Below are 63658 nucleotides of genomic sequence, written 5' to 3'. Positions count from 1 at the left end.
TGACAATCTTGATTTGAGGAGAAATTAATGAAGTGATTTCTCAAGGACTAGTCTCATGGCCAGGCAGCTCTGTTGCAGGTGACTTCTTACCTTGGGGGTACCATGGAGTCTACAGGTGGCAGAAAAGGTAGCCTTGGACTCAGGCCGAACAGGAGACCAGGGCATTCTTGTGAGGCTTCCAAAACACGTTAGAGGAGAAAAATGCCTATTCTGCCTGTTCCCTTCTTATCCTCACACCTCCCAAAAGGGACTGGGTCAGGGGAAGGGATAGGTCTGAGATAGGAGGCACTTGGGTAACATCAAAGATTCTTAAATCAGGATGAGCCTTAATTCATTTGCCTCCCCCTTTACAGAGGAGAAAACAATGATCTCTGGTCCAGAATAGCTAAGCAAAAGATTTGTTTTTTTCCCCTATTTGAATTTCCAATCCAGTGATCTCTTCAAAATACGTTTTTTTTTCTTTTTTGACCCAATGGACTAAGAAAGACAGCACCATAGTAAGTAGCAAAAGCCGCATGGTGTACATACCTGAGCAGTGGGGCATCCCGACAGACTTGGTGATGTCCATTCTTTGGCTCACATCTTGGGTTATCCCCCTCCAGTCCAAGGTGCCATACGCTTTCCCCCTTGATGTGGGGTCTGTTTTGCTTGGCCATAGGGCTTTGGTACATACCCTTGAGGGCCCAGCTTTCAGCTTCTTCTCCTCTATTTCATTCTTTAGTTTCTTGTTTTCCTTTTGCAGATGGACCATTACATTGTGGAGGTGGCTGGGGAAGGAGAGGGAAGGACAGGTGGGTGTTTGGTCTGTTCCAGTTCCGTGGACGCCCAGTTCCTTCCAGAGCTCGTGCTCTCACGCATGTTCTGTGGAAATGGAGGCCTATGTGCATCCCCAGGAAGAAGCCCAGGCCTGGGGTTGGGGTGGACCCAGAATCAGCACTCCTGACCCACTGTGTCATGTCAGCCCTGGGCTAGTTTTCTTATCTGTTAGATGGGGACCATTGAGTCTGATCTGCCTTCTGGGGTTCATATAAAAATCCAGTTTGACAAATGATAGAAATTGGATTCAAAGAGCCAGAACAACTCTGATCACATGTCCTCAGTTTCTCACAGCCATGCCTAGGAAACACTCACATCCAGTTCTGATGCCAAAGCCCAAGTTCTTTTGCCTCCCTTTGCTGAAAGGTTGAGAACACAGGGGATCCCAGCTCTGTCGAGAGCTTGGGCAAGTTACTTGTCCCCATTTTATGGAAGAAATGGCAGCTCCAGTGTAGGTGAGGGGAAAGGTAACTGAGCATACCTCCTGTGGCTCAATAAATGGCAACTGTTAATACTAACAGCCTTATTTCTCCAAACCAGTGTTGAGAGAAGTGAGTGACAGTGGGCTCTGGAACCAGGCTTCCCAAGTTGGGATTCTGACTCTGCCACTTACTGGTCAAGAGACCATGGGAAAATTATGTAGCCTGAGTTTCTCCCTTTCTTCATCCTTAAATGGGGATTATACGTGCACTGAACGTGTGAGGTATTATGAAGATTAAATAAGTTAACACATGTAAAGCACTTGGAACAGTGCTCCTCATGAGTAAGCAATAAATATTAGTTGAGCTCTTGTTATTATGACTAAAAGATGGTGTTCCTTCAAATAGGGTCAAGCAAACTCAAGAATGAGTTCTTTGTGAAACAAACAAACAAAAAACCCAAAACACTTGCCAGAACTTGGCACAATATAAGAAAAAGCCTGGTGCCCGGCTACCTTCAGATTCTGACAATTTCTCCTTTAGTTAAATCCTTTCAGAAAGTGTTTCTGTCCTAGTGAAATATTTTATGATATTTTCTAGAGGAAATCAAGTAGAGAATTCATCCTCAACTGCTTCTCTGGGCGTATTCTCTGCCCTCTTGCTCTGTATAAATCTGGCTGGCAGTGAAGACACCCCTTCCCTTGTAGCTCTTCATGTTGTTGCCATGCTCCTTGTGCCACTGGGCCTGGAGGTAGGGTCCTCGAATGCCCTCATTCCCTGGCTCTCTGCCACTCTCTCTGGTCCACTCCTGTCAGCATCTCTGATGCTTTCAGCATCCTGTACTTTTCATCCAAGCCCTGGCCCTTCAGTTCCTTGACCTCCTTATTCCAGTGATCTTTTCTTCTCCTTCAATCCAGACGCTTTCCTATGGTCCAAGCTCAGGACACAGCTTTCTAACTGGGGCTGCATGAATGGGTCCCAGGTGTGCTGCGATACCTCAGCCCTTGGAGCAGGGTTTGGCACAGCTGCTGGTTGGTCACCTTTACCATAAGCAACCTCATCCAAGACCCTCTCAGTGTGTCAAACAAAGGTGTTCATTTTCTAAGTGTTCCCTGACAAAAGGTTGGGAAACACTGCCCTGGAGCTTGTCATTACCTGTTACTATGCCACCTCTGAAATCTCAGTTTTAGACATCCATACTTTTGCCTCTGTTCCCAAACTTCCAACACTCCTCCCGTACCACACTATGCTGACCCAGCTTTGACCATGAGGGTGAACCAAGGCTGCAAGTAGATGGACCCAAATGACCACATGGGACAGAAGGACCCCACCAAACTTGACTGCTCACCTCATAGAGGTGTTCCTTCTATGTTCTATGTCCCTTTGTTTGGAGAGCTCTCCGTTACCACAGCTTAGCCACTACCCTAACTAATACAGTCTGCTTTTCAGTTCCTGTTTCCTTCTCCGCATTCTGACTTCTGAGAACTGTGGAAGGTGACAGTGGAGAGGGACATAGAGATGATTAACCCCTTTTTTTATTGTTGGTGAGGGGACTAAGGCCCAAAGAGGTCAAGTGGTATTGCCCAAGGTCACATGGATGCAGATTTGGGACTTGGGGTCTTTCTCCACATATCCAGTGAAAAAGCCAGCCCTGGTTCCTGGCTGACTCCTCTCCCTGGGGCCCAAGCTCCAGCCAGGGGGGCGTGGGATGACTTACTCCTTTTCACCAGTCAGCTTGGTGATATATTTGACCTGTTCACGGAGTTTGTTTCCTAGTTTCTCATTGGCGATCCTGTAATAAAATTCACAGAAGAAAAGAGTTACCCAGACCCCTGTGGGTAAGAGCATGAGCTGGCTGAAAAGGACATTGGGTGTTCTTGGCGAGGCCTCTTCGGGGCCCAGACCCCCCGCTCATCCCCCCGTCCCCGGAGCTAGAGCCCTCCTAGCAGCTGGCAATTAAGAGGACCCTCTACACTCCCAAGCAAAATCACTGTGATCCCAAGTGAGTTCAGGGGATCCAGGCAGTGAAGCCCGACACCAGGCTGGGAAGAGGAAATCTGACCCACAGGAGCATCCCTTCTGCCTGGAAGCTGCTCCATTTCCAAGTGGGCGGGGCTTTCTGAACCCGCCTGAAGGGTTGCGGCCCCTTCATCTTATTCCCAGCATCTGGGTGTGGGCTGAGACTGGATCAGTTTCCCTGGAGGGCTGTGTGCGTGTGTATGACACTATTCTCTGGCACAGGTGTGATTCCAGCCCTTGGAAGCCTGCCTTACTGTTTTCTTCCGCACTTACTTCTGCTCTTTTGCCCATTGCTCCATGTTGGACATAATCTGATCGTTCTCTCGGTGCAGCCTGCAGGTGTCTTTAGGCGCAGACCGCTGGGACAGGCAACAGGACTTCGGTACAAGAAGTAAATGAGATAGTAAGGGGGTGGGAGCACAGGCCTGTCACCTCCCTTCTCCCAGATCAGGTCTCCTCTCTTCCTGGGAGAAGAAACATTGACTCTGCTGTCCAACCCTGAGGCCAGAGTTGGAATTGCCATTGCAGGCCTCCACCTCCAGCAGTGCATTATCACAAAGGTGACATCTGTGAGCAGACACCACTTATAGTAGAGACAAAGTAGGTTTGTACATTTATAATAATGATTTTCAGGCCAAAGGTAGCAAAGTGACCTATTCTAAAACAGCAATACATTAAGCCTTTTTAAAAACAGATGAAAGAAAAAATATCTGGTGGAAAGGGAGGACTTTTTTTCTAATTTGGGCAAAGGCCCTGTGGCCACCCCAAGGATATCCGGGAGCCTCCTGCTACAAACTTCACTGCTCAGAGAGCTGGACGTGCACAAAGAGCTCTTAGCCGATTCTACTGCAGGGTAATTGAAAGTGTCAGGAGGGGCTCTGGAGGGTGACTGAGCCGTGGATTATCTAAGTCGGGGCTGCTGGTGTACCTGACATGGAGATGGCATTCTCTCTCCTCTGGATTGGGACCTTTGCTCTGTTCAATATCTCTATCAACAAAGTCACGGGAAGATGGTTGGGTCGAGACAGCCGTTGTGGGCCTGGAACACCCAGATCCCGCTTTGTACTGAATAGAGGGGGTGTCCTTTCCTTGCTCCCAGGCACCCCCACCCCCACCAAAGGGTGTCTGTCACGCAGGCGATCGTGGGATGTTCTGGGGCAGTGGGAGGAAGCGGCTGGGAGTTGAGGAGTGCCCACCTCCGTCCCGTCCGCGAGGAGGCTCTCTTTCAGGGCGCGCATTTCCTCCCGGAACGCCCTGAGCTGCTCCTCTTTAGCGGCCAGCACCTCGAGGTCCCGCTGGTGCTGCTTCTGCCACTGCAGCACCTGGTTGCTCATGTCCTCCAGCTTTTTGTCGAAGGCCTGCACCTGCTCGGTAGCGCACAGTGAGGAGGGAGACCCCAGCTTGCCACCCTGACCCTGGAGGACCCACGACAAGGCGGGAGGGCGCTTTCTCTGGGAGGTTCATGAGGGAGTGTTTTATTTCCAGCGGCCAGCAGAGGGCGCCCCTGCTCTGATAGTTGCCGCCTTCTTGAAGCTCCCAGAGCCCAGCAAAAGGGAGGGCACCTGTTAGCCGAAGGGACCGGCTCAGTGCGAAGTACACAGCTGTGGGGCAAGAAGAGGCCTTGGGGCCCTGGGCAGGACGGCAGCCGTGGCCCCTGGCCGCTCCTCACCTCTAGCTCACTCTGCTGCTGGAAGCCCTGCAGTTTTTTTAACTCCACATTCAGCTTTTTCATCCTCTCCTCGTAAGCAATGACTTCCTCTTCCAGCTGAATCTTCCTGTCTTGGGCCTGTGTCAGAATTTGGTGAAGACTCTTTGTCTCTGAGGTTGAATGACTGAGCTTTGGTAAAGACAAAGGGTTGGGGGGAGAACGGCTGTCATTGCGCTTGGGCCTCTGTGCTGAGTCCTGAATGGAGAAGGGTTCCACCAGTCCCACAGCCCCTACTCTCTTCTGCCCAGGGTGGCACAGACACACCTGGTCCTGGTCACCTCGCCTAGAGTCCCAGGGAGGGGTGAGAAGTGACAACGGTCAGTCTTCTGCATCTCCCCTGCCCCTCTCCCGTTTCCTCTCTTTCCAACTCTATGAGCTCATCAGCCAGGCATGATTAGCACAGGGATGCGGCATGAATTTCCCTGAAAAATCCAGGTCTTGGGAAAACCTTGCCCCTGGGTCACCCATGGGCAGAAAGACTTGTTAGATTTGGCCTCTATCCCCGTCTTCCCCAAAGCCTCACTAGGGAGAAGCAGGCCTTCTCTGGACGGACATCCCAGCCAATGCAAGGGTTTGCAGATGGCCTTGGTGACAGCCAGTTATGCAGGAAATTGACTCCTTCACCTTTCATGCTGCTGGGATAACTTGGATATTAAACAGCCCCGGAGATGAGAGGGTGTAGCCCACCTTATCCAGGGCCTGTGTTAGGTCGTCTTGGCAGGAGGCTGACTTCCGGCATACCTCCTCATAGACATCTTTACTGACCGTGGTCTGGAGGTATTGCTTCTCTTTCGCCGCAGCCTTGTCCAGCTGAATCTGCAGACTCGCCATGGTCTCCTTCTGAAGGATTATCTTTAGGGAGGGGGAACATAACTGTCAAGGTTCATGGCCGTGGAGGCATCCTCTGTGTCCACAGATGGACAGGCACAGGGCTCTCTCCTCCCTGCACTAACTACCTGCCCAGCAGACTGTGATAATGCCCACTTCCCCTCACTGTTGGAAGAGGAAGAGCTGCCTTTCCAGGTTCTTCTGCACCCCTCTCCCACACTTCCTTTCTAGATAGCATGTCTTCCCAATACAAGGAGTACTGGAAGTACTGGGCCATGATGTGTCAAATACACGAAAAGTCCCTTTCACAGACTCCGCAGCCTTTGACGTGTGCCAGCCAAGCATGGGTCCTACATTTGTAACTGGATGGTTTCTGTTAATAGTTAACTGTCTCATGGTTAGGGTTAGGGTTAGGATTAGTGTTAACCTGGAATCCAATTCTAGGTTAGGAAATATGATGCAACATTTCAGTGGTATGCATTATGCCTCAACTCCTGACATAATCCACTAGACTTGATGCACCATGAAAGCAGGACTGTGTGTGCTTTCTTCATCGCTGTATCCCCACTACCTGTAGCTCAGAGCATGGCATATAATAGGTGCTCACTAAATATACTAAATGATTTATTTGGACGGAATGAAATAGTGCATTGGGCAATACTAGGGATGAATTGGACATATAGGTCCGACAGAGTGTGTTTAAAATTGAAATATGGACTACCGATGAAAGGAAATGCAGTTTAGAATGCAAAACTAAGCCTCTTTCTAATGGCTGTTTCCATTGATTCAAAAAGTCTGTTATATGTGGGGCATGCTTTTAAAAAATTGAACATGCTTACACACACATAAACTCCTCCAGCCTCTGGATTCCCATCAAAGGAATTCTGAAATTAGTGCTTCTAGTTGCACATTTACATAACTCCCTTTCTTTTGGCAAATGTGATAACAGGCCTATATTAAATACTTAGGCAGTATTCCTTATATTGAAAGCAGTTCCTTGGGGATTTGAGTGATTCAGGCCTCAACTCTGGATCCCACTAGAGGAGAGATTTATATCTCTGAGTGACAAAACTCCAGAAACATCAGTGCCTCAGACCTCTGCTGTTTAATATGGCAGCCACTAGCCACATGAGACTATTTACATTTCAATAAAACTAAAATTAAACTTATAACTTCAGTTCCTTAGTCATACTAAGCCATATTTCGAGCAGTCAATAGCCATATGTGGCTAGTGCATATAGTATCAGGTAACTCTAATCTAGAACTTTTCCATCATCACAGAGAGTTCTATTGCGTAGTGCTATTCGTACACTTAGAATGGTCATAGTATTTTAAGATGAACTCTTTATTATGAAGGACTCAGAGCTGCTTGGTCTCTCATTTATAATTCAAGAGACTACCTAATCAAGATGCTGTATTTTTTTCTTGTCCAGAAATATGGAATGGGCTCATTTGGGGCAAGTATTGCCATTCAGGATGAAGGGAAAGAGGTCAGGTGGCAGAGCCAGATGATCCAAGTTCAAATATTGCTCCATCCCATCACTTACCAATTAGTCAGTCTGAGCCTCAGCCTTTCTCTCCTCTGTAAACCAGCAGATGGAAGGCATGCCAAGGACTTAAGTAGACGGTCAGTAAATGATGACTGAATGTGAGCACAGTGCCTCACGTACATTAGATGCCATTTACTCCTTTTGTCTTTATTCGTGTAATGAAATATAACCATGTCCCCTTTCATCCCATTTTTGTGCTTTGGGACTATTTTTGGAAGTGTTCCCTAGCAAATTGCCCCGAACAATGGGCTCACTCAACTCTGGTCTAAAATGCAACTCTGGAAGCCTTGATGCCAAAGCCCAGGTGGTTTGGGGCTCCACCAGATATTAAATAAGACCTTCTACATGTGGAAGAAATACTTCTTGGCCAGCAAGTGGGTGACACTTCAGGAGGGAAGTGGGGGCTCCGGTGCCCCAGAATGCACATGGGCTGGGCAGTTAGTGGCATTTCTGTGATGGAGGAGAGCTAGGTGCCAACTTCAGGTCAAGGGTCATAGGGTTCAAATTTCTCACCCCCTTGGGGTTTCTGTCTACTCACCTTACGAGTCAGCTCCTGGTTGATTTGCTGGGTGCTGTTTTGTTTGCAGAGAGAGGAATCCAGTTGCGCAGAGCATTGCTTTAACTGTGATTTGAGATTATCATTTTCCTCCTCCAACTTTCTCAAATTCTCCTTTGACTGCTCCCCAATTAAGGAAACAAAGCCCAGATGGAGGTGTTATCTTAGACTCCTGCAGAAGCCCCTCCTTCTGCCCTCACACACAGCTCCACCTTGCACCCCATGTATCTCAGGCCTTCTCTGCCCTCCTCACTTGTCTTTCTCACCCTCCCTCCCTTCTCTCCTGAAGTCTGAGCACCCTCAGCCTCTGTATCCCACCAGGCCCAGCTGGGCTCAGGTCTGGCCTTGGATTCTTAATCCCGAGGCTTCCCAGATTCTCCTCACCATCTTTTCTTTCTTTTTTCCTTCCTGTCGGAATATCTCGAGCTCTTGCTGCAGTAGCTTCTCCTGCTCTTTACTCTTTTTCAGCTGCTCCTTTTTCTCCTCCAGCAACCTGGTTTCCTCCTGAAGCTGTTCTTCTAGACTGCATTTGGAGGAGGCTTGCTTCCTGTTCTGAGAAAACAAACACGGGGCTGCAAGTCAGGCACCATATTTTTGCGGCGAAAACCCCCAGCCCAGACAACTGTGCACAGGGATGGCTGAAATAAATATGAGGACAGGGCTTCCCTGGTGGTACAGTGGTTGAGAGTCCGCCTGCCGATGCAGGGGACACGGGTTCGTGCCCCGGTCCGGGAAGATCCCACATCCCACATGCCGCGGAGCGGCTGGGCCCGTGAGCCATGGCCGCTGAGCCTGTGGCGTCCGGAGCCTGTGCTCTGCAACGGGAGAGGCCACAACAGTGAGAGGCCCGTGTACCGCAAAAAAAAAAAATAAATAAATGAGGACAACTCCTTGGTTATTTAGCGTGTTTAATAAAAAAGTTTCCTCTTAGGTTCAGCAACAGTTTTTCTTTGTTCAATTAGAAATACCAACTTATTTTATTTATAGATCCAGGTCCCACTTACTTACCAAGTCTTTCCACATAAAATACTCTGAATAAATTTTTAAAAATCTTAGAAAAGCACAAAAGGAATAATTCAAAGTTAAAAAACTTTAAATCAACTGAGAGGATAGCTTTTGAGTCCTAGAAAAAGAAATAATATTGTCGTTTGACTGTTTTTAAGCTTGGTCCCTGAAAATGCTTATTATTGGTTGTGGGAACTGGAGCTGCCTGGCTGGCTTAGCATTCTAAAACAAATTCTGGACAAGTAGTTTGCAATGGATTGGTGGTGGCATCTTCCCAAATAAAGAGCAATGCAATTTTTTTTTTTTTTTTGGCCACACCGCTCAGCTTGTGGGATCTTAGTTTCCCGACCAGGGATTGACCCAGACCCTTTGCAGTGAGAGCTCGGAGTCCTAACCACTGGACGGCCAGGGAATTCCCAAGAGCAATGCATTTAATCTGAAACAGAGCAAATGCTTGAGCTGGCTGCCTACTTGCCCTCCACACCTGGTGTTGAATGTGATTTATACGATCTAGCAGGTCATTCAGTTTTACATCCTGCTCAGTCACTGTCTTCTGAAGCTGCCTCTTTTCCTTCTCTGAAATTTCAAGCTTTCTGGAGAACTCAGATAATTCTGATGTCAGCTCCTCTATCCGTTTCCTAAAGCAAAATGGCAAAAACAGGTGGATGGACTTCAGGGTCCACGTTGGTGGACTGTGGGCTGGCTGCCCGGGGCTTGCTACCCAACTCCTGGGCAGCATCCCACAGGGTCCCAACTGGCTTACGAGGGACAGAGACTCTGTCTGGAGGGGAACCTGTGGTACCTGCTGGGCGCGAGTTCCTCCTCTGCCATTAGGGAATCCTTCTGCAGCTTCTGAAGTTCTCTCCGGAGCTCCTGGATGGTCTCTGCCTTCTGCTTCTCCAGGCAAATGCAGCTTTGCAGTTTCCTATGGCAATCCTCCAGGTTACCCTTTGCCAGAATGGCTTCTTCTTTATATTGGGCTGCTTGCTGAGCTGCAGAAGACAGGAGATAGCCCGGGGCATGTCCATGTGTGAAGGGAGTATGTGTGAAGATCAGACTCTCAAATGAGACCAGTTAAAAAGTCTGTTCCTTGGGGCTTCCCTGGTGGTGCAGTGGTTAAGAATCTGCCTGCCAATGTAGGGGACACGGGTTTGAGCCCTGGGAAGATCCCACATGCTGTGGAGCAACTAAGCCCGTGTGCCACAACTACTGAGCCCGAGCTCTAGAGCCTGCGAGCCACAACTACTGAGCCTGCATGCCACAACTACTGAGCCCACGTGCCACAACCTACTGAAGGCTGTGCACCTAGAGTCCGTGCTCCACAACAAGAGAAGCCACTGCAATGAGAAGCCTGCACACCACAATGAAGAGAAGCCCCTGCTCACTGCAACCAGAGAAAGCCTGTGTGAAGCAACGAAGACCCAATGTAGCTAAAAAAAACAAAAGTCTGTTCCTTCATTCTGTGACTTACTTCAATTTCCAATCTGTCCTCATCTCTCTCTATCTCATTATCACTCCTAAGGAGCTCTGATGAATTATCTGTCTTCAACTACCCACCAGCCGTGAACTCCTTCTTGAATAAAATTAAATAAATTGGTTGAAATTGCTTGGTATCTCTTCTGCGACTCATCCTGTCATTGAAGACAAATCCTGACCCTCATAGAGTTTAGAGTCTAGTGAGGGAGCTGACATAGAGAACACAGTAATGTTAAACTCACACTGACTGTGAACTCAGGAAGGAGGACCAAAGCGGGGAAGTACAGTTGGAGATGGACTTATGGAGGAACAGAGGCTGAGCTGGGCCTTAGAAGAAGGAGAAGAAAGGGAATTCTCGGGGTGGGGGGCACAGTGAAGGGAATGGGGAGGGCATGTGGGAAGATGATGGGAAGATATCAGCTTAACTGGAAAGGAAAGTGGGAAGGAATGGTGAGAGACAGAATTGAGGAAGTAGATGGACTAGAGGGGGTTTTGGAGGACGCTGAAAGCCTGAGAGAAATGTTTAGACATGATTTAGTGGGTTCTTGAGTAGGGACCTGCCATAAAGGAAAGAGTGCTTTAGGAAAATTGGAATGGATTAGAATGGAGAAAGACTTCTGACAATATCCTTTTAGCCCACGTCCTTGCCTCCACTGGGTATGAAGGAGTAAGGTGCTTACTGGGGTTTCTCTACACCAAATATCTCCCCACTTCCGGTAGTTTCTCCTATCATTTCTACTTAAATATCACTTTTCTCTCCGTTTTTTTAAGCCTGGGATACTGGAAGAAAGATGGTGTCACTACGGAGATAATTATACACCCGGAAGAAGGGAGGAGGATTTTTTTTAATAGGGAAGAGAGTAGGTTCAGCTTTGGGAATGTTGGGTTAGTGGGGAAGGTGGGTTGGTCAGGTGGAGCTAGTCTCTAAAGACAAGACTGACCAGGTGCCAAGTCAGGGCTGGGGCTCTAGGCATTGGAGTCACCTGCAGAGAAATGCAGCTACAAGGAGCAGAGGCGCTCACCAAGGAATGAGTGTAGGGAGGAGAGGAGAGGGCAGAATCTTAGAGATGGGTGAGGGAAAAGGCAGGAGGGAAAAGAGGAAACAGTGGTGAGATTTATGGAAGAACAAGGACCTGTTGTGTCTCCAAAGCTAATAAACAACCGTTGAGGTGCGAGGGACCAACAGTGTGGACACCCAGAGAGTTAGAGGAGGGCGAGGAAGGAAGACGTGCTTTGGACCTTCTTTTTTTCCCCCAAATTGATACATCACTCACATAACATAAAATTTATCCTTTTAAAGTGTACAGTACAGTGGTTTCTAGTAGCCTCACAAAGTTGTGCAACCATCAACATCTAATTCCAGGACATTTTTATCACTCAAAGGCAACCCCATTTCCAAGGCAAGAAGTTACTGGTGACCTCTGAGAAAGCACTTTGGGCAAAGGAGCAAGGACACAACCCACACTGCAAGCAAATGTGTGTGTAGACCAAAAAAGGAGAGTGTTAAAAACCAGGGAAGGAAGGAATGAATGGTGTGACAAAGGTCCCAGAGAAGGTGGAGAGGAATGTGGTACAAAGAAGCAAGGTACAGAGCCCTGTGCTCTCCGTGGTGAGGAAAGGAGAGGACCTTCAGCTGAGGCTGCAGAGAAGACGGTGGGCGTGTGAGAGCAGTGGTCTGCCTTCCCAACCCGAGCACCTGCTGTGTGATGGGGGCTTCAGAGGAAATGTAAGGTTGGGGTGAAGGAAGGAGCTTAGAGGGCGGTCCTAACTGCTGTGAGATGAGATGAGATCATGAGGAGATCGGAGTGAGAAAGCGGTGAGGGAGAGGGACACGGCCATTTGGGGAAAGGAGGGGGCTGCTCTGGCCCCATGGGTTGGAGTGTGTGGGGACAGTGCTTGCCCGGGGGCCTCACCAGCCAGCCTGTGCTGCTGTTTGGCATCTTCGAGACAGTCCTTCAGCTTCTTGATCTCAGCTCCCAGGTGCCCATACTCGGCCTTGCACTTATCCCGTCTGTCCTCCTGGATGGCAACTTCGAGTTCTCTTGTCATGCATTGCTGCTTCTCCAACTCCATCTCCTTTTTTACGAGGGTGTTCTTAACCTGCGCCAGGTCCTTCTCTAGCTCCTGCAGCATCTCATCTTTCTCCTGGAGGAGCTGAGGAAAGCAAAGTGTTAATGCTGATAGAGGCCTGAGCAGCGGCAGGGCGAAGTCAGTTAGAGATTGTCTTGAGCCCTCTTCCAGCCACCGTCTTCTCTTGCCTGGATGTTGCAATAGCCTCCACCTGGGCTCCCTGCCTCCCTGTAGCAGTCAGAGTTGGGCTTTTACAAATGCGAGTCAGATCTTGTTATGTCTCTGTTCAAAACCTCTACTGGGTCCATCTCAGTTAGAAAAAGACCAAAGTCCTTACAATGACGTCCCGGGACGCTCATGATCTGGTTCTTGGCTACCTGTCTGACCTCACCTCTTGCCGCCCCACCCTCTCTGCTTCCGAGCTGACTCCCACCTGAGGGCACTCGCCCTTGATGTTGCCTCTGCCTGGAATATTCTTCAAGACTTTGGCCTGGGTGGCCCCCTTACTTCATTCAAATGTCTGCCCAAATGTCACCTTATCAAAGAGGCCTCCCCCGACCACTCTGGGGAAAACAGCCACCAAGCTGTTTTAGGAATTCATTAGTACCTAACATTTTATTGTATATTAGTTTTATTTGTTTGTCTCTAAAGACTGGAATGTAAGCTCCATGAAAGTAGGGATGGCACATGTTTTATTATATTCTTATGCCTAGAAGAGTGCTTGGCATATAATAGGATCTCAAAAGTATCTGTTGAATGAATATATGAGTGACTCGAAGCTGCTTATCCAGACTCCTTGCTGCTTCTTCAACATCTCTCCAAATACCTCCATTTTGACTGGTGAATCACCTCCAGACCTTGAAATAGGAAGTTTGAATGACCAGCCACTCAAATCAATTGGATTATTTCTACTAGCTCTGATAAAAGTTTAGAGTTGAAACAGTACTGACTACAAAAACTTGCACTGGTTTCAGTCTTTCTGCCCTTGGTTCCAGTCTTACGCTTTTCTAGGAGCTTGATTTACGTTGGTAACTACAGACCTTCTAGGGCATATTTCCACTAATATTTTCAAACTGCCTGGTTTGCATATTTGTAAGTTATTTGTAATTAAAGAATTGAAATTCACATGAAATTGTGAATAAGGCTACACATTATTTTATAGCATTTCTTTCTACTCTTAGGCATAAACAAAAGCATAAGGGAATAATACGAGCGTGTCCCAAACTCACTATTGCAGGGCTGGGGAAGAACCCCTTTCTTACACAGAGTCTACATCTCTATTAAGGCTCCTGATGTTTTATTTATTTATTACGTGCCATGAGAAATTCCAAGGAAGAGCTCAGAATTGCCCCTGGGCCTGAAGCACCGCAGTCTCACTGCGCATGTATGGGTGCTCCCCAAGCAATCACAGCGAGTGTGGGGCCACAGAGCCCGCCTCTGCCAAGGCCTGGCCTCACAGGGCCCTGCTGGCAGTTCCAACCACGGAGCTCCTCGCCTTACCTTGTCTTTCTTCAAACTGAGCTTCTGGGTCTCAGTGAACTGCACCTGCAGCTCCTGCAGTCGCCGTTGCAGGATGACGACCTCCTTGTCCTTCCTCTCCAAGCGGGCAGATGTCTCTTCCCGCAGCCTGTGCAGGTCCAGCTCCAGCTTCAACATGTCTGCAGCGGGACAAGACAGAGCGCTTCTTGCTCAGAGCGGGGCTCCGGCTTCCTTGGCTGCCTACCCTCTGCTGCAGCCCGCTGGCCCACGGTTTACCCTCCATGATGCTTTTCTTCTCTTCTGACACGGCTTCTAGCTCCGTGCGCAAATCCTTCACGAGGTTCTGGTACTCCTCCACGTGCGAGCACTGGCTGTCTTTCTGCTCCTGCAGGTGCTTCAGTATCTGGGCAGATGGAAGAGCAGGGCAGGGTGAAGACATGGGGGAAGAAAGCTTTATAGAATTCTGAGTGTCCAGAACAGGCAAATCCGTAGGGACGGAAAGCAGAATAGTGGTTGCCAGGGTTTGCGGGAGGGGGGATGGGGGGGTGACTGCTCGTGGATATGGGTTTCTTTTTGGAGTGATGAAAATGTTCTGGAATTAGTGGTGCTGTTGCCTAACTTTGTGAATACACTAAAAACCAATGATTGTACACTTTATTTTTATTTTATTTTATTTTTTTAAACATCTTTATTGGAGTAAAATTGCTTTACAATGGTGTGTTAGTTTCTGCTTTATAACAAAGTGAATCAGCTATACATATACATATGTCCCCATATTTCCTCCCTTTTGCATCTTCCTCCCTCCCATCCTCCCTATCCCACCCCTCTAGGTGGTCACAAAGCACCAAGCTGATCTCCCTGTGCTATGCGGCTGCTTCCCACTAGCTATCTATTTTACGTTTGGTAGTGTATATATGTCCATGCCACTCTCTCACTTCGTCCCAGCCTACCCTTCCCCCTCCCCATGTCCTCAAGTCCATTCTGATTGCACACTTTAAATGGTGAGTTTTCTGGTATGTCAATTATATCTCAATTTAAAAAGTAAAAAGAGAGTTAAAAAAGAAAGGACATGGCAGACTTCTTCTCATGCCCACACGGAATGGAATGTTCACAAAAGGAGCCCCCTCTTCCTCCCTGTAACACTCAGTGTCATTGATAAGACACCTACTGTGTGCCAGGCACTGTATGCACTGTAGGTGCTGCAAACGACACAGACACCAATTCTTAACCCCACGGAGCTGACCTTCTGGTGAGATGAGACAGACAAAGAGCGTAAAGTAGTGACTTACAGAAAACAAAAGTTGATAAGTGCTATGGAAGAAACAGAACAGCAAAAGGGGAATGGAGATGTATGGGGCAGGCAGGGGCGAGGCTGTGGGTTACAGTTTTAAATAGGATAGATGGGTTGGCCTCACTGAGAAGGTGGCCTCTGAGCAGGCACTTGCTGGAGGTGAGGGTGTGAGCCATGTTGAGGTATCTGAGGGACGAGCTCTGCAGTTGGGGGAGCAGGCAGTGCTAGCTGATGACAAGGCCCTGGGGGCAGAACATGCAGGAGGCCATGTGGTTAGAGTGGAGTGAGTGATGGAGAGAGAAGGAGGAGGAGAGGAGGTGAGGAAGTTAGGGGGTAGTCACATCACAGAGGGCTCTTAGTCCCTCAGCAAGAACTTTGGCTTCTACCCTGAAGGAGAGGGGAAGGGGCTGTAACCAGAGAAACCAGGAAGGAACATGTACACGTGGCCAAGAAGGAACAATTAGTTGTCTGGGCATCAGGGGATGCTGGGGAGATAGTTATGTGATTTCACAGTTGACAATGAAGGAGGGTTGCAGCAAGAAGACAGAGGGGGACAGCTGGAGAAATGCAGGGCAATCACCGTCTGACCTGGGTGTGGGCCCTACAGCGACTCAAAGGCCCAGTGTGTGCCAGGCCAGCTGAGGGAGGAGAGGACGGCTGGCACTAACTGTGATGTGGGTAGTTCTAGCCTGAATAGAATGTTCAAATAATGTGAAGGCTTTGGGTAGGATATACACAATGGTGGGTGAAAGTGGATTCTGTTTCTGGAGGAAGTCTGTATCATTTTAGAAAATGGAGTATTAAAGAAGAATTTGTGTTTAGTAGATACAGTTTCAGTTTCGCAAGATGAAAAAGTTCTAGAGATTTATTGCACAACGATGAGAATATATTTAACACAACTAACTGTACACTTAAAAATAGTTAAGATGGTGAATTTAATGTTATGTGTTTTTTACCACTATAAAAAATTAAAAAGTGAGGGAGAAATAAAGACATTTCTCAGACAAAAAGAAAACAAACATGGAGTGTATGAGATCTTGCTGTAGGTCAGGATGTGAATAACATGGGACTGACTTTTAAAATAAACATTGACAGATGTACAAGGAAGAGCTCCAAAGTTCATCCAAACCTTGTGGGATCAGAAAGTCCTGGAAAAAGAAGCATCTCCACTCCCCAGCTAGAGGACCCCTTGGAGAGCTGATGTGTTGACTCTCTCTGCCACTCCGCTTTGCCACTATTTCAGCATCAGCATTGCCTCGTGTGGCTGGCTTTGCCTTGTACCTCGAGTTCAGGCATGACTGACTTCAGACCTCCTAGAAGGGACCCTAACCTAGTTTTCACTGTCATATTTGTTGGTCAAATCGTGTGATTTGTTTCCATGGTTTAAATGCTTATTCATTATTAGAATCAACTTTTGAGATGGCTTTGAATTTTGAAAACATAAGAGTTTTTTTTTAAAGGGAGTGGATTTGAATTAATAATCTTCCCTAAATTTGTTGCTTTTCAACTCCAGCCAGAAACTAGAAGGCTGGATGGTTCTTTTGAAGCTAGCAAGCCAAAAGGAGCCTCTGTCTTGTTTAGATGTACCATTGGATGTGAGTTAAGAGACAGGTGCAATTCCAAAATTCAATTCCAAAATCTAATCATGCCAGACGCACTCCTTGGGGGCGTGGCATACATTATATACACGATCCTTGTGGCAGGGCTAATCAAAGTGACACAAATATAAAATAAAATATAAAATGTAGTATAAATATTTTAACAAGTAGGAGAACCCAGAATCAAACCCAACTCGGCCCAATCCTACCAGGCACACATAAGCAAAAGTTCTCCCACCTTTTTGATGTCTTCACAATCTTCTGAGGAGCTAGAGGGATGTCGGTGGGTGGCTGTATAGGAAGCAAAGTCTGCTTGTAATTTTATCAAAGCCTCTTCACGCTCCAGAACCTGCAACCCAGCACAAGTCAGTTATGCTGGATGATCAATGCAACTGGCTTATTACTAGTGCTATTTTTGCAGGGTGTTCCTTTCTCAGCCCAAGTTTGTTGCAGCATTATATAATTCATATTATATAAACTAAGGAGAAGGAATTATGTTCTCAATCTTATATCGAGGTTCACTAAGGCATAGACAGTGATTTGTCTCAAGTCCGTCAATGGCCACATTTTGGACTCCCTCTTGATCCTCTGTGCAGTCCAGTTTATGAGGCAGAAGAAGATTCTTTGGAGGCTGTGACGGAAAGACGTACTGAATCTCTCAGAAGATAGGATTCAAAGTTCAAGAAATAAAGAAGGAAGTTTCTTTTGGAGTGGGTGAATGTGTACGTGTTTTTTAAAATTAAAAAAATATGAAACTTTTGTTCTTGTTTGTTGAAAATAATTCACATAGAACCCAAGCATTGAAAATAAGAAGTGAGACTCTCCTATCCACTTATTGTCCCCTCTCTCACTTCTACTAAGGGGGAGGGGGCACTATTGGCAATTTACACTATATACTTCTATATTACGATCAAAGACTTTAAAAAACAAAAGTGGGATTGAACTATACATAAGATTCTGCAACTTTTTCTCAACAGTGTATCGCAAATATCTTCCATGCAGCCCTTACAGATCTGCTTAATCTTTTTCCTTGGCTGTGTATTATTCCATAATATGGATAGCTCTTTAATCATTTCTCTTAATCTCTTTAACTATTTCCCTACTGATGGACACCCTGGTTGTTGCGTGAGATTTTAAGTCTCTTTAGAATCTTAGTGTGGGTTGGGGGATGCACACCATGGAGAATATGAACAAGAGGCAGGGACATGAATATGTAAGACATTTGAGGAGTACTGGAAAAGAGATTACTTTAGGTGACTCTTTTCCCCTCCTCTCTTTCCTCATGGCTTTATTTTGGGTCTCTTGGGAAAATGTTCTAGAAGGAGACACTTACCAAAGCGTTACTGCAGGCTAGCTTATTTCGAAGTTCCTTTATTAGATCATCCTGCTCAGAGACCTTCTGCCAGACTTCAGATAGTCGTTTCAGGGTCTCCTGATGCTCTTGAATCATGCAGGGAGAAGTGTATATATGCACCTTTGAATGATCACCATTACTCTTGGGCTCCTGGGATATTTAAAAATAATAGGTTGATTTTGTTCATAATTTTCGAGTCAATTTCAATATGCCATGAACATGGAAGATCTCTAGACCTGTATTCTAAAAGTTTATATTCATATATGTGAATCAGAGCTTCCTTAACAAAAGAAAAAAATTAAGTGCACACACGGTAAAAAGTTCAAAGCGTTCACAAGAGAATACACTGAAAAGTCAGTCTTGACCCTCCATGACACAGGTCCCCTTTTCCATGACGGTCTGTGTTCCCAGTTTTTTGTATATCCTTCTGGGGATAATTTATGCATATTTATATATGCGTATATGTATAAGTATATAACCCCCTACTCTTCCCCTACCAAATGAAAGCCTTCTGCATACTATTCTAAACATTGTGTTTTCACTTGGCCACTTATTTAGGATATTTTCCATATTGCTGTTTGTGGATCTATCTTACTCTTCTTTTAAAATTAATTTCAAACTGCACGAGTAATACACACACACATATATATGTAATCTTTCTAAAACATTGTAATATTACAGGCAAGTCTAAATTTCTCTTTGACCACCACCTCTAATCCCATACTTGCTGCATTCTCCAGAGATGACAATTTGTGCATATCCTTCTAGAACTTTCTATATATTTACATACATATAAATGAATATTGTAGAATACATATATTATTTTGTCTTTTTGAAACATTTTTTTTCTCAACAAGATGCCTTAGAAATTTATCCATGTTAGTACATGTGCTTTTATCTTGCTCTTTTAAATTGCTTTTAAATATGTTTATCCAGTCTTCTATTGATGGGAATATATGTTGCTTCCAAGTTTTTTCTAAAACGAAGCTGAAATGAATATTTTTGCACATAAATCTTTGACTACCTATTCTAGTTTATGTATAGATTAAATTTGTAGAAGTAGTAATCTATTTAAATTGGATCTATTTAAAACTTTGATATTGCACAATTGTCCTTCAAAGAAAACATACCAATTGACACTCTCATCACCATGAATATGGCTCTTTTCCTAGAAGTGCGTTTTTTTAAAAAATGTCTTTCTCTAGATCATCTGAAATCATGCATGAAGGTTACTACCTGTTCACTGGTCTGCACTAATAATGGGGTGAACTGACGCAGACAGGCAAAAAAGAGCAAAAAGTCCTAGTTTGGATGGTAGATACTTTCTCCATTAAACTGTCTCCCTAACTGGGCTTTTTCAGGCAAAGTTAGAAATAGTTCATGTTCACTGAGCATGAAAGCTGCCCATGAGTGTATAAATAATTCAGTGTCTATGTGGAAAAAGGAATGGAAAACAATAAAAAAGTTAAGAAACAGTAAGATGATACTCTCATTATGTATATATAAAATATATATATATGTGTGTATGCATTATATATATATATGTATGTGTATATTCCAAGTGGACTAAAGCTAAAAACATAAAAATACAAAATTATAAAAGTGCTAGGGCTTCCCTGGTTGTGCAGTGATTAAGAATCCGCCTACCAACGCAGGGGACATGGGTTCGAGCCCTGGTCCAGGAAGATCCCACATGCTGTGGATCAACTAAGCCCACGTGCCACAACTACTGAGCCTGCGAGCCACAACTACTGAGCCCACGTGCCACAACTACTGAGGCCCGTGCACCTAGAGCCCGTGCTCCGCCACAAGGGAAGCCACCGCAATGAGAAGCCCGCGCACCACAAGGAAGAGTAGCCCCCGCTCACCGCAACTAGAGAAAAGCCCACGCACAGCAACGAAGACCCAACACAGCTAAAAATAAATAAATAAAATAAATAAAATTTTAAGAAGTGCTAAAAGACAATATAAGATAAACTTTTGCAATTTTGAGGGTAGTGAAGGCCTTCCTAAACAAGACATAAAACCTAGAATCTATAAAGAAGAGCTAAGAGATTTAACTTCATAAAAATTCAAAAGTTTTGTATGTTGAAAAATACCATTAATAAGAGAAAATGAAAAGTTACAAACTGGGAGAAAATATTTATAACTTATATAATGAAGCATTATTACCTGTAATATATTAAGAACCTCCTATAAGTCAACACAAAAAAGACTAACAACCCAATAAAAAATTGGTTAAGGATTTAAAAGCAATTCGTAAAAGAGAAATCCACAGGACCGATACACTTATGAACAGGCTCACTACTTCATTCACAAGGTGGGAGCTGTGATGGGCCTCACAGATCCCCTTCAGCAGTGAAGGACTTACTCCTCCAGCTGCTGGGGGTGATGCCCTAAGATAGCCTCAGCTGTCAGCCCTCTTGGGGATTGCCTGGGCTGAAGAAAACTTTTGCCCAAGGTCATGTCTCTCCCTAGGAAGACAGCTCACATCCAATCACTGATCAACATGGAGCTATAAAGGCCAGCTCCCTTCTCCCAAATTTAGAATAGCTCTAAAGGTCCTTCCAGCCCCAGAGCTCTCCGTGAGGTTGGCTGAGGCCTTTGCTGGGACCATCAGAGCCCAGCTTCTCCATCTGCCCAACCCTGCTTCCTTCCCCTTCCCAGGTGTTGATGCCAAGAGCTTTCTCTAAAAACGTCCTGCATACCAGTCTGTCTCAGAGTCTGCTTCCTGGGGAACCCAACCCACAGCTATTAGAACTAAAGGAAATAAAAATTGAGAAAATCTATTTTTTTCCCCATCCATCAGTTTAGCACAACTTAAAAAGACTGAAAACATACCCTGTGAGTGTAGGGAAATTATTGTCGGTAAAAGTGTAAACTGGTAGAACCTTTTTGGTGTTCAATTTAGAAGTATCTTTAAACATTAAAAATAAGCATTTCCTTTAACCCAGCAAAATCCCACTTCAGGAATTAACCCCGTAGAGATAAAGATGTTCATTTACAGCTTGTTTGTAGTAGACAAACAGGTCAGTAGATGGTACAGGGTACAGTCATACTACAGAATACAAGGTAGTAACTAGAAGAAATCATCAAGATATACATTTAAAAAGCAAAGTGTAGAACCATATTTATAAAATGACTCATTTATGTAAAAAGAAAACTCTAACTTTTTACATAGCAATAGGATGGGGAAGATTGCCAGAACATTTCGGGTGATTGCCTAGCGGGAGAAGAGTGGGGCGGAGAAGGCTGAAGGTGGGCTTTTACATTTAATATCCATAATTCTGTCTAGAGAGCCTAGATTGTTGTATTACTTGTGTAATTTTAAAAAGCAATTGAAAGAAAAAAGAAACAAGTTCAGTCACTTCTTTGCTATGTTTTTTGGCTTTCTCCTCCTATTTAATCCTGACGCTATGGTTTCCATGAGTCCTGTGACCTGGAATAGCCCCCTGCCGGACCCCCATGGCAACATGGAAGATTTGAGAGCTCATTTGGTAATTCACTTTCTGCCTTATGTGAAGTTGTGGCTCCTTAAATTAATTAAGGAGTCTTAAAATTCCTAAGGAGCAATCTTACAGGAGATGTGAAGGCTGGAAGTGCAAAACTGAGGGCTACAAAATTCAAGGGAAGGAATGACAACTGGTTGAAGGTTTGGGTTTCTGGCAGAGAGGCTGGGACTGTTGCAGGGACCACCTGGGAGCTCCTGGTCTGAGTGGTCTGGTTTAAGTCCTACCTGACCGACGATCCTGCTGAGCTCCCCCTCCAATATCTTCACTCGGCACTCCAGTAACTCGATGCTGCTCAGGGAAGTCTGGTATTTATCCCTGTAGAGGTTTAAGCTCCTTTCTAGGGAGAGGATTTTGTCCCTGGCCAAGGCGAGTTGCTCCTGGGCCAAATGGAGCTTCTCCCCTGTGTTCTCATTATGATTTCCTGTTTCCTCCTCATAGAGAATCACCTGTTGGTGTAGGAAAAAACAACAACACTGAACCCATAGAAGCATCTAACGAGGAAAGGATATTGCTATAAGACCACATGCAGAGGAGTCTCATATCTTAACTAGAAACCCAGATGCAAAGAACAGGCCCAGCTCAGATCTAAAAACTACAATACATAAAATCAGAATGTTAATGATTAGAAATTTTTTTTTTAAGTTTGTCCTGTTTAGATGGTAAGCTTCTTAAAGGCAGGGACCATATCTATTTCTCATTCTGTCTGGTATGTAGTTAATTCAATAAGGACTTGTTAGTTGATTAATAAGAATGAATGTATAGCTCCATTTTTTAAGGGCTTAAAATGCCAGTATTCTTTCTTTCCTATGTATTCTCTAGAGGTCTAATTTAGAAAATGTGGAGCCCCTCGTGCACACAGGCCCATGTCAGCAAAGTTCCCTAGAGATAGTGGGGGAACATGACCCGAAGATCCTCTGGGATTTGCAGCATCCTTATTTAGGTTCTTTTTCTTCCTAATCAATTAATTAGTCAACCAACTGACAGATATTTATTGAATGCTCATGAACACTGTTTTGGGTGCTTAGGGGTATGTATACCTATATAACATAGGCTCCTCCCTCAAAGAATTTACAAACTCTTACAAATCGGGGAGAGATACGATTTAAAATTAGCAAACAACTGTTGAGTGAGCTAAATTATATAGCTTGAATTATATGTGTTGAAAAGTTAAGAGCAGGAGGGTCATCAGGAAGGCTTCATTTGGGTTCAAATAGTTCAGTAGAATTCAGACAGAACACATTTTATTGGTCTAAGCTAATATATTTGCTGCCTGTCATTTGAGATTCGTCTTGGGAGAAAATCATTTAGTTTGAGGTGTTTATTTGGTAAGGAAAAGAGGAAAGGAATATTTTATATTCAAACGTTTATAACGGAAGCTCATATCCCCTTGATACCCACCATCCCTTTGCATGCTAACCCCACTCCAACCACAAGCATCTTCAACTCTTTGCCTGAGCGTTGCTCTGGCCCCAGGAGTCCACTCAAGCAGAGGAGCAAGACAAGGCAAGTGACAAGCACTGGGGAGTTTAATACCCTCAGGTGCAACTCTCAACCAATGACTGGGGTGGTTGGCTGGGATCAATCTGAGGGGTGTTCTACATTATCTCCCAGAATTCTCCAGAGGGATTGAACCTCAGTTTCCCATAGCAGTGATCTTCTTGATTTTCTTTATGGGCTTCCTGCCTTTGTTTGACTCACTTCCCTATTCTCCCACCATGCTTCCTGGGATCACCTCCTGAATTGACTAGTACTTATATTCATCTCCTTAAGATCTGTTGTTGGGAAACCCAACATTAGACAGAAGTTTGATACTTCTGTGAACAAAATATTGGGGGAACTTGGCAGAATGCCTAAAGTAATTTTTCCAAAGTTTTCCCATTTTGTGACTGCTGCCTGCCGAATCCCACACCTTGACTTTATTTGGGACAATAGTGAGCCTCACTAAAACACTGCATTTCCTTGCCTTCCTAAGAACTAGCTGTAGCTATGTGACTAATTCTCGCCAATGGTATATAAGTGAAAGTGTTGTGTGCAGCTCCTGGGAAGTGTCCTTAAAAGGGAGGAGTGTGCCTTTCTCTCCCCACCCCACCTCCCACCCGATTATTTGGAATGAAGATGTGATGGTTGGAGCTCCAGCAGCTGTCTTAGGTGAACTAGAAAATGGAAGCCTTGGGCTGATGATGGTGGTGCTGAAAGACAGAACCCTATGTATCTGATGACACATGTAGTTACCATAACAGTCCTAGACTACCTCTCTCTGACCTTCTTTTATATGTCATAGAAATAAACTATCTTATTTAAGACACTATTACTATGGGGTTTTCTGTTATATGCAGCCAAATAGAATCCCAACTAATTCAGGGTGACTTTATCTAGGCTGGACTCTTGTTTAAGTTAAGATGAACCAGACAGTTTTAACACAGCCCTGCATTAGCTTTATTAAACCATGTTTTATGCTCACAGGCTTTGTCCCAGATTATATTATGTAGGATAACCTTTCTTTGTTCCTTTCCCTCCCAGTCCTTTTCAGCAAATTCTTATTGGCCATAATATTTCCTTTAAAAAAAATTCCATGTTCTTTAAGGCCCTTCATAAAACCCCTGGAGTTAGTTCTTAAAACAGCACCATTCAAGATAGCCCTTGGAATTTTATCTTTAAGGGCAGAGGAAGAAAATGCCAGAGGAGGCTGCCTGTCCCATTCCCTTTTTTTTTTTTTAAATAAATGTATTTATTTATTTATGGCTGCATTGGGTCTTCGTTGCTGTGCACGGGCTTTCTCTAGTTGCGGCAAGCAGGGGCTGCTCTTTGTTGCGGTGTGAGGGCTTCTCATTGCGGTGGCTTCTCTTGTTGGTGGAGCACAGGCTCTAGGTGCGCGGGCTTCAGTAGTTGTGGCATGAAGGTTCAGTAGTTATGGCTTGCGGGCTCTAGAGAGCAGGCTCAGTAGTTGTGGCTCGCGGGCTCTAGTGCGCAGGCTCAATAGTTGTGCACGGGCTTAGGTGCTCCACGGCATGTGGGATCTTCCCGGACCAGAGCTCGAACCTGTGTCCCCTGCGTTGGCAGGTAGATTCTTAACCATTGCGCCACGAGGGAAGTCCCTGTCCCATTCCTTTGAACCCATGGTTTTACTACTGCCAGTGCTATCACTTCCCAACTGATTTTAGTTCTATGGTTTTGTTCTTTGGAATTTACTTGGGATTCTACAAGGATGATACTCTCTGGTTTAAAAAAAAATACTATCCTCGGACATGAATAGAAATGAATGTCCAGAATGTACTTAAGCTAAGTCTACGTGATCTAAAACTCTAGTCTGAAAAAAATGACTGATCTGGTGCTGTCAGCGATTGACTCAGACTCAGTGTCTTGTTATCTTATCAACTGTGCAAGTGCCAGGAATGTATATATGACCAAAACCTGATTTTTCTAAAAATGATTGACTTAATAGACCTTATACCTCCTTCATAACCCTCAGAGAACCAGAGTCTTTTGCATTTAAATTGCCATGGTAATAGAATGGAGATGATAAACCTACATGCACACCATACACATATATGTGCGTGCACATACACACCTCCCACACATGTACACACATACCACATACCCCATGTGCATTAATACTGGAGCTTTCACCCAATTATGCCATTCTGTTTAGTTCCCTCTGTTCAGCTTCAAAAAAAATCAAGACTTAAAGAGGGAAAGTTGATAAAACCTGCTCAAGATGTTGTGAAGCTCCTCTCTAAGTCCAATGCTTGCTTTCTAGTAGCTTTGGCCTGATTTCTGTAGGTACATGGGCATATGGGACATTTCCATAGTTACTTTATCTATACCTCATCTTCTTTCATCTTGCAGTGATGGTGGAGAATGACCAGGTCGGAAGTCTCCTTCTCCAGGATGGACTGATACTGCAGGAGGGAACAGTAAGAAGTCTGCAGCTCCTCGGTGCGAAACTCCAGTTCTTGCTGAAGGGCCAGCAACTTTTTCTTGAGCTGTTGGAGTTGTCTCAGATGACACTGTTTATTGGGCTCAAACTCCATGTGTGACTCCTCAAATGCTGACACTTGCTTCTTATCCTGTAATTGAGATCAAATATACAGAAAGGCTTTAGATTGTCACCAAGCAGGCATTCATTCTTTGATTTTTTTCATTTGTTCAACCATTCACATCCATCTATGCATCCATTTATCTTTTCATCTCCAGAGCACTTATTAAACATTTCACTCTATTCACAATTAAATATCACTTTGCACTTCCACTCTATGGGAAGGATTTAAAAGAAGGAAAAAACCATAGTTTCTTCCTACTATTTAGATCTACCATTCCTATTATGTAGGTCAGAAGAGAAAACATTCACATAAAGAACCTAGAGAGTAGTATAAAGATACACTCGATAATATGCTTATGTTTTGTCTTCACGTATAAAGATAACACAATCGACCTGGAAGGGAATGAATTTCTGGTTATGGTTCTTGGACTAAACTTGATTATTAAAAATGCCCAGATAAAAGGACAAACTCTTGGGGAAGTAGCTTTCTGGAATGCTGGGAAACGGGAGGCAGAGATATTGTTCAGGCACATCTGGGCACTGACTCTGTCTCCTTCTGAAGGCAGATGTGACCTTGCAGATGCTGAGTGTGTGTGTGTGTGTGTGTGTGTGTGCGCGTGTGTATGTGTGTGTGTGAGATCTCTCCCTGCCAGTCTACAATCAACCTGAAATGCTGCCACACCCCACCTACATTTTCATTCATTCATTCAATAAGCATATGTTGAACACCTACACTGTATCAGGTATTCTGCTAATAGGACACAACCCTGAGTTGTTTATTCTAGTACGATTGAGACCTTTGCACTGATGCTTCTATATTTTCTTGCCCAATATTCCTGGTTGAAATAGAGCAGGATCCTATGGTCCTCCTCTCCATGTGCTCTGCCTGCCTTTTGTCTGTAGAAAAACTTTAGCCAAAGAATAAGTTTTATCAAAGAAGTGAGAAAATGCAGAAGCAAAGTAAAGCAGTCAAACAAGACCCACTAATAATAGTTTAGTCATTAAACAAAGTCAAGGACATTTAGTTCCTCCTCAAGGGCTATAGATAATATTCTGAGCCATATCCCTTGAGCTGTCTTGTAGATACTGAAACCCCCAGGTGAAAAAAGTTAATTACATGATGACCAGACTGTAGCCATGACATAAGCTGCCACAATTCTGAGAAATGGGCTCAAAGAAATGGGAACAAACCCACCCTGCAACTGAAGATTAACTGTACTTAAAACAATCAAGATGACGCTGATCAGACCCACCGATGACCAATTTCAAGATGACTGTCAGGGCTGACTGTGCTGTTTCTGCATGCAGCCCCCTCCCTCCACATATACACCCCCGAAACTCCGCTTTAAAAGCTCTTGCCCACTGATTGTCAGTGGGGGGAGTCAGCCTTTGGATGTGAGTCTGCCCTCCTCCCCAGTTGCCAGCCTCTGAAATAAAGCAAAGTTTCCTTTTACCAACCTTGCGTCTCGAGTACTGGCTTTAGAGTAGCGAGCAGTCGGATCCTACTTTCAGTAACATGGTGACATGTGGAAGAGAGGGGGGTGAAGAGGGTGGCCTGTAGGCCCTCCTTAGCGCCCTTCTCTGCTTATTGTCTTCCTACTTAACACTTTCCTGGCATGTCCTTAATGTGGCATTTCATCTTCTGCCTTGCATTGTAATGATCTCTGTGCATGTTATCTTTTAATTAGATTATAAATTCCCAAAGGGCAGGGGTTATGTCTCCTCCTATAGGGCCTAGATTATAGATTCATACACAGCTAGGAATTGAAGGAAAGAAAGAAACAAAATAGAGAATAAGCAATCTCATTGGCTCCCAAGAATTTGAGCTTGTAGCCTTGGCCTCATTAACAGAGTAATTTCAAAGTTTTTTAAAATAAACTTTTTTTAATTGTTTTATTGAAGTATTCTCTATATATCATAAAATTCAACTACTGTAAGTGTACAATTCAATGATTTGTAGCAAGTTTATAGAGTTGGGCAGCCATGATTGCAATCCAGTTTTGGAATGTTTCCATCGCCTTGAAAATTCCCTCATGCCCATTTGTCACTCCCATTGCTACCCCAGCTCCAGGCAACCACTAATCTGTTTTCTGCCTCTATGAATTTGCCCTTTCCAGACATTTCATATAAGTGGAATTGTATAATATGTCATATTTTGTGTCTGGCTTCTTTCACTTAGCATAATGTTTTCGAGGTTCATCCAGGCTGTAGCAAGAATCAGGATTCTGTTCTGAATACTGATTTTTACTGCTGAATAGTATGAATATACCATATTTTGTTTATCTGTTCACCAGTTAATAGATAGCTGGATTGCTTCGGTTTCTATTATGAGTAATGCTGCTATGAACATTAACATGGTAGCTATTGTGTGAATATATTTTCATTTAGTTAATTTGTTTAGCAAATATTAAGGGAATACCAGCTATGTGCCAAGCACTCGACTAGGCAATGGGGATACAGAAGTATAAAAAACAGAATCTCTGCCTTCAAGAATTTTGCATCTACTGGGGGGAATGTGTGGAGGAAGAGAGAGACAGAGAGAGGGAATGAGAGAGAGAGAGAGAGAGAGGTAGCAAATTACAGAAGTAAGTTATGTAGTTTATTAAGAGGAAAAAGTGCTGTGGAGGAGAGTAAAGCAGGGGAGGGAGATGAGGAATGCCAGGATGGAGGAAGTTGTAATTTTGAATTAATTTTGTTTTCATGGAAGATCGCTTTGAGAAGGTGACATCTGAGTCCAGACTTGGAGGAGGCAGGGAAGGAGCCTGGTGGGAATCTACAACAGGAACACTCCAGTGAGAGGTAACAGCAGGCGCTAAGGCCTGGAGGTGGGAGGTGCCTGGCGGTGTTTGAGAAGCCACTTTGTTCTGGCTGGAGCAGAGACAGTAAGCGGGAGAACGGTACCAGATGAGGTGAGAAAGGAAAGGGAGGTGAGGTCCCCTAGGACCATGTAGGCCTTTCTGAAAATTTTAACTTTTCCTTTTAGAGAGGTGAAAGGCCAGTGGAGTGTACTGAGCAGAGAAGTGATGTGATCTCCTGTAGATGTCACAAAGGACACACTGGCTGTTAGACTGAAAATGAACTGTAGGGAGCCAAAGATAGAAGGAGGGAGACCAGCGTGGAGGCTACTGCAAGAATCCAGGTGAGAAGTGACAGTGGCATGGACCAAGGGAGGAGTTGGGAGAGATGGCTGGATTTTAGATGTATATTTGAAAGTAGACTCCACAGGATTTGCTTCTGCGTTAGATGTGGGATGGTGGGAGATAATGGTCATACAAGGCAGGATAACTCCATGGTTTTGCTCTGAGTAACTGGAGAGATGGAGTGTTAAAGAGATTAATTCAGTAAGAGCTGGGACCCAAAAGAGAGAAAATCTTCTGTAGTGAGAGTGGGTGGAGACAGCACAGATAAGATCAGAGAGGCTGATCAGCCCAGTTCAGAGCCAGAAAGACAACAGCTGACTGTGTCAGTTCAATCTGAAAGAGAAAACAGAAAATGCACCACAATGGTCACCAGGCAAAAAGAATCCCAGGCAAAGACAAGCTGAACCCTTGGCCTGAGAGAATTCTTTCCTAGGCCAAACAAAGCTGAATTTTGTATTTACTCTGTGTAGCTACAATTGCCAACGTTTATAATAAATGTTTTTAGTTAAGTGCTTTCATTCTTTTCAAGTTAAGAATTGTGCTATTCTTACAACTCATCTGTGAATGAGGTTCAGAGAGAAGGGACTTGGAAGCGGGGTGTGTGTGTGTGTGTGTGTGTGTGTCTGTGTGTGTGCTCAGGTGTGCATGCACAGAAACATATATGGGGGAGGTTCTCAAGAGCCCAAGTCCTCTGTCTATACAGGTAAACTGTGGGGTGGGGAGCTAATTGGAAAAAGACATGGTCGCGAATAAGTACTTAATGTGGGTAGAACTAAAGCAAAGGAGTGAACATCTGGTGTATGGTTACTGCAGAAGGGCTTATTTTAGTAAAGCTAATACCCAATAAAATCCTTACCAAATTTTGCTCCAATCCTGTTTCTCTTGGCTTTGTTGACAGTGACTTGATCTCTGAAAATTAAGGAACAGGATTCCTGGTCCTTCTAGTGCTTGTGTGCAAGTATTGATTTGGACCTGCCTCTCCACTGCTGGATGTGTATGACCCAGTTGAAAACTGACTAGTCTCCTCATTATATTCTTTCTCTGCTTCCCCTTATTTCATTACCCAAAAGAATAAGAGAAATGCTCTTCTTTTAAAGAAGCCAAACTCTTTCCTTAGGGCTTCCCCTCCAAGTACATCATCTATACTTTGGTGTGTTCATAATTGTTCTTTGACTTTAAAGCCTCCTGTGGGTAAAGAATGTCCTTTCCTAGTATAAAGCTTAGTAACCTGGCAGTGATACTGGGGAACTGCTAATCATCTCTTCCTCAGAGGACATGTTAAAACTTCTGGGTTTAATTTTGGTTTGAGGTAATATAAGAGACCAACCAGATGATGAGAGTTCGCTAAAATCTTTCAGTACAGGGCAAAGGTAGTACCTGATCTAATTTGCCTGCTTATAAAGATCCAAGAACTGCTCATACCTGCAGAGAAACTAGAGTTTTCTTGGATGAGGATTAAACATTTGCACACTGTAGATACCTATGGGCTTAGGAATCAAATTTCAAAGACTTGGAGAAATGCCTAGACTTATCTGAGACCTATTAAATTTCTACTTATTTATCCTTAAGTATTCAAAAGATTATTTTCTTAATTCTACATGAATAGAAAATGACACACTATGGATTAAGCCTGAATTTCACTTACATTTGTACCAAAAAGCAGTGTCACAAAGGCATCAATGCATTTTCTACTGCTTCTTTGTCTTCTTTTTTAAAAAAGTTTTCTTTAGAGTGAAGACATAGATATTTTACTAGATTCTGCTTTGACCTTTAAACTGAGATCTGAAGAAAATGAGCAAGTTGGAAATAATCTCATGGAAGTAAGATTAGTCCCTAAAATGGCCATCCAGGGTTGGACGTGATTCCGGAGGCCATCTGGTCTACCAGTGTTTCTCAGATAGATTTCTGTCCAGGCCTCAGTTGTCTTAAAAGATAGAGACTTGGCCACCTGTAGGAACTGTTGCCATATTTAGACTACTTTTCAGCCCTACTTATGGTCAAAGAGATTATAGCTACTGCTCCCTCCTTGCCTGTGTGGCCACTTGATCACAGGAGAAAATTAATTGGCCTGGCACGATTCGTCTTTTGAAAACTCATGTTGGTTTCCACCCAATACTTTGTGCTTTTCAAGTTGATGCTAATTGATTGATGTTAAGTTCTATATTTTCCCTGATATTGAAGTTAAGCTGACAGGTCTATAATTACCGGGATTGTCCTTTTTCCCTTTTTAAAAAGATGAGCACTGCATTTACCCTTTTTCAGTCTACAGGGACTTTCTTTATCCCCTTGAGTTCTCAAAAATAATCGCTAGCAGCTATGTAATAACACCGGCCAATTCCTTAAGTACTCTTTATTTATTTATTTATTTTGGCTGCGTTGGGTCTTATTTTTTTTTAACATCTTTATTGGAGTATAATTGCTTTACAATGGTGTGTTAGTTTCTGCTGTATAACAAAGTGAACCAGTTATACATATACATATGTTCCCATATCTCTTCCCTCTTGCGTCTCCCTCCCTCCCACCCTCCCTATCCCACCCCTCTAGGTGGTCACAAACCACCTAGCTGATCTCCCTGTGCTGTGCGGCTGCTTCTCTTCGAAGTATGTCATCAGGCCCTGCTGCTTTACCTAAAGCCGGCTTTTCAAAATACTTTTAAACCATTTTATTCTCTCTCCTAGTTTGCGTTGACTCTTCTGTTCAGGTTAGCATTGCTCTGAAAACTGAATCCCTGATAATTTTTATTTTTCTTCATTTAAGAGGAAAAGCCCCATCTTTTCCCAGTCATTGTCAGAACTTCTTTCCCTATTTTTGAGGTAGGAAGTGAGATATTTCCCATGTAAGCCTGGTTTAGCCTTATATCACTAGATAGGTTCACCTATTACTTTTTATATCTTCTACAAATTGCATTTCTTGTACTTTCTTATATTGGTAGAGTGTAGAACTGTGTGTTTCAGTGACATCCATTTCTTCTGGACACATCTTCATGGTTTAGACATTTTTCTTATCAGTGATCTCTATTTACCAGAGATTCACTTAAAAAAAAAAAACCCTCTTTATTTTGGAATAATTTTAGATTTACAGAAAAATTCCAAAAGTAGTACAGAATGTTCCCATATACTCTTCACTCACCTTCCCCTAATGTTAACATTTTACATAACCATGGTACATTTGTCCAACTAGGAAGTTAACATTGGTAAATTGCTATTACCTATACTACATAGTTTATTTGGATTTTATCAGTTCTTCTACTATTTTTTTTTCTGTTCCAGGAGCCAATCCTAGATCCCACATTGCATTTAGCAATTTCTCTTAAAGTTTTTTTATTCCCAATCATTCAAAATGATATCTTTGTGTGATAATTTCCATCGAGTGTATTAAATCTTTATATATTCAATGAATTACTTTTATCTGCAGAAATCAAATTTCTTACAGTTTTCTGTTAAAAATAATTCCTCAGTCCACTGCAAAGATGAGTTTGGCAATCCAAACTCTACTGAATATCAGGGTATTCTCTCCATGCCACCACCGGGGCCAAAGGAGCCTGGGAAACTGCTCTTTTTCTGGTTTCATCATCGTTTTACTATGATATCTCTGTTGTCCTTTTCTCCTTTCACTTTAATGGAGGCACTTTTGATACATGAGCAGGGTTGGGACTAGAGTGAGGCAAGTGATGTGCAAATTTAAAGGAGGCATTCAGTCTCAGGGTTGCGCAAGTACAGGGTTGGCACTTTTTGTACCCTAGGCACCTCACTTGGTTTTCCCTAGGCACAGCTCTCTCTGTTCGTGGGATCTGGAGCACAACGTATTCTTGATTTACAAGGTCACCTACCCTCTGCCTGCCACTCCTTTAGTTACGCATAACATCTGATATAATATTTTGATTTTTTCACACAACTGTGTCCTGAACTATGACCTCCTGCTTATTTCTCCAGCTCCTTGTCAGATATTAGTCAAAATTTCAGAAAGTCTTGGGTTCCCCCTTTGTTCCCATATTATATTTCCTTGTGGAAGGCAGATCTTGCATGATTTTCTGAGTAGATGAGTGTTAAATCTACATCTAATTGTGTATTTGTATTCGTAGTCTGCAATTTTAATTCTGCACTAAGTGCTGGGGAAAAAAGAGCATGTTTTAAAGCTTGCTTCAAGCTGTTCGACCTTCTTCTGGGCAATTAGAATAAAAATGTGACAATACCTTTCTCCCTCCAAGTTGCCAGGTACATTTATTTGCCACATGGCTTTCCCTGACTGGGGGAATAAATAAACTTGCAACAGCAATGGTGAAAATATCTTAAAATGTTGGAAGACAATAAATTATGGTAATATTCTTCCTGGGATCCATTTAGGAAAACCAATGGATTTTTCTATATTTGTGACTTCCTACAGAAAGGACAGTAGTGCTCAGTAAGACAAGGTAGAATTATTTTGTTGTTAGCATTTTTAGGGCATTGCAGAGGAACAATTTGTAGTTCTTATAGGGAGGTGGTAAGTCCCGGGAGAACTCTAACAGACACAATTAAGAGAGACCAGGTCCTTGACTGCAAATGTTGAAGATGATGGTGATGGTTTACACAGCACCTAAGATGCTAACTTGGAGGTCTAACAACAGGTCTGTGCAACAAGTACCTGCCTTATGTTTGCCAAGGACTCAAGTCCCTAAGCAGAAATGAAGACTGCAAGTTAGGAGTTCTTGGCAACCCAAAGTGTTTACAGAGCTATGGGAAAATATCTCCCAGCTGGCTCCCCAGCTTGTGTGGAAAAATTTAGAGGCTGGCTTAAAGAGTTTAGAGCTAGAGTTTCCAAGGGAGAAAACCTCAGGGTGAAATGAAGTTGCCTCAGCTGATGAACTGCCTAGGCTATGGATAAGTATTAGTTCAAAATCACAGTCTCAAGAAAGATGATCATGCCAGGAGGTCCTCCTGTTCAGGACAGGTGTTACTGACTATCTTGGCTCGGGCACCTCTGGAAGCAAGTCCTATGGCAAGGAACCAGACGTCAAGTAGCAGCTTATGTGGAAGGTGATTTTAGGAAACTCAGGTAGGGGGAGCGGGGAAATGAACAAGGCAGGGAAGGAAACTGTGAAAGGGTGTGTTACCAACCTAGTTAGCACTGTTGGGCAACTGATGCTGGGCCCCACTGAGGAACTCTGGGACAGAGCAAAGAGCATGCCTGGAGTTATCTCCAGTGAGATAGGGCAAGGGAGATAGGTTATTTAATCAACCATCTACCCATCAGTCATTGGTTGAGGGCTGCTTCTAGGGGTATTAACTCTTCTGTACTTCACCTTGTCCTATGATTGGGTTCTTGCTTCCAGAAGAAAAGCTTGTAGGCAGAGAGCTGCAGGTGTGGCAATAAAGAGCTCCTGCTGCACCAATAGGAAGTGACACCTTGGAGCAAGTGGGATGGTTGTTATTTTCATGGGTGATTTAGAAGTTTGTCTAAAATCCATTAAGAGATGCTACTCTCTTTATATAACTATGATCTGGTCTTTTCAGGGCAATGGGCCTCAGATGCTGCAAAGCCAGGTGTGAAAGGCCAGATAAGGAAAAGACAGAGGCTCAGATGTAGATGACCTTGGAGATAGCTAGATGGAAAAATTCTGAGGGCAGGGATGGCATTTGTGTGTGTGTGTGTGTGTGTGTGTGTGTGTGTGTGTGTGTGTGTCTGTTAGGGTGTGTGTGTTTAATTCTTTCTCATTGCTTGCTCAATAAATGCTCTTGAATGACCAGTGGAAGAACTTTCTATTATTGGTCCTGCCCAAGGGGGCAGAGGTGGAAGCGGAGGGGGCAGAGGTGGGAAACGGATGTTGAAGCCCTTACGTGGCCGCTGTCCATCATCTCCTCCTCCACACAGAGCTGAGTCTCCTGCAGGGTCTTCCCCTGTCTCTTGCAGACATCGTGTAGATTCTTGATGTCAGCTTGCAGGCTCAAGAGCTTGCTGTTCAGGCTGCTCACTTCTCTGTCTCTCTCCCCCGCCTCAGCAGTCAGAAAAACAAAAGCATCAATTATGAACTATCAAGAAAATGCTTCCTTTCATTCACTGGTTGACAGAGACTTTAAATTTGCTGGAAATTTGTCCATCAACCCTTAGCTGTCATTACTCATCCAGAGTAATGTTTACACAGTATCCATTTGTGAGGTGTCCGGGTGCTCTGCATTATTCAGACAATTACTTATTTACATTAATTAATCTTCACCCACTACTGTGGGTGCATCATAGACGCTTCCCCTGCTTTTCAAGAGAAAGTCAGTGCCTAGAATAATTTCAGGTACCTAGTGGACTGTCTATAAATATTAATGGCTCTGTCACTGATGAGATGAACATAGTGAGATGTCAAATGGACTTGTCAAGACTACTGTGAATCAGTGATGGAGTTGATGTGGCTTCTGAAAAGTCTCTTAACTTTCCCTTCTACCCACTAAACCGAAGACCTCCCTCACCTATAAACCTAGTGCTTTTCTTTGGAGACGTACACCAATGGGAATAAAAGTAAAATCCCTGGGCTGATTGCACAAGATCCCTGTCTTTGATTATGAGAGAAAAAGATTTGTTAATTACTGCTAGGTCAGATGGAAATTAGTGATCAAGATCAAAATAGAGAATGGGGAGCATAGCGGCTTGGGTGGGCTTGGGGGTGTACAGCTGTGGGAAGAGGGTGGGTGCCCTGTCATAGAGGACGCCGCCTTCCACTCCCAGTGTTGTGGGTGACAACGGTGTAAAAAGAAATTAGCAAGAAGCCCTCTGTGAACCTGTCCAGTGCTTGAGTCCTATCACCGTGCAAACCTTTTGTAACGCTCTTGAGGGCAAGCACTACCACCTCCAAGTTTTAGATATTGGAACTGTGGCTGGTGCTTTTATAGTAGGTGCTTGCTTATGTTAAATTACCCAGAGCAGCCTCTTTGGTGAGGATTCATGGCATCTATTCAAGAAACACTCCCAAGAGAAATCAGCAAGGAGGTGGGGGAAGCAGGACAGGGAAGAGAAAGAAACCGAGCAGGGGCACAATTTCAGACAAAGTTTTGCGGGAGTGGCTTCAGCCTAATTCCACAGGAAACTCCGGAGTGTAAGTTACACCTCAGAGTCTGTCCTGCTTAGATGCAATGAAAGCTGGGCTGTCAGCCTCAGCATCAGCCAGTCAATGGCTAAAGGCTGCCTCATGGGACGTAAGCTCCCAAGGACTTCCAGCTTTCTGCTCTTATGAGCAAAGTGAACCCAAAAGCCCAAGGGCAATTCTTCTAAGAGAGTTGCAGGTGCAAAAGCACACAGAAGCCATGAGTGCACAGAAATGGCAAAGTGATCCAAGTGACAGTGTCCAAAGTCCCACAGGTGGTTAGCAGCAGAATGAGGAGAGCTCTGCTCTCCTGACCCTGCAGCCAGTGCTCTGCCACCATGTCCCACTGACTGCACTGGCTTCTTAAATATATGAGCTATATAACGCACACTTCTGGGGGAGCCGGAGACCTGATATGGACATCATAAATCAAGCCTACTGGACAGGTCAGTTTAAGAGACCTCTGCACAAGGCCGGGGAGGTGGGGTGGACAGAGAATAACCACGAGAATCCTACACGGCAATGTCAGAGTATTCGGAATTCAGAAGGTTTCCCAGAAGTGCCGCTGTCTCAGCTGATTTATGCCTTCATTTCCATTTAGTACCTGGATTTTTTTAAAACCACTTTACAGTTTAATTAGGTTAACGGTGTGGCTCTGTCATTAAAAGCATTTCATTATCTCAAAACTCTCCCTCTTCCTCTCTTTCTCCTGTCCCTTGTTCCCCACTTTCTGAAAAATAACAGTGCATGTCAACTGCCCCAAGCATGTAATTACCATTAAGACAATTACCAGGGACTCTCTTAAGAGAATATGTGTAGAGCAGCTAAAAAATGGTGTACCGACACTGTTCTCTAAATAGAAAACAAAATCCTTGACCTGACAAGGAGCAGCAGTTTGATTCTAGTGCTTTAAATCCCTTTTCTCATAACCGCCATACTGGGAATAGAGTATGGAGGCTCACGGGAGTGGGGTCCTTGGGATCCCCTCCCCCCTTGCCACAGGACTGTCTTTCGCATCTATGAGCAGATAAGGTGACAATACAATGCCTACTCTATGGAAGTGTCAAATACTCTTGCCTTGATGCTGAATATATGCATCCTAAGGTGAGGGCCATGTCACCAGATTGTTGCATATGTTGCACACTGAGGACTTATTAACAAAGTACCAGTGATATACAACTTGAGCCTCTCTATGTTAAAAGCTCAATGCCCTCTCTCTCAGGCCAATTAAAAGAAAGCCCACTCCTTCTAGTTTTAGATGTCCCCTGAGCAGTAGGCCTGCTAGCCCAATATTGTTGCACCACTAGGGTTTCAGAATTGGATCTTTAATGTAGATGATCTCATCTAATTTGGACATTAGCATTGACTCAGAGTCTCTGAGGCAATTTCTTTGAGGTTTGGAATAAATAATCCTTTCTTTGAGGATGCCCTAAACCAGTTGAATAACAAATGTATTTTGCTGGATGTCAAATGAAATTTGCTTTTGAAATCAGAACCTAACCATTCACTCCTGAAGGCCAAATTACACAAGGGTTTTTATTCATCAGAACAGAATGAAAACCCTGGGAGAGTAATAAGGTGATTTCCATGAACCATGTATTACTTTTACTGTAGGTAGTTGTAAGAAGAGGCTGTGCTCACCTCAGAACTCCATAAAGGCAAGTGTTTCTGAGGTTCCAGTAAACTTAATTTCTTGCTAATATTGTGCACAGAGGTCACTGTACACTATTTCTAATCTTATGTACTTTATGAACGCTAAATTCCAGGCAGATGCCTTTTGAGTATCAATATGCAGTAGGAATTGATTTAATCTGACATTTCATCATTCAAAGCTCTGTAACCAGTACTGGGGCATGAGAAGAACTGAGAGTCTAATGCTGACCCTCAGGCACCATCTGATCCTGTCCTAGATCTGAAGTCTTCAACAACGGCCGAAATCACAAGCCTCCACTGCTAGGTGAGTTTCACTTACATAAGCTGTGCACTTAGATACAGGCATTACCTCGACAATGTTGTGGGTGTGCTTCCAGACCACTGAGATAAAGCAAATATCATAGTAAATCAAGTCACACAAATTTTCTGGTTTCCCAGTGCATATAGAAGTTATGTTTTCACTATACTGTAGTCTATTAAGTTTGCAAAAGCATTATAGCTAAAAAATTACATACCTTAATTTAAAAATACTTTATTGCTAAAAAATGGTAACCATCATCTGAACCTTTAGTGAGTCGCAATCTTTTTGCAAAAGTAACATCAAAGATCACTGATTAACAACATTGTAAAGCAACTATACTCCAATAAAAATTTTAAAAAGGTCACTGATCAAAGATCACCATAACAAATATAATAATGAAAAAGTTTGAAATAGTGCAAGAATTACCAAAATGTGACACAGAGACACAAAGTGAGCAAATGCTATTGAAAATGGCGTCGATACATATATACACTACCAAACGTAAAATAGATAGCTAGTGGGAAGCAGCCGCATAGCACAGGGAGATCAGCTTGGTGCTCTGTGACCACCTAGAGGGGTGGGGTAGGGAGGATGGGAGGCAGGGAGATGCAAGAGGGAAGAGATATGGGAACATATGTATATGTGTAACTGATTCGCTTTGTTATACAGCAGAAACTAACACACCATTGTAAAGCAATTATATTCCAATAAAGATGTTAAAAAAGAAAATGGTGTCGATAGACTTGCTCGACATAGGGTTGCCACAAACCTTCAATTTGTAAAAAGTGTAGTATTTGTGGAGTGCAATAAAGTGAAGCTCAATACAACGATGTGTGCCTGTACCCAGTTTTGCTTATATGGGGGTGGAACCTGGTCACTCGATTTGAAGTCACGTGACATCTGCAGCAGCTACCAACCACAGGCAAAATGGTGAGTGCTGAGGCTACAGTTGCTACCAGACGCATGATAGTGATTGGAAAATAGGTTATTTACTGAAGCAAATTTTCTGTACTGATTAAAGGGTCTTTTTTCAAAGAGCATGCCTTCTTGAACATGTATTTCAAAAGCCAAGAAGAAATTTTGCTCTAGGCTTCAAAATACTGACAGATAGTCTCATGCTGCTTCTTGTGGGGAGCTGATCTTAAACTGAAGCTTGTGATTCAGTAGCACTCTCAGGCCCTAGAAGCATTACCAAGATTCAAGATGGCAGCATTTCCCAGGATTTGGCACTTGAACAAGAAAGCTTGGTGGCACTTTCGAGAGTAATACTGGAGTCCATCAACAATACCATAAAATTCATCATCTTTGGGAAATTACCTTTGTGAGGATAAGGACAAGTCTTCAATAAACAATGGAAAACCACCTTTAGCCACGACTACCATTCAAAACATATCAGTTTCTAGTGAGACTTATGTTTTAAAAAGCAGGAAATCTGGGCTTCCCTCGTGGTGCAGTGGTTAAGAATCTGCCTGCCACTTCTAGGGGACACGGGTTCTATCCGTGGTCCAGGAAGATCCCACATGCCGTGGAGCAGCTGAGCCCGAGCACCCCAACTACTGAGCCTGTGCTCTGGAGCCCGCGAGCCACAACTACTGAAGCCTGTGTGCCTACAGCCCGTGCTCCGCAACAAGAGAAGCCACGACAGTGAGAAGCCCGTGCACTGAAACGAAGAGTAGCCCCCTCTCACCGCAACTAGAGAAAGCCCATGCACAGAAACGAAGACCCAACGCAGCCCAAAATAAATAAATAAATTTAAAAAAAGAAAAAGCAGGAAATCTTTTGTTCTACCAATAATTTTAGTTTTTAAATTTATTTATTTTTAACATCTTTATTGGAGTATAATTGCTTTACAATGGTGTGTTAGTTTCTGCTGTATAACAAAGTGAATCAGTTACACATATACATATGTTCCCATATCTCTTCCCTCTTGTGTCTCCCTCCCTCCCACCCTCCCTATCCCACCCCTCTAGGTGGTCACAAAGCACCAAGCTGATCTCCCTGTGCTATGTGGCTGCTTCCCACTAGCTATCTATTTTACATTAAAAGCAGGAAATCTTAAAAATTAACATTGCTACAGGAAGTTTTACAGTTTACTTGTTTAATAAGAGTTTAAAATTATCTACAGTAAATTCAAACATTCTTATTGATATTACTAACTTGATTCCTGAGCTTGCTTTTCCATCTATAAAATCATTACAGGGCTTCCCTGGTGGCGCAGTGGTTGAGAGTCCACCTGCCAATGCAGGGGACGTGGGTTCGTGCCCTGGTCCGGGAAGATCCCACATGCCGCAGAGAGGCTGGGCCCGTGAGCCATGGCCGCTGAGCCTGCGCGTCCGGAGCCTGTGCTCCGCAACGGGAGAGGCCGCAACAGTGAGAGGCCCACGTACCGCAAAAAAAAAAAAAAAAATTACAGTTTTTGTTTACTTGTGATGGGAATTAATGGGCACTTACATGAGGTTTTGCCTGTGAGCAAAAATTTTGGAGCCAATTATGTTCATATAGTGAAGACTGAGTATATTTCATTGTGTTCTAAATTCTTTAAAAATTGGCACACTGTACAAAGTATATGGCTTAGGATACACATGGCATATGGCAGGTGGTCCACCACCTTTGGAAGATGGGCCAATTCTTGTTGGTACTTGGGCAACTGCCACATACTTTTCTCCATCATATCATATCCTTGGAGAAATTATTTCACTAGAAAGTAACCTCCACAAGAACAGGGATCTTTGTCGATTTTGTCCACTGATTTATCCCCAGGCCCTAGAACAATGCCTGGCACAGCGAAGGTGCCCCAGAGATATCAGCTGAATGAAGAAATGCCCTTCTAGAAAATCCATACCAGATCCTCGTTCCCTGCAGAACTTTCAGTGAATCCTCAATGGCTCCCACTAGTAATCCAGCAGGAAAGGAGCTGAAACACCTCTTTTAGAAGCTGCTGACCTCTTGGTAGGAGGTCTGTTAAAAAGCATATGTCATGTGGGACAACCCTATACTAACCAAAACATCCCCTTTAAGTCCTTTCTGGAACAAGTCAGGGAATACATAAACACAGTTTGACCAAAATAAATGAGTCATCAGAGCACTCCGTTTCCATATCATTCCAGATAAAGAGAAAATGTTGGCAACAATATTTAATAAGTGCTTAAGCCCCAAGCACTGGTGTTTTACATGCAGTATCTTACTTAATCCTCACAGCAAGCCTTTGAAATAGGTGCTCATTATTCATATTTTCTAGGTAAGGCAAAGGAAGCTCAGAGAGCGTAAGTAACATGCCCAATATCACACCGCTATTAGATATGGACCCAGACTCACCTAGCTCAAGTCTGGGCTTTTAAATGTCATGCTTTGCTGTCCACCTCTGTCTGTGACATTTTGGGATGTTGTTATTGGAATTTTGAATCATGAAACTGGAAAAGATGTCCCTTGTAGCAAAGTTTCAACTCTACGTACATAGAGGAGTGAGGATGCTTACCTCATCTTTCATTTGCTGGGTACCTCTCAATTCTCCTTTAAGCTTTAGCATTTCCTGAGCTTTGTTATAAACCTGAAAAAGTCCAAGAATTTAAGATGGAAAAAGCATAAATGAGTCTGGCCCTTTAAAGATTTTCCCACCTGGATGTGTGCTCTGAGCAGGGAGTTTGGAAAAATTTCCGAACTGTTAGCAATACCTACTTGCCTACCCATCTGTTGTGTTTTCAAAAGTGTGTTAAAGCCTTTGCTAGGAAGACAGGACCGTGGTTTTACATCTTTTCCGAAAAATCACCACTTGGTAGGCTAAATAGTTTCTGAACACATCTTTCTTGGAAAGTAAAAGGGCTGAAATGATTTTACTTTCTAGATTTCTAAGTATTCAATGGCTCAAATATAGTTAACTACTAATTATGAATCAAATGGGATGTGCACACCAACTTCATTCTCATGATAACCCTGGTAGGTAGATACTATTACTGTCCCCATTTTACAGAGGAGGAAACTGAAGTCCAGAGAGGCTAAGTGACTTACCCAAGGCCAGGGAGGCTCTCTTACTACTCCATGGGGAGCTTCCCTTCCATAATTTCTAACTATTAATTTGGAAATATATGATAATGTGATTTTTTTGCAGCATCAAGTTACTGTAATGTTGGTGCTTGTAAAGTTAGGAAACTTGTAAAGTGCTGAGAATTATCTAAATAAAAAGCCTCAAAGAAAACCAAAGATTTGTGCACATGTATGTGTGTAAGTATAGGATGACGCATTTGAAGTCATAATGCACTGCACTTATTAAAACAATCTAATTCATTATGTTTTAAACTCTAAGACCAGAGGAAATTTCCACCAAGCACTTACCTGCAGAATAGTTCCAAGAATGAGAAGCTATCAAAATACTCATTCTTTGTAGTGAACCACATCCCTAATGTAAGCCAAGAGGAAGCAAGATTGCTGGTGAGAATTTGGAATGTTTTATGGGGTTGTATTCTGATCTGCTGCATTGTTTACCCTCTTATGTCTTCATGCAGAGAGATGCATCATGGGAATGGTGATGTAGCTGGGGCTTACCCAGTAGGGAGAGGCTAGGTGATGTTGCAGTAACAAACAATCCACAAATCTCAGGGACTTAAAACCATGAAGGTTTATTTTTCATTTGTGCTGCACGTCGTTTATGAGTCAGCTGGGGCTCTGCTCTTTATTGTCCTCAGCTAGTAGAACCTCTGTCATCTAGCATGTTGCCTGTTGCCATCCCAGCAGGAAGGGAACTAGGTGAATCACATACAGGTTCTTAAAGTAGAAGTGACACACTTCACTTCTGCTCACATTTCATTGGCCAAAACAAGTCATATGGCTACGCCTACATTCTTCCTTTACCCCCAAGAGGAAATATTGGTGAATGTTACAAATCATTTCCATGCAAGGTGTCTTAGCTGGTTGGGCTGCTGCAACAAAATATCACAGACTGCATATCTTATAAACAACAGAAAAAATTTTGTCTCACAGTTCTGGAGGTTGAGAGGTTCACGATTAAGGTGCCAGCAGATTAGGTGTTTGGTGAGGACCCACTTCAGAGATGGCTGTTTCTTTTTTTGCTGTAAATTCACATGGTGAAAGGGATAAGGGAGAACTCTGGGGTCTCTTTTATAAGGGCATTAATCTCTTTCATGACAGCTTCATCCACATGACCTAAGCACCTCCCAAAGACCCGACCTTCTAACACTATCACCTTGGCGGTTAGGATTTCAACACATGAATTTTGAGGGGACGCAAACATTTACTCTACGGTGTTAGGCAAATGAGAAGATTAAAAATAGCATGGCCTAAAAGAACACTGAATAGGTCTCTAGGCCAGTAAACTGCTAATCCTGACCCAGCACCTAGGTCAAGGAGTAGCCTTTGGAAAGGCACTCACCTCTCCAAGCCTTTGTTTCTCCCTCTGTAAACTGAGGAGCTGTACTAAATGACTGTTTTCTTTCTTAGCTCTAAAGTTTACTGGTTCAGGTTCTACCTTGATGGACATTCTTCTTTAATAGGAATCGTGAACTTAACCCAAGCATCACACAAAAGTTGGAATGGAGTAAACATATCCTTGAGAATAATATTCCTCTAGAGGTAGACTTACTGGATAGTCAGGAAATGATTCTTAAATCAAATGAAATTTTGTCTCAAAGACAGAAAAATGATTGTCTAACTTGTGCTGGTTTCATCTACTATGGAGTTACACAGCTATCGTTGCAAGGGCCAAGAGCATTTGGGAGGAAAAGTGGCAGGCACAGGCTCTCATATTTGCATGAAAATATACTTACTAAGTAAAATAAGTCAGAGGAAAAATAGAGAGCTGAACTGTGTTCCATGAAGGAGACATGGGAATCCTGTGAGTCATTAATAGCAGCAGTAGGCAATTTGGAAGTGTTTATGATGAAAAAAAGGGAAGGGTTATATGATAAATTTTCGAAGCATTTGACAGTAATGTTTGCCAGATGGATAAGGAAGAGTGCTTTGAGGGAGCCTCAAATGCTTCATAAAATGAACACGGGAACCTTCACAATGCCCTCTGAGGAGTGTGGCTGGACAAATATTTTGTAGAGGAGAGAACTCATCACAGAGGGAGAGGCCCCCTACCTGATCAATGGATACTGATCTCTGGGCCCAGGACTTCAATGTCTTCTCTCTTCTTAAACTGATTCTACATCTTCTGTGCTGCTATCTCCTGCATCACTGTTGAGACCTTCACATCCTCGTGCCTCATCTCCTCCACCAGCATCTCCAATTCTGTTGCAACTGCCCAGGGAACTACTCTTTTTGTATTCGAAAGTTCTGCCACCTGCCTTTCTAGCAGGCTTTTTCTTGGTGACAGTTGTGAGCAGGAAAAAAAAAAAAAAAACTGTAGTGAAAACAAAAACTTGGTCAGGGTGATGTCATGTGTCATATCACAAAACATAGTGATGTTTTGTGCCCCTGAAGTTGGCCTCAGCCCCCACGTAGAGCACTTTACAGATTCCCGAGAAACACCTAACACTGCATCTCACATGGGTGACTAGTGTAGCAGGTATGAACTCAGGTGTGCAAAGAAAAGGTAACTATTTTTCTATTACTCAACCTCTTTGTTAAACCCCATTTCCCCCAAATGGCAGAAAACAGAATCTTAGTTATTTCTGAGAAAACTCCATCATTTTTAGGTTAAAAATGAAGCAGTTCATGATTCCTTCCACCTATTTAGGTCTCTCCAGAGTGTGCCTCATTTCTGAGGTCCTAGGATGCAACCTGGCATCAGGAGTGGCTCCTGGTCCATGGTCATGGGCATCTCTCCCAGCTGAAGTGTGCTGAGATGTCTGTGTCCTGGTCATCAGGCTGCATAGATTACATCTTTGTCTTACTGTAGGCTTTGGGTCTTCTGGCCCTTTTTCATCCCCTGACGAAGCTCCTAATGCAGAAGGAGAGAGAGAGAGACACACACACGTGAGATTTGTCTCAGGCCCTCTCCTCTTGGACCTGCTCTACCATCATTGTACCTACCATCATTTCCACCATTCTCTAGAAAGGTGTTGAGAGGAAGGGGATAGGATCTTAAGATTCTGTTTACTTCTCTGTCCCCCATTCCTGGTATTTGTCAAAAGCCCTTTCTGCCCCTGGATTGCTAAACCTACCTGGGGTCCTATTGGTTTCCCCATTTGTGCCCATTTCATTGATTTCACCAGGGTCAAATTCTCTTATTTATGTTCAAATTCTCTTCTTCCTCTTTTTTTTCCTTTCTTTCTTTTATTTTTATTTTTGTCTGCGTTGGGTCTTCGTTGCTGCACGTGGGCTTTCTCTAGTTGCGGCGAGTGGGGGCTACTCTTTGTTGTGGTGCAGGCTTCTCACTGCGGTGGCTTCTCTTGCTGCGGAGCATGGGCTCTAGGCGTGCGGGCTTCAGTAGCTGTGGCACGCAGGCTCAGGAGTTGTGGTTCGCGGGCTGTAGAGCGCAGGCTCGGTAGTTGTGAAGCATGGGCTTAGTTGCTCTGTGGCATGTGAGACCTTCCCCGACCAGGGATTGAACCCATGCCCCCCGTATTGGCAGGCGGATTCTTAACCACCGTGCCACCAGGGAAGTCCCTCCCTCCCCTTTCTTAACTCAGAGAGACTTTGTTTATTTGTGGGGGAAGAAGGAAAAAAGTACAAGTGAACAGTTCAGTGAAACACAGGTTGAACAGGGGCAGGATGGGAAACACATGTTAGTACTTCATACACCATCTACCTTCATTAGGTTACACAAACGCCATCATCACAGATTACTGATGCTAGCTCTCTCTCCAAGGAACTGGTAACTGCTTGGGTATATGGAGGGACTACTGGCCTTAAAGCCACACCATCTGTTCCTTTTCCTTCATGACCTAGACGGAAGAATATCAAGGACCTATTTTTCTCATCTAAAACATGTTTCTATGTTTTCATAGAAAGAGATGCTATTTAGTTTAAAGTTAAAGCTATCCTTGGGGATTAATCAAAATAACAGGTTTACTTACACTTAGCCATGAGTCTTTCTTTACTTGTGCTAGGTTTTAGATTTTTCTCCAATGTTCCATCTCCTACCAATGAGAAAAGGGTGATGAGTCCTAGGGGTCTTAATTATTGAAATGATGAAAGGATGTTCAATGTTTCTTCCATTTAAAAATATGTGAACACCATGAATTGACAGGATGCTCCTTGTACAATAAATTACTTCTGCCAAGAATGCATGGACAGAGCCATACTGTGTGAAGGCCTGGCATGAACAGTCTACTTCTTTGGATCCAAATCCAGTTCAAAAAGAAAGAAGTCCCTGGTCATGTAGCGCATATCTGATGGGGGAGGTGGTAGAAGGGGATGGTTTTGCCAGGGTTACTAACTGGGTCATAGTTCAACCCCAGGACTGAGGCTTTTCTGGAGAGGAAGCAGGGCCCATTGGGTCTTCCTAAAGGAGACTTTGGAATGGCAGAAGAAATAAGTGTCTAGAAGGAACACGAGAAGGGGTCCCAGGATTTATCAGACTCACTGCTGCAGGTGAAAATCTCTCCCCATGGCTACCTCTTTTGGTACTTTTCACAGAGGCTGTCAGTTGCCTGTTCCAATATCCATACTTTTAATCGTTCATGTAACAGAACCATAATTTTATTGGGGTGTCTATGTACTTATCCAAAAGACTACCTATCCCAGCCTCTCTGGTAGCCAGGTATGGCTATATGTCTAAGTTTTGGCCAGTAAGATGTAAGAGGAAATATTGTGGGAACTTCCTGGAAATGCTAAAGAGTAATGTGCCGTTCTTTGTTCTTTCCTCCTTCCCAATTGTTTGGAATGCTGATTTAGTGGCTGGTGCTCCAGCAACCATTTGGAACACGATGTAATGCTCATAGAGGTAGAACCTAGGTCTCTGATGGTATGGAACCACCATGCCAGCCCTGGAGAGAGAGAGCAATTTCTTACATATTTGTTTGTTTGTTTATTTATTTACTTCCACACCACGTGGCATGAGGGATTCCCCCACCAGGGATCAAACCTGTGCCCCCTGCAGTGGAATTGTGGAGTTCTAACCACTGGATGGCCAGGGAATTCCCCAGAGAGAGCAATTTCTATCATAAGTGACTTCTATCTTAAGTCACTGTTTTGGATTTTCTCTGTTTTATGCAGCTAGATCTAATGCAAAGGGATAAAGTACCCTTAATTATAGTCCTCTCCAAGAGACCTCTTTACAATTCACTCTTCATTTCTAGGACCTCCACTAGCTGCTTCTACTATAGGTTCTGGAACCCCTGTTTCATTGTGGACCAACTCTTTGATCCTACAAACATTTTTCTCAAATGTTCCTTTCTCTGCCTCGATTTGACTTCGTTTTCTCTTGATACATCAGCTCATTGCATTCACTCCTTCTCTTTCTCCACTTGAGGTATGGAGTAGCGAGATTCAGTGTAGGGAAGGGAGCAACATACTTAGCCCTCCTACTGCCACCATCATTATTCCCATGCCATTTAGTAAAATTTCCTCTTTTGAAGTACACACTCCATTTCATCTTGGTTGCCATTAGGATCAACCGACATACTGAGAACTCTCCCACCTGATTTCTCAGTATCTTTCTTTTTTAAAAAATGAGGTATCTGTCTCTCTGTCCAAAAAACATACACTTTCAAGACCCAACTCAATAGCCATTTCTGTCATCTTCCTTCCAACCACATGTGCTAATTAACACTTGTGTGGCAGCTACTATATGTAAGGTACTGTTCTAAACATAAAAGAACAATAATCCTCACAGCAGCCTCGCCAGGTAGGTAACCCCTCAGACTCCTATGGCACTTTATCTATTCACCTTTTAAAAAACACAATCTGCCTTTATTATGGTTTTTTGTGATTTGCTTTGTCTCTACAAAGGTAACAATGGTTGACTCTGGTGAAAAAACAGGAACATACAGACCTTTCTGAAATAATACTAGATTTCCAGAGAAGTTGCAAACATAGTACAGAGAGCTCCTATATACCCTTTCCTCAACTTCCCCAGTGTTAGCATCTTACACACTATCAGTATGTCTTACTACCAATGATATTGACCTTGGTCACTTGGTCATGCTGGTGTCTACTATTTTCCCCGTTATAACTAATAAAAAATTTCATAGAATCTGCTTCTTGAGTTACCCTCTGCTGCCTTCTTCCTGATACTACACAATAAGACTGTTATCCTGAGAAAGGATTTTCCAAATTCCTTTACCTTCTCTCCCCATGTTAGCCCCCTCCACCTTCTTGCAGTTTTCAAAGGGTTCAGTGGAAAAGCAAAGGCTTTTTGGAGATGCTACGATCAATAGGCATTTGCCTGGGTGCCTGCTCTCCAGCAGGAGAGGGGTTAAATTCTTTGGGATAACTTCAGCACTGAACTGCCAAGTCTCTTAGGTTCAGCTCAGCAATCAAACTGCATAACCTAATAGAGCCCCTGGTGCTTTGGGAAACACAAGACACTGATTTATATTTTAATATCAGTAATTTCCACAAGAGCAACATTTCTGAGTGTCATTTTACAATTTCTGTCAAATGCCAGTTCAGTTTTTCTTAATTCTGTTTATTGCGTCTGAATTTGCAACCTCATCGGCAATGCAGATTCTTGGCTCCCAGGAGAGAAAATTTCCATCTTTTTCTGGAATGGGAGGGATGGGGATAGGGGCAGAAATAGGCCTGTAAAATAATTGGAAATGTAAATAAAGTACTGTTTATTAAGAATGGTACTTTTAGTTAAAAAAAGGGAGGACAAACTTTGCAAAAAACGTGACAAAAGAAGTGTTGGGATCCAAACTGGACTCTTCCCTCCCAGAGTGGAGAACTGTTCTATACACTGAAAAACTGAGAAAAGGGAGCCAGTGTGGGGAATACTCGGCACGTTTACTGTGAGATCGTTGCTCTGGCCATTAGCACTACAGCAGACTGTAAAGGGCTTTGGGATCCTTAAGGATCAAAGGTGCGTGGCTGCATAAAAGCCAGATGTTGCCATTAGGAGGAAGGTGCCTGGTTCTCTCCTGTATTCTTTGAGCATCTAATAAAAGTAAGAACAAAGCTGGTGTGGTTGGCACCAAACCACACCTAGTCAGCGTGCTCCAGGCTAGGCGGGCTTCCTGAGGCCGCTGGCTGCAGATGTGTGCCCTTGCAGACCCAGTATCATCCCCTAGTTCCTTGCGGGCCTGCAGCTCCAGTTTCTGCATTGGTCCTTTTCCTGGACAGGTCGTGGGCAACCTCCTGGAATAGCTCAACCTAACGCTCTTCTTTGAAGCCTGAAATTTAGCTTCAGCTAGAGAGTACCTCTCCTTTGGTTATAACATACAGCCATCCACGAGTCAGAAGTGAGGACCCTGTAATCGGTGAAGCTTCTCGTGTGACTACTCAGGGCCTTTCCCAAACGGGGGTGTCATTAGTCTCTGTAAGCCTTCTTTTCTTCAAAGTCACAAGCCCCTGGGTCTCAGCGAGCCCAAAGCCAGTTGCTCTGCCTCTGGTTGCCATTAAGACCTCGTGATTTTCACCAGCATCCTTCAGCTTCACACACTCTAAATCCAACATCATGTCTCATTGCCAAACCTCTGGCAGAAGCCGTGTTGAGTTTCTCAGTGGAGCTATCGACCACATTGACTGAAGCCGCAGCAACTTGTTTCTCTCCGTCCAAAAGGGTAAAAATAACAGGAACAAGTTGTCGGAAATGAAATTTCAATTCATCCACGCCCTTTCTACACTTCTGCTGCGACTCCCAAGCAGGGATCAATAGTGTTTAGACAGCCAAGGAGATTTTTTCCCCTCTTAAAGCACCAGATCAATAGTAAAAAAAAAAAAAAAAAAAAATCCTCCAGCCCTCTGTATGGGTTGTAGTAAATGTGAACAAATCAGAGGCCTTCGGCTAAACGGATTGACTGAAGGCAGCAGCAGTCCAAGGCTTTGTAACTAAGGGTGCATCAACTGCACAGGTGGCAGTGAGGGAGGAGAGCCGCCAGGCCCCGTGAACCCCGGCGCTCCCTCAGTTCCGATCACAAAGAGGCTTCAAAGGGAATTTCTGTCCCCCAGATGAAGGGAAAAATAAAAAGATTACTGTGCATTGCAGCATGTAGGCGTGACTTTAAAAAAAATTAGGAATTGTCAGGACCATTCATGGAAGTGCATTTTATTTGAAGACAGCTTGGGCTGTGGGGTACTCCACACTTCCTCTCCATTTTGTCTTTACTTTTTTAATTTTAATTTTTTTTAAATTAAAGTTTTTGGCTATCTATGGCTTTTCCTCATTGCTTCACAAGTTTCCTTACCACAGTGCTGTCCAGCTCTCAAACATCTTTTCCCCAGGAAGATTCTGAATACTGCTTTTCTGGGTTGCCTTCATGTTCATTTCTCTGACTCACCTGGGTTCCTCATTGCCATCACTGATGTTCTCTGTGGCCCGCTCTCTCTCCTCCCCTTAATCCCATTATTCATATGAGGGAGAAATTGTGTCAAAGCTCAATTCTGATTTTCCTCAAATGATTTACCCAGGAGCAACCTTCTACCCCCATTATAAAAATTTCTGTATTTTATTACATCCCGTTTTTTCTGCCATAGATAAATAATACAGTGTGCAGATATTTACGTGGATAGTCTAGGCATTAGACTGACTTCCATATTTGGTCTTTCTGTTTCAAGAAGGAGGGAACTGATGGACTGTAGTCCTAATTATGGTGTGAGAAGCTGAAGACTTCTGAGATGGATTGTCACAACTCAGTTCCTTAATTTCACTTGGAAAAGCCAACCCAAGGGCTCAAAAGACTATCACATAGCTGGTGCTACTTTGTGGGATTAAAAAATTATTCAGGGGCTTCCCTGGTGGCGCAGTGGTTGAGGGTCCGCCTGCCGATGCAGGGGACACAGGTTCGTGCCCCGGTCCAGGAAGATCCCACATGCCGTGGAGCGGCTGGGCCCGTGAGCCATGGCCGCTAAGCCTGCACGTCTGGAGCCTGTGCTCCGCAACGGGAGAGGCCACAGAAGTGAGAGGCCCATATACCGCAAAAAAAAAAAAAAAAAAAAAATATTCAGGTTGCAAAACCCGAAGATGAACTGCTATGAACATGTGAATGTTGGCCTTTATTATAAAAGACTTGTTATTCTTATCAATGATTATCATGCTAACTTCTGTAATGAATTAAGATTCTATTTGAAATAAAGCACTGGCTAAATCTAATATAGAAACATATAAAAATGATAGCATGTCAACATATACTAGCTTAGATAATATAATTTTTGTGGTAAGTTTAGTTAAATAAATGTTTGTAGTCAGAGATAAAAGAAATGATTCTTACCGATTATGCTATAAACAGAAGCTTTTCTTGGAGTCACTTCCTGCCTCTTATGTGCCCATACTGTAAACCAGACCTGTTCTCCTTGACAGTCACTGGCATATCTGAAAGGTATTTTAGGAGAAGAGAGATACACCTCAGTCACTTTAAATAATCAAGAGGTTAGGTGATAGCAGAAAAAGTCCCTCTCAATGGATATTTCCAAAGATGAAACAGGAGAAATAGAAAATATAAAAATTTATTCAGCAATTAAAAAGTGCCAAGAACCCAGTATGCATCTGGTGAAGCAGAAATGAACAATGACAAATATAACTATGAGAATACTGGTGCCACAAAATAGTCCACTTCCCTCCTGTAAGGGGCCTCACACAGTGTGCAGCCTTGTTCTATAGCTTCTCCCTCTCTATGATTCTTTTTATTAGCAAGTTAAAAGTTTAAACATTTGAATATGTAATGTAGTCAACTGGCTCCAAAATGAGAAAAGGCATTGGGCCAGGTTTCTGTTTGTCCCTTACGTTCTACTCCTCTCTCCTCTGCTCTGTGCCCCATGAGGTGGACCTGTGGGCGCTGCATCAACCAGCTCCCTGACCCTCAGGCCTCTGGATGGCTTGGCTGATACAGAGCATCTGCAGGAGATCATAGGGAGGCAGGACTGTGCCATATTTGAACGTGTGTCCTTAGATCCAGCCCTGGCAGGTCCCCGGCAGTGACTGAGGCTCCAGTCACACTTCTGTCACAGGCCCTTCCACCCAGTTGCTCTGTTACCCCTTTCACGTAGGTCTGCTCCCTCTCATGGCCCTTGAGTTCTGGGGATGGTCAAGGCCCATTCTTACTCTACCTGGGCACTGCACATACCTTATAGCTTCCTTACATCCTGCCCACACCTTTATGCCTAGTCCCTTTATGAACCATTCCATGACTTACTCAGCTGGAGCATGCCATCTACTTCCTGATTAATATGATAAATGGTGGAAAGTCCCATTAGCGATCATATTGGTTTGCTAGGGCTGGCATAACATAGTACCACAAACTGGGTGGCTTAAACAACAGAAATGTATTGTCTCCCAGTTCTGGAGGCTAGAAGTTTGAGATCAAGGTGTGGGCAGGGTTGGTTCCTTCTGAGGGCTGTGAGGGAGGATCTGTTCCATGCTCTCACCTAGCTTCCGGTAGTTTGCCCCCAGCCCTCCCACCTCTGCCTTTGTACTCACATGGCCTTCTCTTCGTGTGCCTATTTGTCTCCAAATTTCCCTTTTATAAGGACACCAGTCATGCTGGATTAGGGGCTTGTCCTTCTCCAGTATGACCGTATCTTAACTAATTACATCTGCAATGACCCTATATCCAAATAGGTCACATTCTCAGGTACTGGGGGTTAGGCCTTCAATGTATGAATTTCTGGGGGGCACAATTCAACCCATATCAACGTCAGTTAAAAACACTCAAGTATCTTCTATTATACCAAAAAAAGCCTCTCCTGACCGCCATCTACTGTCTGCTCTCCCTCCTCCCTGCTACTCACGCATCTTCATGAACGAATTGTTTGCATTTGCTGTCTCCTTATATTTCCTCTGCCACCTTCCTCTCACCCCCACCCTGACAGCAGCAACTCTGATTGGCGGCAGTCAAACTTTTGTTGTCAGATCCAGTGGGCTCTCTTTGGTCCTTATTGTATTCGACAAACTTGACACCAGTGGCTACTTCCTCCTTCTAGAAACACTTTCTGGTCTTGGTTTTCCTTTTGCTTTTTGACTGCTCCTCAATTTCCTTGGCAAGTCCTTCTCCTTCTGCCCATTCCCGAAATGGTCTCAAAGGTTCTCTCTTGTCTTGTCCTCCCCTTTCTCATCCTACATCCTCTGTGGTCTGTTGCATCTATTCTGTCGCCCAAAAACCTCTTTGGTTTCTCATGTGGGTCTTCCTATGCTGGTCATATGGACTGAGAGTATTCCAGCTCCCGTGACAGTGATTTCTCACTGTGTATTAGTTGGCTATTCATTCTTTCAGTATATATTACTGACCATCTACTATGTGTCAGGGACTTGTCTACTCACTTGAGATAAGATGGTGAACCGTCTGGAGGCATATATAGACAAGTATGCCCGCAATTCTAATACAGTGTGATGACTGCCTTGTAAGGAATGTTCAGGGGATCAGGATGGGGGTTCATGCTTGGAGGAAGAGCCCAGGCTTGAAGGTAACTGATTTCAGTTCCTACTCATATGAGGATTGTTCCCAGAACAAAATCCCCAGCACAGATCTCCATTTGGAGCTCCAGGTCTATATATGCAACTGCCATCTAGAGAGCTAGTCCCGACTGCTCCACAGATTTCTGCGATTCAGTATCTCCAGAGCGAAACTCATAATCCTCTACTCCAAACCTGCTACTCCTCCTTTGTCATCTATTTTGTTTATTTAACAAACACATATAACATGTGTTATATGCCAGGCATTGTTCTGAGCATGCCGCTATTAACCCACGTAATCTACATAACAACTCTGATATAGGGACTCTGGTTGTCTTCATTACAGATGAGAAAACGAGGCACAGAGAGGTTAAGTAACTTGCTCAAAACTACACAGTAGTCAGTGGTAAAGCAGGGATTCAAACCCAGGTAGCCCAGCTCTGGAGCTTGTGCTCTTAACCACTATTACACACTGCCTCAGTGAAAGGCACCAACACCCACCCCATTTATTCAAGCCCAGAAATTCGAGCACCATCTTGATTCTTCTCTCTTTCTCTCTCTCTTGCTTACTTCCACTCTCAGTCCCTTTATCCCATTACTCACCAAGTCCTGCCTATTGTATCTTCTAAATAAATCTTCTTTTGGTCCTCTTCTCTTCATCTCTAATGATACTGCCCGTTCCTCCAGCAACCAGAGATATGAGCATGTCATTCACTTACTTAAAACCTTTCAATAATTCTGCACTGCTCTCATAATAGCGTACAGACTCTTAAAATGGTATATGGCCCTCCCTGATCTGTGTGCAGCTCTCCTGACCCTCCTGCCTGCCCTTACTCACACCCCCCACTATAGCACCATTGAACTATGTTCAGTTTCAGACATACCCTGAATCTTTTTAGGCTGCCTGTGCTATGTGCATCATTCTATTTCCCTCCTCCTGTCATCTTCAGGCTAACTCCACCTGATGCCTCAGGATTCAGGTAAATATTATTTCCTCTACAGAGCCTTATCTGGCTCTTCGAGCCTGGGTTCTTTCTCAAGAATGTGCTCCCACCCTAATCCCGTGAACACCCCTAACAAGGCAGTCATCACACTCTATTAGAATTGTGGGCATACTTGTCTATATCTCCCTCTAGACTGTAAACTCAGTAGAATGAAGGACTCTCTTGTTCACCATCTTATCTCAAATGAGTAGATAAGTGCCTGACACATAGTAGATGCTCAGTAATATTAATTCAAAGAATGAATAACCAACTAACTAATATACAGTGAGAAATCACTGTCACAGGAGCTGGAATACTCTCAGTCCATGTGACCAGCACACTCTCTTTCTATATAGGCAGACCAACATGAGAAACCAAAAAGGGTTTTGGGTGACAGAATTAGGACTAAGGGATATCTAAAGAGTCCAATATTGAATGGCAACTGGCTAGGATAGCATCACATAACCATCTCAGATTGCAAAGGTCTCACCAATGGAGCTTGTACTATCATCTGTTGGCCAAGGCTTTCTGTCTCCTGGACATCACTAGGAGGGGTCCAGACATCATCCCCTCTGTGACTATGTTCCCCCCACCATTTATGCATCTCAAGATTGATAATCTCTTTCCTTAAGTAGGCTATTCTGGTACAGTCTGATTTTGAAGATATGAAAGCTATTCTGTCTCTCTAAGGTGACTCTAGATATGGTTCAGCTCTCCCAGAAAAATCTTTGTCTCATTTTCAAGTTCTGGGGTAAGTCCCCCTGTAATTCACTATGAAGTGGCAAAGTATTCTAAAAGATTACTGCAGTTCAGAGGTGCAGTGGTTCACTTTCCACTGGAACAATCATGAAAGACTATGGAGGTGGTTGCATTTGATCTTGCGTTTGATTCTAAGGGAAGATGGGCTGTATTCTAGGATATTGGGGAGAAATGAGAATTTCCAGTGAGAGCCAGACGAGAAGGAGAGGCAGGTTTGTGAAAAGCTTTAGATGCTAAGATGCAGAATCTGGAATTTATCTAGAGGCAATAGGGAGCCATTGAAAGTTTCTGAGCTGGGGAGTGACACCTCAAGAGTTGCTTCAGGCAGTTTAGCCTGCACTCTGTGTGTAGGAGACAGGGTAGACAGATGTAGGAAGAAGAGGAGAAGGCCCAGAGAGCTAGACTGGAATTAGAAGATGACTATTTTCAAATAAAATTAGCTAGCTGAGCAGAGTGACAGGTAAGAAATCTGTTTCTATCTTTTCTTTTCTTTTTTTTAAACATCTTTATTGGAGTATAATTGCTTTACAATTGTTGTGTTAGTTTCTGCTGTATAACAAAGCGAATCAGTTATACGTATACTGATATCCCCATATCTCCTCCCTGTTGCGTCTCCCTCCCACCCCTCTAGGTGGTCATAAAGCACCGAGCTGATCTCCCTGTGCTATGCAGCTGCTTCCCACTAGCTATCTATTTTACATTTGGTAATGTATATATGTCAATGCTACTCTCTCACTTCCTCCCAGCTTACCCTTCCCCCTCCCTGTATCCTCAAGTCCATTCTCTACATCTTCCTCTTTATTCCTGTCCTGCCCCTAGGTTCATGAGAACCTTTTTTTTTTAGATTCCATATATATGTGTTAGCATATGGTATTTGTTCTTCCCTTTCTGACTTCACTCTGTATGACAGACTCTAGGTCCATCCACGTCACTATGAATAACTTAATTTCATTTCTTTTTATGTCTGAGTAATATTCCACTGTATATATGTGCCACATCTTCTTTATCCATTCATCTGTGGATGGACACTTAGGTTGTTTCCATGTCCTGGCTATTGTAAACAGTGCTGCAATGAACATGTCTCTATTTGAATTATGGCTAAGAAATCTGTTTCTTTACTTTTTCACTATACTAGTACAATATTATATCCTAATACATAAACACATCATGCTGAAGTTTCCTGAACACTAATTAAAAGCAAACAAATGAACTTCACTTCTGAAGAAATATTGGTGGTGGGTGAGATTTAAAATTGCCCCATCGGGACAATACCGTATTTCTAAATGGTTCATTTTCTTCAATTACTAGATGAGTATACAGATTAGATCTGGTTACAGTGGGCTCCAAGATCTGTCCACACTCAATTGGTTGGTCAAAGTATTCCTAGGTACTAGTCAAGTAGGGGGGACTTGGGAACATTTTCGATCTAAACAATTTCTGTTGCAGTGGCGTAGATCCCACTACAGGGCTACATTTCATTTGTAGCCCTAAAGGGTTGTCGAGGTGAGATGAAGGTAGGGCTGATTTCGGAAGGGGTGGGCAGGTAGGCTACTTATATCAAACCCATTTATATTTCAAAGTCCTTTTCCTGTAGCTGTTCTCCAGTGATCAATTTGTGGAGGGAAGGGAGAGTGAGGCGGTTACATATGGGCACTGCTATTGTTACGCTGGAAAATACTTTCTGATGAACAGTCATTTCCTTCCACTGCCAGAGGGTGTTGATAATGAGCAAATTACCTTTTACTCCCTCTGGTGTGGATGTGAAATTGGCTGTTAATAGAGTTGCTAATGCTACAGGTTAGCATGTGATTGTTCTATTTTAAGCCAATTTTAGTTATATTTGGGGAGTAGCCAATCAGACATCTTGCTAAGACTATGGGCCCAACTGCAGCATTTAATATCGAGAAACCTGCCTCACCCTCAGATGTGGCTGGGAGCGGAAAGTGCTGAACACAGCGTCGTTAACATGAAATGTTTTAATACAATGTCTTTTTTCCTTTGTAGGTACAAGAATGGTCTCATTAGACAAATACCAAATGTTTTCATCATAGGATAGGACCCATTTCAAGCCTCAATACTATGGAACGCTATCAGCCAATGATGTACTTTGTTTAATCTAACAATGGGTTAATATCGGTCATTTCATTACTGCTTGTTATGCAGCGAAAGCTTACTAGAAAATGAAATGTTCAGAAGTTAGTTGAAAGCAGCAAAAAAGGTGAGAGACTTTTACCGAGTTATATGCTCGATTGGGCTAATTAAAGGTACAGATGCATCACCTGTAAAGCTATTATGGGAATAGCTTTGATTTCTAAAGATGCTCGCCTAGGAGGAGGATGGTGTGTTCTAATCATTTATGGCATTGTGAGCCCTCACACCCAAGGGAAGGGGGCACAGTTTTTCTCTTATATTCTTCCTAGCCCTCCCATTACAGCGCCTATTGCCACCTGGCACCTGGTGGTTGAATTGAGTGCATTACTTGGGAAGTTTCTTGATTAAATAGGATATTCTTGAACAAAGCACTGTTGATTTGTGATTTACATGTTCTATGGGCTTTGCATGTTTTAAATGTAAAGCTCATTAGCTACACACAGAGAAGGAAACAGGTATGAAGGATGGAAAATAAAACTCAACTGATGTGATACAGAAAGGTATAGTGTGTGCCATTCTGGTTTAGATTAATTGGGCTTGGCACTATTATGGCCCCTGTCACCTGATCAGTTTACTGGGCTGAAGAAATTGCGGGAATGGAAAGTGCTAGTGCCTAAGAGTACCCTGACCTCAGCTCCTGCCAAAATACCTCCCGAGGACATTCTAGGCTCACACTCTCTGATTTGCCATTAAGATCGAGTAGCCTGGAAAACCCATCCCTTATGAATTTTACTCATTTAACAAATATTTCCTGACAATTGCCTCATGCCAGGTTGGAATACAGAGGTGACAGGGTCCCTGACCAAGGGAGCACAGAGTGTACTGGGGAAATACTTATGTAAAAACACAATACATGATTATAAGTGGGCTAATAAGAGGTGATTAAAAGCTCGGGCATTTGGAAAATACTTTTAGAGTTGACTTTTTTCCCCTTAAACAAACATTCATGGTACTTACAATGACACCACTCTGAGGACTTTACAAATATTAACTCATTAATTCTCATAACAATCTTTGGAGGCAGGTGCTATTGTTATCTTCATTCTATAGTCGAGGAAATAAAGGCACAGAGAAGTTAAAATTAACTGACAAGGTCACACAGCTTGTCAATGCAGAATCAGGATTTGAACCCCCATCGTCTGGCTCCAAAGTCCATGCCCCCACCCACTACATGCTGCCTTCCCTTTAAACCAGTCCCTGGAAGATAAGCGGGATTTGGGCAGATGGAGGAAAGGGGAATGGGTAAGATGAGAATTTCAGGCTCAGCATTCCAGGCAAAGGGACAAGCTTGCCCAGGGCCACTGATGTGTGACTACATGTGGCACACAAGGAGAACCCTCGTGGTCACAGTAGCAGGATAAGAAGGGGTGCGGTTTGGGGTGTGAGTGCCAATCCTGGTGGGATGGGCAGAGAAAGGGGAGCTGGTGAGGAGGGCTGAGAAGGAGCCCACAGAAGGAAAACTAGCAGAAGGTCCTCTCCAAAGGGAAGGCAGAGAGATGACGGCAGGGTCCACAGTGTCAGCTGCAGCAGAAGTTCAAGTAAGATGAGGAAAACCAGGCCATTATTTTAGAGATGAGGAGGCCACCACTGACCTTGTGAGTACAGTGTGGGTAGAACAGAGGACTAAAATAAACGCTGTAGTTGACAAGGAGTTCCTGGGAGAAGAGAGTGGTGTGAATGTTCTTCTGGGAGTTTTCTAGTAAAGGGAAGAGGGGAGAGAGAGAGGAAAGGAAAAGGAAGGGAAGACAGTGATCCTCAGCTAATGATCAGAGAAGAGGGAAAAGCAGAGGGTGAGGAGTGAGAGGGATGTGGGGTTGGAGGAAGCATTGGAGATGAGTCAGATTGAGGTGTGGAACCTCTTCCTGCCAAACCTCAATCTGAAGCATTTTCTGGAGAACAAGGTCAATATTATTATTATTTTTTCAGGCAGTGGAAAATAATATTAAGAGGTTCAGATGCAGATTTAATACAGGGGGCTTTATAAGACATCCTGGGCTGTGAGGACTTTGAGAGAAGACTTGTGTGTCCCTAGCAGAGCGTCAGGCAGAGAGCAGGTTCTCAGAATGTGTTTGTTAAATGAATAGATGGGTCTTATTTACATTTTTATTGTGAATATTATTAAGAAAGAATATCACACTGCTTATAAAACACTTGGAAACACAGTCATAAAAAACCAACATTTTATGGACTGCGAGTCATTTTATGAAATGTTGCAGATACCTGTATCCATCCTGCCCGAGGCCTTGAAGTAATAGGACCATTATAGGATTTCTCATTGGGTCATCAAAAAAGTTTCACCTCTCATATTCCTGCTACTTCACAGACAGATCCTGTATTTTACTAAAGGTAGAAAAAATAAGTTGTTTCTGAAACGCAGGATATAGTTAAAGGTGTTAAGAAAACGTGAAACAATTTCACTAGTGTCTTGACTACTAATTTGGATAAATGTTCATTCTCAAAATGTTTCAGCATTATCTTTCTTCTTCCAGAAAGGTCAGGCACATGCCACTAAAAATACATTTAGTACATTCGAGAATATTTTTCAAGTGATTTATTGGGGTAATGTATGGACTATTTATTTAAATATATCTCTTATTTCCAGTAATGCCACAACCTCATTAGAGGTGACTTGGCTCATTGCTTAAGCAAAATGATTTTGCTATTTAGGACTTCTTTAAAAATAGGCTATTGTTCTCTAACCATTCACCAGAATTGGAGATCTATTTTTAGAAAAGTAGCCGAGAATGGGTAAGGTCATAGCCCTGAGCCTTAGGGAATTCCTCCAGAAGCTGTGCCTATAGTATATGCCAGCTCATTTTCCTCCCTTCTGGATTCTCCAGAGCGAAGGGAATTCTCCACTTGAGGTGTAAGGGCACAGCCACTTCTCTGGGGAATTGCGGAATCCTGCAGAGAGGCTCTGTTCTGTATTCTCGGTGGCAGGCCTCTAGCCGGCAAAGTATGGGGGCCTGGTTTTAGCAGTGAAAAACTGCTGATGCTCTTTGGGGACATAAGAGCACTATCTGACGTATTAGCAAATGAAATTTGCTAACGAGTGATGCAATACATAACCACCTCTCTGTGGTTGATACACTCAGATGCTTATAACACATATAAAACAGAACAATAAAATGAATAAGTGTGATCCCTCTGGGAGCTGAACCATTCCCGGTGTGGCATCTAAGAGTTCCTTCTGTTTCATTCCTCTGACCCTGTCTCCCCCAAGAGGTAACCACTGTCCTGAATTTTGTGTTCATTATTTACCTGATGAAAAAAATGCTTTTATCACCTATGTATGTACCCCTAGCAATAAGCTTTTTAAGTTTGCTTGCTTTTGAGCTTTATAAAAATTGTATTGTACTGTACCTAATCTTCTGCAGCTTGCTATTTTCATTCAATGTTGTTTCTAAGATTCCTCCATGTGATTGCATTTAGTCGTGGTTCATCCATTTCACTGCTGTATGACAGTCCATTGTGGGAATATGGCACAATTTACTCATCCCTTTTCCTGCGGATGTACACCTAGGCTGTTGGCAGTTCCTTAGCTATGCCAGACAGGGCTGCTGTGTGCATTCTTGGGCATTCTCACTCTCTTTTGCAAGTGTTTCTCCAACATGTATGCCTGGTTCAGAGGCTTGCAAACGTTAAACTTTATAAGATAGAGCCAGACTGTTATTCTCAACAGTGCCATTTGAATTTCTTGTCCCTTAATGAAAAAATGTCACTACAGCTATGACTCAAAAAGAAAGGCAGGCAGACAGGCAGGGAAGGAAGGAGAGAAAGAAAAGAAGAGAGGTGGAGAGAAAGAGGGTGAAAAGAGAGAGAGAGAAAAGAGAATTATCCCCAAATAGTTTAAGGCCAATATAGAAAATACATATATTTCCTTAGGTGTTTTGTTCTAGTTAATGATCCAAATTCAATGGCTTTAGGATGTTTAACATGTTATTGAACTGAAAGATTAAACAAATGTATTAAATCTAATTGGTGTAAACATGAAGAATCTGGAATTTTGATTTATTGTTTGTGGAGTGGTAACTGCCTTCTTTCTTGAAAATAATTTAGCAATATGGAACAAAAATTCTAAGAAAATTTCAATTGACTTGGCAATTCCTTTTATAGGACTTTAACCTAAGGGAAGAGAAGAATAAGTATATGAAGATGTTTGTTTAAAGATGTTAGCTGCAGAGTTACTGGTAGCAAGAAGAAAGGAGAAATCATCTAAATGTCCAAAAGTTAGTGGTTAAATAACTATGCAGCAATTTTAAAGGGAGGGAAGGATGTGCTATAGTGCGTGGAAAGATGTTAGGTGATGATAATGATGATGATTGCTTTTCTGTATTTTTTGTTTTTTCTATAAAATAATGCATTACTTATCTTGATTAAAATAAAGAATAACTTGTTGCAGTCTATTTATTAAAGAGAATCCTTGGAGATTTTTGATACTGCCTACACTGCTTTATCTATCTGTGGATTATCTTTAGAAAATTTAACATCATAGATTGGCACCTACAATGAAGACTTTCTCTTCCTTGCTTTCTGGGAATGTATCAGCCCCCCGCAAAAACCCCGCAAATATAATTCTACAACCTCCAAATACATTCCATTGAACAAAAAGTCAAATATCTGCATTACCCCTGATCATATGTCCCAGCTCCAGTCTGTCAGCCTGGATCATCCACACCACCACCAGCTAATATTTCTAATTCCGTTTGTCATGACAACAACCCTATGAGGTGGGGAGAGTGTATAGTGGCAGGTATAGTAATTATCAAGGCTACTTTTTTTTTATTTGGTAAAATACTGGTCAAATATTTTCATTTTATAATCCCTGGTCTCTTGGAGCCTTTGAAAACAATGGCCAGTAGTTCTGCAAGTTCATTAACTAATTCCCTTAAGGTTGGGAAATGTGCATTATCTAGACCTGCTGATTTACATATTGTACCATGTTTTCAAGTATTCCCTTACCTGGTTTATTTCAACATCTATATTTAAAGGTCTTCATTACTTCCTAATTATCTATGCTCCCTTCCTTTATTTTTCTTGTTAAAGACCAGTTTAAAAGAGCAGCTCTGTATCTCTGCCACTCAGAGTCATCATTAATTTTACACCCCTTCTCATTTATTAGTCCAGCCGCTTTATTGCCCAGACTTCCTCCTCCCCAGACCATTTTCCTCGCCTCTAACCTCTTTGGTGGTGTTAACTCACTCTGCCTTCTCCACTGCTATTATCTTTCTTTCCTTGAGAAGCCTTAGAAAGAGTTGTGCATTCATTTTTTTGTGTGTGTGGGGGGGCTCTTCCTCATCTTTTCTCTATTTCCACAGTGGGCTTTCTTCTACCTTTAGATCTTTCCAAGGTTCTTTGTCAAGTGCTCATTGTATTTTTTATTCAAGGTATCCTGGGCCTTTGTGGCTTAACTATTATTTGAAAACTTTGTGCCCTTGTCTGTTGTGCTATCTGGGTTTCTTAATTCACCCAAATTGGATTTCTGACAATCTTTGAACTTGAGCAAGTTCCTTAATGTTTTTAAATACAGAGATCAGGTCATATCTCCAGGGCAGTTGTGTCTCATGGTCAACAGCAACAAAGACCGTTTATAGGAAGAAGAGAATCAGCACAGGTGTGAGGTTATTGTTCATGCCTTGGGCAGGATATAGACATTTTCAGACTGAAATCCATCCTCAACAAAGAAGCTAAGATGATGTTGGTGTTCCACGTTGTTGACGTTGAACTTGGTTTCAGTGTCACACCGCGGATGGCCAGCAGCTTGTTGTTTAGAAAGGTGGGATTAATAAATACTGCCCAGGAGCTGCACTTTCTGGTTTAATTAATGGAATGAGAACAAGTACTAGGTTTACACTCAACTTAAATGCATCAGACCACAGTGTTCCTGCATGCTCTGTTTCCGATCGTGTCTGTGTGGACGTGCGGGTTGGCTGGCGAGTGTGTGATCCTGGCACAGTCCCCCTTCCAGTCTGTGGTAGCCATAGCGTCCTGCTGCTCAGGTCTCCCTTCAAGAGGGGATCAGCCCCCCGGAGCGCAGGTAACTGGCCGCCTCCTGCTCTGAAAGTCTCCAAGGTAGAGGCCGATCAATGACCAGTCATAGCAGTGGTAGCAGGGCCCTCCTTTTCTGGATCTTTGCACCAGATTTCCCAGTTGGGATGGCCAACCCCTTCTCTGTGCTGCACTGCAGCCTGAGGCTCTTCTTATCCCATCTTCTTTTCACAGCTGTCAGATCTGCACGGCCGTCTGAAGGCTCTCTCTGCCGAATGGTGATCCCTCTCCCCTTTTCCTTTCACAGGTGTTAAACTCACTAAGTCTCCTGCACGTCTAACTCCATCTCAGCATCTGCTTCTTGGAGAAATGAACTGACACAAGGACCCAACCCCCCTTTAACCTGGCCAACCCCTCTGCCTCCCCTGCCCATCTTGCCTGGCATAAGCTCAGCCATGCTCTCTTTTATG

The 63658-nt window shown here is 43.3% G+C and overlaps 1 protein-coding gene across 1 annotated transcript; it reads right to left on the bottom strand.

Annotated features, from left to right (window-relative positions):
* Positions 1–2948: 2948 nt before the first annotated feature.
* Positions 2949–45004, bottom strand: PMFBP1 (polyamine modulated factor 1 binding protein 1). Its single transcript, XM_060288302.1, has 18 exons — positions 44981–45004; positions 41338–41409; positions 34677–34832; positions 25506–25748; positions 21906–22127; positions 18149–18319; positions 17054–17164; positions 14203–14329; positions 13948–14105; positions 12291–12531; positions 9704–9893; positions 9386–9539; positions 8281–8448; positions 5650–5814; positions 4924–5157; positions 4451–4669; positions 3528–3613; positions 2949–3027 (listed from the first exon to the last, which is right to left on the bottom strand). The coding sequence occupies exons 1-18, from the start codon at positions 45002–45004 to the stop codon at positions 2949–2951; spliced, it is 2820 nt and encodes a 939-aa protein (XP_060144285.1).
* Positions 45005–63658: the final 18654 nt, after the last annotated feature.

The sequence above is a fragment of the Globicephala melas genome, chromosome 19, assembly GCF_963455315.2.
Source record: "Globicephala melas chromosome 19, mGloMel1.2, whole genome shotgun sequence".
NCBI classification, from domain to species: domain Eukaryota; kingdom Metazoa; phylum Chordata; class Mammalia; order Artiodactyla; family Delphinidae; genus Globicephala; species Globicephala melas.
Note: the sequence above shows the minus strand (reverse complement) of the source record. Positions and strands in the feature narration are given on the sequence as shown.

Bases quoted from the DNA above. Each gene is read 5' to 3' on its own strand.
- PMFBP1 (XM_060288302.1), bottom strand. From the start codon at position 45,004: ATGGGGAAACCAATAGGACCCCAG. The intron at 14,106-14,202 runs GTAAACCGTGGG...GTCCCGCTGCAG, and splicing joins GAAGAAAAGCATCATGGAGG to ACATGTTGAAGCTGGAGCTG. The intron at 4,670-4,923 runs GTGAGGAGCGGC...TGGGTCCTCCAG, and splicing joins AGCAGCAGAGTGAGCTAGAG to GGTCAGGGTGGCAAGCTGGG.